The 72,089-nt window shown below is 37.9% G+C and overlaps 2 protein-coding genes and 2 pseudogenes across 2 annotated transcripts; 2 read left to right on the forward strand and 2 right to left on the reverse strand.

Moving 5' to 3' along the window:
• Positions 1-9,333: 9,333 nt before the first annotated feature.
• On the reverse strand, positions 9,334-26,428 carry LOC132651331 (zinc finger protein 120-like). The gene is made up of 4 exons (XM_060376554.1): positions 26,350-26,428; positions 20,069-20,195; positions 19,799-19,859; positions 9,334-9,415 (listed from the first exon to the last, which is right to left on the reverse strand). Exons 1-4 carry the CDS (start codon positions 26,410-26,412, stop codon positions 9,334-9,336), a joined length of 333 nt encoding a protein of 110 aa, XP_060232537.1. The 5' UTR covers positions 26,413-26,428.
• LOC132651343 (single-stranded DNA-binding protein, mitochondrial-like) lies at positions 20,410-20,833 on the forward strand (annotated as a pseudogene).
• Positions 26,429-55,956: 29,528 nt separating the features above from the next.
• LOC132651332 (single-stranded DNA-binding protein, mitochondrial-like) lies at positions 55,957-57,892 on the reverse strand (annotated as a pseudogene).
• A 612-nt stretch (positions 57,893-58,504) lies between these two features.
• On the forward strand, positions 58,505-59,071 carry LOC132651328 (zinc finger protein ZFP2-like; the record flags this gene model as incomplete). Its single annotated transcript, XM_060376551.1, has 1 exon — positions 58,505-59,071. A coding segment is annotated over one exon (567 nt), but the record flags the coding sequence as incomplete, so codon positions are not given.
• Positions 59,072-72,089: the final 13,018 nt, after the last annotated feature.

Here is a 72,089-nt window from a genome sequence, read left to right on the forward strand (position 1 = left end):
TGGAAGAACAAGAGTGAAAATTAGAACTATTCCCAGGATTATTATGGAATTAATAATGAAAGACAGAGTCCTTTCCTGAGTCGAAGAATGTGAAAGACTATAGAAATTTATTTGAAACTTCCACAGCTGAGATAGGTAATTATTGTTCTGAGATTATAGCTGGAGTTTGTTGATGCAAGGGCTGTATATTTACCACCAAATCAGAACTGTTCCATAGGTCATGGAGGTGAGACCTAACTTATTCCCATGTTACCTTAGAAAAATTATAGGAGTGGGATAACAAATATCCACTGATACAGTGAGTAACAAGAAAAATGAGAGGAACCCATGATGATGGAAACAAGGAAGTGCATTTTTATACATTGATGTCATCAAAATACAAAGTACACATATTTAGAAACTCAAAGTGTAAAAAAAGCATTTGAAGGCTTACTTAACAGTATTACTTTATCTGAATATAAATAAAATAGATTTCATTGCCCCAAAGAAACAGTGATAAGCTGTTGAGCAGAAAGCTTATTTATAATTAAACAAGATAAACAATAGAAATGCGAATTATAAAGAGTTCATGTCCTTGACAGTTAACAGGATGCAGAATATACCATGGTACACACATCATTGGAAAGCAGTTTAATGAATTAATTGTGCAATGAATAGATACTTATATAAGGTGAAATGTTGACCCAATTTCTCCACACAGATCAGCAGGAGTGCATCCCTTGCCCAAGTCAAGAATACCCAAACCCTGAGAGAAACCACTGCCTGCCCAAGGAAGTGACCTTCCTTTCCTTTGAGGATCCTCTGGGAATTGCTCTGGCCTGCACAGCTCTGTGCTTCTCTATCAGCACAACTGCAGTTCTGGGGCTCTTTCTCAAACATCGAGAATCAGCCATTGTTAAGGCCAATAACCAGACTCTCAGCTACATCCTGCTCATCTCCATCCTCCTCTGCTTCCTCTGCTCCTTTTTCTTCATTGGACACCCAAACACAGTCTCCTGCATACTGCAACAAATAACATTTGCACTTGTGTTCACCTTGGCTATTTCCACTGTTTTGGCAAAAACTATAACTGTAATTCTGGCTTTTAGAGTCATGAAGCCAGGAAGAACAATGAGAAGGTTGTTTGTCTCAGGCGTCTATAATGCTGTCATTCCCGTCTGTGTCCTGATCCAACTTATTCTCTCTGGAGTCTGGCTGGGAACCTCGCCTCCATATATTGACTCAGATGAACACTCTGAACATGCTCATGTCATCATTATTTGCAACAAGGGCTCAGTTACTGCTTTCTACTGTGTGCTGGCTTACTTAGGGACCCTGGCCTTAGGTAGCTTTACTGTGGCTTTCCTGGTAAGGAACCTGCCTGACACATTCAATGAGGCCAAGTTCCTGACATTCAGCATGCTGGTCTTCCTCAGTGTCTGGGTCATTTTCATCCCTGTCTACCAGAGCACCCAGGGCAAAGCTGTCATGGCTGTGGAGGTCTTCTCCATATTAGCCTCTAGTGCAGGGCTGCTTGGGTGTATCTTCTTCCCTAAGTGCTACATTATTCTCTTAAGACCAAGATCAAAGAGGCAACATCACAGAACCATATGGAGAGCAGTCCACCTGCATAGGGTACAATTAAAGGTTAAGTTAAAGCAGGGTGATCCGGGGCTATTTGATAGCACATCTCACGCCAAGGCAAAAGTCGAGACATGCTCATTTCTTCCCATGGAATACATTCATTAATTCTCCAGCATGAATCTTGCAGAGCAAAATTGTGGTAATTTACAAAAGAGTGAAAAAAAAATGTGTGGCTGACAGTTATTGACTTCCAATGAAAGCCCAAGCCTTCCTTTCCAATTTAACCTTACCTATTTGCCTGAGCTGTAACTGGGGTTTCCTCTTTTTCAGATCAATGAAAACCTAATTTGTTGACGTGTCTGACTTTCTTCAAAACTGTGTTTGATGTCATACCATTTATTTATTCTTTGTTTTCCTTTGTACAAATACTTCTGGCAGAGGATGTTGGCCATATGTTTATGCATTAATCAATAAACTCATTCTTTAGAACTGTTAAAAAAAAAGACCTGATAAAAACTCTTTGAGATGTATTAAAAACAAAAAATAGCAAATAAAAATTGATCATTTTGATGTATTAGTTTTCTTTTTTCTAATAAAACCCATTAGTATAATAAAATTAAGTTATTTACCCACTTTTAAGTAACTTTTTCTTAAATGTATATTTAAACAAACATAAGAGCTCCTCACTTTGTCAAACAATCACAGACATTCTATTTTAGAATAGAAGCTGCTGCTGAAAACACATTTTAGTAAGTTATGCATGTTATTTATTAGTTTTTGGACAATATACATATTCAAAATGTAATTACATGAAAGTAATTGAGATAAATAGTACATGAACAAATACTTGTTTTCTTTGTTATTTTATGGGGTTTTTATCCCTGTTATATACAGGGCTTTGGGTGATATCTGAGATTCTTCTATAGACCAAGCATGAAAATCAGTTTCTGGAAAGGTTTTGGTGGTGTGTCTTTTAAACAGTTGAGCAATTCCAGAAATCAGAGTAGAAAATTTTCTAAACAGAAATTATAAATTTGCTGCCTGATTCTGCTCTCTTTTCCTTGACATACTTAAAAATGACTTGACAACCCACTCTACAAATACTTGCTCAGTCACCTTCATTGCTATTCTGTTCACAATAGGTAGGAAATGGAAAGTCATAAATATGTTTAACATGATAAATATCATACATATAAATAGATGTAAGTAAAAAAAAAACAAAACCATAATTGAGGTAACCCATATCCATAAGACAAATATCTTTCATTCTCTACTTTGGGGCATCTAGCTCCAAATGTTGGTTTGTGCGTATTCATCATGGAATAACTGTAGAAACAAGAAGGCATGGTGGGTAACCAATACAATGGCATGAACAATTGATCTGATTGGGATAAACCAGGGGAGGTACTCTAATTATGAAGGAGGATAAATATAAAAGAAGGAAGTGAATGAAATAACAGTAAACTTTTGGAGAGTTTTAAGCAATCATACTGTGAATTATCTACATAAAATCCCTATAGTACATGTAAGTCCATTCTTGACTATAAACATGTTGCAATCTAGATACTTTTAATAATGCACACAGATAAGTATAGTTCACCACTGACCAAATTTTATGCTATTGCTATATCTAACCTGAAAACTACAGTCCATTTCCAGCCTGAAAAGATGCTTTTTGTTCGGTCTGAAATATCTGAAAATAACAGAATACAGGAGGAACTAGGAAAATGAAGAGGTGCCATGCTAACTCCTGAAAGTTGAATTTCCACCAACTATCAGATTCTTGGAGCATAACTTTATAGTTATTCTCAAGTGCCTGCTTTTTCAACAATACATAAGACATTGAAGACATGGCATGTATGCTTGTGGGTGTTCGTGTTCCCCTTAACATTCACCATAGTCCACCTAAAGAGGAAAGTACACACCAACCCTTCACTTTCCAATGGTAACCTGCCTACAAGATTTACTGGTGCACTTGTGGCACAAATTTCATGAAAGTGACCAATTAATATTTGGTTGAGTTTCAGGAGGCCCACTCCATGAAAAGGAGCCTTGATCCAACATGGCTTGGGTGGCCAGGAGCCTAAGTCTACACAGGTCAGGGACATCAGAAAAATGTAAATGCTATAGTTGTGCTAAAGGAGCACAGCTGTATTCACAGATCGGTGCCTTGTTCAGCCATCATAGAATACTTCTTCCTGCAGCAGATAGGAACAAATACAGAGACCCACATCCAGTTGATTCTCAGACAGTGAGAGGCCTTGGACCATTCCACTCTAAATGAGATGTCTCCAGCAATTCCCTCCCCTAAGGGCTCAAGGAACTCTGTGCAGAGTGTAAACACCAAAGAGGATGAAGGACAGGAGGGTAAGAAGGCCTTTTAAACACAGCAGGACCAACACACATATGAATGCACCCTGACCCACAAGCTAGCTTTTCTATCACATTCCCCTGTTGGGGCTACCTTGCCACACCACAGGGCAAGAGGATTCACTGAGTCCTGATGTGCCTTGATATAATGGCATGGGTGGGTGGACACAGGGGAGGGGATGATCCCCTTCTCTGAGGAGCCAGGTGAGGAGTGATAGGGGAAACAGGGAGAGTAGAACCAAAAGGAGAGGAGGGAAGGGTCTACGACAGGGATGTAAAATGAATCAATAAATATTAAATAATAATATAATAATAAATGAGGGGGCTGGAGAGACGTCACAGAGCTTAAGAGCACAGGCTTCTCTTCCAAAGATCCTGAGTTCTATTTCCAGCACCCACGTGGCTGCTCACAACCATCTATAGAGAGATCTGGCACTTTTTTTCTGGTATGCAGGCAGAATACTCTACAAATAATATATTTTCAAAAAAAAAGATCCCCTTTCTCCAAAACAGAACACTCACTACCTCTTTAAATAATAATAATAAATTTTAAAGATAGTTTTCTTTCTCCAAAGGGCCAAAAAAAACAAACTAATCGGTTAGCCCCATGAGCGGCAACAGATGGCAACAGAAATATTCAAGGGCATATTTGTGGGTTGTCAAGGCTACAATATATATTCACTTCTTTTGTATGCCTGTGGCTTCTGGTTTCATGCTTTCATGGTATTTCTGTGTGAGCGAATATCTGTATCTCTGCACCCATGTTTTCCTCATGTTTTTTCTTTGCTCCTTTTATTAATAACATTAGGCACTTCAACCATTTTATTGATTTCTGGAAGATTGGAGCCTGACAATTTCTTCTTTCTGAAATATGAAAGTGTGTGCCCGTGACATAAATCCACCTCCCCAAACTAATGATCTGGCCTGCCATTTAGCATTTTCTGGTCTAGGGTTGGTGCATTTCTGTTCTTCTTTGCTATCACCGCTGTGGTTTAAATAAATTTGTGAAGTACTAAGCCTTTCCTGGCCAAGGGCAATCCCAGAATTCTAAGCCATCCCTTGATTATCTGCTGCTACTGCTTCCTCTACTATTTATTCTACATTGGCCACCACAGCACAGTCATCTGTGTCACCCAACAAGCCACTCTGAGGCTCTGTTCATGAGTCATTTAGGGTGTATATGTTTGAGAGAGAGAGAAAGAAAGGGAGACAGAGAGATAGAGACAGACAGACAGAGAAAGAATTCTGCTATGTGTGTGTCTGTAGTTAATGCTATAATTCAGGAACACTGAGGCAGTTGCTGGTATCAATAGCCTATCATCCTTCTCATTTGCTCTTGGATTCAACTTGTCTGTGAAGTTTGCTGGGAATTTCTCTCCCATGTTAAAAGAGTTGCATACCCTGAACCTGACCGCCCACCTAATCATGGGAATGAGAATGCCCACAGAGGCTCTGTGTCTACAGAGTCTGACTAACCCATCAGAACTGGAGTGATGTGGAGATGTTGATGTGTCCAGAGCCTGATAACAATTTGTCTTTGGCCATCTTTAGCCCCTATTTGCCATTCTTTGCCAGCCTCTTGGTTGGACCTAGTGTCTTAGGACTGATGAATACCTGTAGGGTCATGCTAAATAGAACACAAGCTTCTTCCAGGCCGGTTGTTAAGAATTTCACCTTATGGTATTGGAGGCCCATAGCTGAGTTTCCTGTTTTGCCATAACCCACTTTTCTAAGGTCTAACTGAAGAGCATTTATGGCTCTTCTGATAGTATATATATTTAATGGGATTGCCTCCACATGGGAACGTGTAATTTGGAGTGACCTGAATCTATGCCTCTGGGCCATGGCAATTGTCATGTTCAACAAGGACACAACTCCTGCTTTCTACTGTGTTCTTGGATACTCAGTTGTCCTTTCACTGATGAGTGTCCACTGTGATTTTTCTGGCTAGAGCTTTCCTGACTGATCTACAGAAGCCAGGTTCCTGACACCCAGTGTGTTGGTGTTCTGCAGTGTCTTAGCCACTTTCCTGACTGACTCCTATAGCACCGTGGGCAAGGTCAAGGTAGTTGCAGAGTTTTCATGGGAACCCAGAAATGTCGGTGACTGCCTTCTACACTTACAGTCAATATTGTGAGAAGATTTCTACCAATAAGCCACAACACTGAGGACGAGATCATGGATGCCTTTCATAGTTCTGGGGCTACAGAAAAGGCTCGGGGTTAAAAGCACTTGTTCTTGCAAAGGATCAGGTGTGTTTCCCACCTGGTAGCTCACCCCATCTGTAACTCCAGTTCCAGGGGATTCAGCTCCCTCTTCTGGTCTCTTCAGGCACCACGCATCCACTTGGTACACAGGTACACCTTTTCACGTAGGCAAAACAGTCATATGTGTAAAAATAAACAGATGGGATTTACAGTTCTTAGGAGGGGGAAAAAGAAGATTAGTAAGTAAAGCTATTTTATTGACCCCACAGCCACAGCTTAAATTTACATAATCCCAGTTTAAATGTGCCCAGTTTAAATTCTTCTGCTCAGCCAGGGCCCAGCAAGTCCTTGCTCCCTGAAAAAGAAATTCTGGGATCCCTGCCACACTTTCTTTAATGAGTGCCAACTCTCCCAGTGAAAAACAGGCCTGGTCTCAGAAAGGTAGACAGTTATTATGAACTGTTTTTATAGAAATCAAAGAAGGCAGGAAAAACTACAAAAGATCCATAGGGCGGGGGTTGTGGTGAGACACAGGGTTCTATTTTTATTTTGTAAAGAGAATATGTGAAATCCTTCTACTGAAGAAGAAAGGTGTGAAACACTTGACAAAATATTCTGCCTGTCGAGGCCACATTACCACAGTGCCTCTCATTGGCACCTCTTAAAAAAATGTGCTTTTCTAGTTGTGAGGATGATTGCACATTTACTTTTTAAAAGAGACATATGTTTGTGTATAGTGTGTGTGTGTGTTTCCATGTGGGAGAGAAGAGGACACTGGATTCCCTGGAGTTGGAATTACAGTTGGTTAGGAGTTGCCTGACATGGCAGAGCGATACATTTAAGTATTTTATTATGTGGGAGATACGTTATGCATACAAAGTTTGGAAATGTTAAAATGTGATAATCCCCCCCACACACAAAACAGATAAATGTACTATCTGCTTCACTGTTCTCACTTTAGCAGCCCAAGCCTGGAACCTCAGCATTCAGAAGGCTGAGACAAAAGGATCACAAGTTTAAGGTTGGCCTCCCCACCTCCCTCTTAAAAGCTGCTGTTTACTCAGTCATTGCTAAGGCAGCATACAGCTTCCTAGTGGTCATAGGTAAGAAATAATTATCGTCCTGAAAATACAATGATAAATTTAATTCACCATATGGTGACATGAGCCCTTGAGATGAACTCAGCAGTATTTGTTTAAACTTATGTGTGACCATAATAAAGAATCATTAAGACATTTCTTAATGAAATTAAGACACTTCATTTCCTTCCTTGAAAAACAATGCCTCCTTCTACAGATGCTCATTACACATTCATTTATGTTTTAGAAAATTTATGGAACATGAGCTAAAAAAAAGTGGGACCAGGGCTGGGCTCAAATGATAAGAGCATAGGTTGTTCTTCCAAAGGTCCTGAGTTCAATTCCCAGCAACCACATGGTGACTCACAACCATCTATAGTGAGATCTGGTGCCCTCTTATGGAGTGCAGGTGTACATGCAGGCCGAAAACTACATAATAAATAGATAGGTAGATAGATAGATAGATAGATAGATAGATAGATAGATAGATAGATTGGAAGAAATAAAGAAAGAAAATAAGAGTGAAAGAATGATGGGACTAACAAATTAATACCATAATTCCTTCTTAAAAATGTTTCTGGAAATGTGATCCTCCTAACTCTGCCTCCTGACTGCTTACCCTACCCTTACCCTGTATGTTCCCTCATACACTTAGCCTAGAAATTTCAGTTTAGATAACATAGTCTGAAGAAGAAGCCCTATTTTTTTTTTGGTGTCAAATATCACCAAATAATATTGAAATATTGAAGCATTTGAGGCAGGAACAAGCAGAATGCTGGAACATGCGAGAGACTAGAACAAATATGTTAAATTCTCAGCATGCTGGAAGGAGGATTCTGTCAGGTTTCGTCCAGCATCTCCAGTGTCCAGTCCTTTTGTTCTGCATACATATAATTTCTCACAAGTATCATACAGTTCTAAAATTATAAATGTATGAGATGTGCAGGATGAAACTAAACTGTAAGCCAATTTTAACTATGCCAAATAAAATAATGGCATAATGAATTTTTGAAGATATTATAGCCAAGGATTTATTGGCCATGTATTGTTGATGTTTTGACTGGAGACATATTTTTATGTCTCAGTCAGGTTGAGAATTGTTTCCATGTAAAGGGATCAACAATATAAGTTACCATTATTATTGAACATACAATCATTATCATGTTGAAATAAAAACAATGTTGGATAGATCAAAGTATCTTTTTGGGGGATCTTGGGTAAGTGTTGTATTAGGCCAAGCTGCTACCTATCTCCCGAGAGGTCTTCCATTAGAGAGACAAGCCGGTTGCCTTGAGCAACAGAAAAGGCATGTTTTAAATAAACTTTATATAAACTCCTTTTTAATTTAGAATTTATGCATACCCTAGGTATCCTGTACCTGTTTAAAGGTTTAGGCCTAGGTTTTTATATATGCTGTAGCTATTTGTCCTATCCCCTTTTTTAATATAGAATGGGAAGTTATGCCTTTATAGCCAAACTTTATTTAAACTCCCTCTTACCTTTAGCATTTAAGCATACCACAGGCATATTGTACCTCAGTTTTACATTGGTTGTGACTATTTTTTGGCTTGCCCCCTTTTTTTGTACAGGATGGGCCTTTATAGCCAAACTTTATATAAACTCACTTTCCCTTTTAGCATTTAAGGATATGCTAGGCATCTTGTACCGGGAGTTTTACATTTGTTTGGGCTACCTTTGGCCTGCCCCCTTTTTGATATGAAAGGAAGGAAGGAGGGAGGAAGGAAGGATGGAGGGAAGAAGGGAGGGAAGGAAGGAGGGAATGAGGGAGAGAAAGAAGGATGAAGAGAAAGGGATGGGAGGGAAAGAAGGAGGGAGTGAAGGAGGGAGGGAGGAAGGAAGGAAGGAAGGAAGGAAGGAGGGAGGGAAGGAAGGAGAGAAAGAGAGAAATAAAGAATTCCAGGCTGCCCCAATTGCTTGTGAATTATTTCGAGACAGGGTCTCTCTTTGTGGCTCCAGCCAAGTCCCGGACTTGCTCTGTGGACCAGGATGGCCTCGAACTCACGCCTCCCTGAGCTCCAGAACGCTGCAGAAACCTACTCACCACCTTCCCCTCTCCTCCCTCCCCCAGCCGGCAGCCCCCACCGGGTTTGGACTCACTTGGCAGCATCCTTGTCCTCTGGAAGCTCCTGCCGTTGTGGGTCTTGCTCTTGTGTTCCACCTTGTGAGAGAAGAACGCTGTGCTGGGGTAAGTGAGGAGAAGGTCACAGTTAGACACACTCCGGGGGTGGAGGAGAGGAAGGGGTATCAGACCTTTCAATTGTCTCCCCAAGACTTTAAGATGCTTCCTGGATTCTGGAGGCAGAGGAGGAAGAGGAGAAAGAGAAGGAGGAGGAGAAGAAGAGGGAGGAGGCAAAAGAGGAGGAAGTAAGAGGAGGAGGAAAAAAAGGAGGAGGGAGGAGAAAAAGGAGGAGGAGGAGAAGGAAAAGGAGGAGGAAAAAGAGGAGGAAGGAGAAGGAGGAGAAGAGGAAGGAGGAGAAGAAGGAGGAGAAGGAGGAGGAGAAGGAGAAGGAGGAGGAAAAAGAGGAGGAAGTAAGAGGAGAAGGAGAAGGAGGAGAAGGAGGAGAAGTAGGAGGAAGAGAAGGAGGAGGAGAATGAATTAATGAATGAATGAGTGAATGAATGAATGAGTGCACAGAGGACTGAAGGATTTGCACATAGGGTTAAGTCCATTGCCTGCGCGGAGGGAGCCCAGAGAGAAGGAGCTGATAACACATCGTTATCATTATAACGTACTAATAACATGTTTGCCATCCTCCAGGTCGCAGTACAAGGACCCCCATGTGACCCCTCAGGCAGGTTACCCAGAGGGCCGAACGCTTACCATCAGACCAACCTCCAGGAGGTGACCTCTGAGGAGCTGGGAGGGACTGGCCTGGAAGGGCGTCCTTTGAGCTCCACAGCACATTCCAGTGCATCGCGTAATGTATTTAAATATATTCAAATTTATTCAAATACCCGTGTATTAAAATAAAGTCAAACACATTCAAATATATTTAAATGAGCTTGAATACTCAGGGTTCACAGACAAGGAGAGACAGAGAGAAAAAAGAGACAGACACAGAGAGACAGAGAATCAGAGACACAGAGCCAGAGACACAGAGAGCCAGAGACACAGAGACAGAGATACAGAGATAGAGATACAGAGGGAGACAGAGAGACAGGGACAGAGAGAGACAGAGAAACAGAGAGACAGACAGAGAGACAGAGACACACCCAGAGACAGAGATACAGAAAGACAGAGAGACAGAGACAGACAGAGGCAGAGACAGGGACAGAGACAGAGAGAAACAGACATACACAGAGACAGAGATGGAGACAGAGAGACAGAGACACAGAGACAGATACAGAGAGAGAGACAGATACAGAGAGACAGAGACAGAGATGCAGAGACAGAGAGACACACAGAGAGAAACAGAAAGACAGAGAGACATAGAGAGACAGAGACAGAGAGAGACACAGAGAGATAGACAGAGACAGAGAGACAGAGACAGACAGAGAGAGACAGATAGAGGCAGAGAGAGACAGAGACAGAGACAGAGAGTCAGAGACAGAAACACAGACCAACAGAGACACAGAGAGACAGAGACAGAGAGAGACAGAGACAGACACAGACACAGTAACAGAAACAGAGACAGAGAGACACAGAGAGGCAGAGAGACAGAGAGACAGAGACAGAGAGATACCAGAGTGCTGTGCAGAGGGGACAGGACTCCTGTGTCCACTCCACATCCAGGGATGGAGGGCGATGGTGATTGCGACAGTGACAGTGATGGTGGCAGAAGGCGGCTCTGAGGAAAGCTGGGAAAGGGCCCCTCACACTTCTCACACACAAGAAAGTGACAATAATAAAATAATAATAGTAAACAGACAAAATTACCAATAAATGATAAAAATCAGGTAATAATAATCAGATAATGATAATAAACAGATAATAATAAACCGATATGAACCAGATGATAATAATCAGATGGTAATAAACAGGTAATAATAAACAGATAATAAGGATCAGATGATAATAATAATGATCAGATGATAATAATATCAGATAATAATAATAAGAAAATGATAATAAACACATAATCATAATCAGATAATAATAATGAACAGATAATAATGATCAGATAATAATAATCACATAATAATAATCAAATAATAATAACCAGATAATACTAGCCAGATAATAATAATCATATAATAATAAACAGATAATAATAAACAGATAATGATAATAATATCAGATAATAATCATAATCAGATAATAACCATATCATAATATACAAATAATAATAAACGGATAATCATAATGGTAATCAGTTGATAATATCAAATAATAATGATTAGATTACAATAATGAAGAGATAATAATAATATCAGATAATAATGTTCAAAGGATAATATAATAATAATCAGATAATAATAATCAGATGATGATAATCAGATGATGATAATCAGATGACCAAACCCCAGCCGGTGATGGAAGTGAAGGAAGGCGGGAGCTGATGCAGAGGCAGTGGACCAGCCGCCCAGGGCTGGCTCCATCCACAGGGGCCTTGGTCTCACCACAAGCCCAGAAGATGGCTCCTCCCACAGGGGGCGGGATCTCCTCACCAGCCCAGGTGATGGCTCCTCCCACAGGGGGCCTGGTCTCCTCACCAGCCCAGGAGATGGCTCCTGCAGAAGTCCTCTCCTTCACAGGAGCTAATTTCAGATCAAACCTGTTTACCAAGCTTTCCGGTTTGGGCCAGCAGCTGATTTTTACTTATTCCTAGAGGAGAATCCTAGGCTCCCTCCGCCATTTCTTTTTTTTTTTTTCCTGGTGATACTTCCTGACCAGTTGTTGGTGGTCAAGAGCTAAAGTCCTGTCCCTAATATTATCATGAACCCTGGAATCCTCCCGAAACAAACGGAGAGAGAGAAAGAGAGATTGTTATGTGAATTTTAACAATGTATTTTAGTTAAAACATTAGAAACACAAAATTAAAAATGTTATTAAACCTTGAATGGAGAAAGATGAACGAGCTTACAAAGGTGGCGAGCCTGCTAGAATAATACATCAACTTTAAACTCAGAAGGAAATCAAAACACCGAGCCTGACTCCTTGGACACCGTCATTGTTAGCAAAGACGTTATCATCTGCAATGGTATGTATTAAAACTGAGAGAGGGATATTCGTTTAGGATAAACACATATGAAAAGATTTGATGTGTCCAGAGACGGGTCAGTAGAGAAAATGAGGAGGAATGCCTCCACCTAAGGAGAAGAATTAACACATCTGAGACATCACAAGGTGCTTAAAGACGTTCCCCTGGGACGTGAGGTGGTTGAATCAGCCCAAGAAAACAGCATGAGGTCATGAACATGACAGGAATCAGCATACATCTTTCAACAATAATTCAGTAAGTGGTCTAAAATTCTCAATAAAAAACACATGAACTACCAGACTGTCTAAGAGACAGGATCCGCCTATTTTCTACTTCCGAGAACATCCCCTCTACATTAGACACAGAAACTGACTTGTGGTTACAGGTTTGAAAGAATCACAAGGAGGTGGAACCAGAAAACAACTATATTCTATTGTCTGAGAATATTTTTATTTTTTTGGTCTGATAACATGCACTTCGAGTCAAAAGTTGTCAACAGGGGAGATCCAAAATGGAGGTGTAAGCATACAGTGAGGTGAGAGCATGCAGTGAGGTGTGAGCATTCAGGGAGTTATGAGCATTCAGGGAGTTGTGAGCTTGAAGGGAGGTGTGAACTTGCAGGGAGGTGTGAGCATGTTGGGAGGTGTGAACTTGCAGGGAGGTGTGAACATGTAGGGAGGTGTGAAAATGCAAAGAGGTGTGAATGTGCAGGGAGGTGTGAGCATTCAGGGAGGTGTGAGCATGCAGGGAAGTGTGAGAATGCAGAGGTGAGAACGTGCAAGGAGGTGTGGGCGTTGTAGGAGGTGTGAGTGTCCAGGGCGGTTTGAGCATGCAGGGAGGGGTGAGCGTGTAGGGAGATGTGAGCATGGTAGGAGGTGTGAACATGCAAGGAGGCGTGAATGTGCAGGGAGGTGTAAGCATGCAGGGAGGTGTGAGCAGGCAAGTAGGCGTGAGCCTCATAGGAGGTGTGAGAATGCAGGGTGGTATGAGCATGGTAGGATGTGTGAACTTGCAGGGAGTTGTGAGCATGGCATGAGGTGTGAACCTGCAGGGAGATGTGAACATGTAGGGATGGGTGAACATGCAAGGAGGTGTGAGCATGCAGGAAGTGTGAGCATGCAAGGAGGTGTGTGCATGCAGAGAGCCGTGAGCATGGTAGGTGTGAGCGTCCAGGGCGGTGTGAGCCTTGTAGGAGGAGTGAGTGTGCAGTGAGGTGTGAGCATGGTAGGAGGAGTGAACTTGCAGGGAGGTGTGAGCTTGTAGGGAGTTGTGAACATGCAGGTATATGTGAATGTGCAGGGAGGTGTGAACATGTAGATAGGTGTAAATGTGCACGGAGCTGTGAATGTGCAGGTGGGTGTGTGCATGCAGGGAGGTGTGAGCATGGTATGAGGTGTGTGCATGCAGGGAGGTGTGAGCATGGTATGAGGTGTGAAATTGCAGGGAGGTGTTTGCATGGTATGAGGTGTGAACCTGCAGGGAGTTGTGAACCTGTAGGGAGGTGTGAAGGTGCAAGGAGGTGTGAATCTTCAGGGAGTTGTGAGCATGCAGGGAGGTGAGAGCATGGTAGGAGGTGTGAACTTGCAGGGAGGTGTGAGCATGGAAGAAGGTGTGAAATTTTAGGGAGGTGTGAACATGTAGGAAGATGTGAATATGCAAGGAGGTTTACGTGTGCAGGGAGCTGTGAGCGTAGTACTTATGAGCATCCAGAGAGGTGTGAGGCTTGTAGGAGGAGTGGGCATGCAGTGAGGTGTGAGCATGCAGGGAGGTGTGAACATGTAGAGAGGTATGAATGTGCACAGAGCTGTGAATGTGCAGGTAGGTGTGTGCATGCAGGGAGGTGTGAGCATGATATAAGGTGTGAACTTGCAGGGAGGTGTGAGCATACAGGGAGGTGTGAATGTGCAAGGATGTGTGAATGTGCAGGGAACTGTAAGTATGCAGGGAGCTGTGAGCATAGTAGGTGTGAGCATCCAGGGAGGTGTGAGCCTTGTAGGAGAGAGTGTGCAGGGAGGTGTGAGCATGGTAGAAGCTGTAAACTTGAAGAGAGGTGTGAGCTTGTAGGGAGGTATGAACATGTAGGGACATGTGAGCCTGCAGGGAGGTGTGAACATGTAGAGAGGTGCAAACCTGCACAGAGGTGTGAATGTGCACAAAGGTGTTAGCATGCAGGGAGGTGTGAGCCTGCAGGGAGCTGTGAGCATGGTAGAAGGTGTGAACGTGCAGGGATATGTGAGCATGCAGGGAGGTTTGAGCATGCAGGGGGATGTGAGCCTTGTAGGTGTGAGCATCAAGGGAGGTGTGAGCATGCTAGAAGGTGTAAACTTGCATGGAGGTGTGAGAGAGGTGTGAACATGCAGGGAGGTGTGAGCCTGCAAGGAGTTTTGAACATGTAGGGAGGTGTAAATGTGCAGGTAGGTGTGAATGTGCAGATAGGTGTGACTGTGCAGGGAGGCATGAGTGTGCATGGAGGTGTGAGCATACAGGGAGGTGTGAGCATGCAGGGAGATGTGAGCATGGTAGGAGGTATGAACTTGCAGGGAGATGTGAGCATGTGGGGATGTGTGAGCGTGTGGGGATGTGTGAACATGTAGGGAGGTGTGACCGTGCAAGGAGATGTGAGCGGGCAAGAAGGTGTGAGCCTTGTAGGAGGTGTGAGCATGAATGGAGGTGTGAGTGTAGTAGGAGGTGTGAACTTGCAGGGAGATTTGAACCTGTAGGGAAGGGTGAACATGCAAGAAGGTATGAACGTGCAGGGAGGTGTGAGTGTGGTAGATGAGAGCGTCCAGGGAGGTGTGAGCATGGTAGGAGGTGTGAACTTGCAGGGAGGTATGAATTCAGGGTATTGGGTGGGCTATGCCAGCCTTGAGGACCGTAAAACATGGAAGAACTGAGGGATTGCTGGGAAAAAATTGGCAGCTAATTCTGTATTGATATGTTAAATATGAACCTCTGCCTTTTGTTCCAGGTATGAAACCTACATCTATGGAAATATAAACTTCAGACTGAGCAGTTTGGTCTCCACTAGGTAATGATTAAAAAATGAGCTCACAAGGAAGAAAGGTGGCAAAGACAAAGATTCTATTTTTCTTTGCTTTCTTTATATCTTCTTTCTTTTCTTTGAGGGAGGGTGGGTACCCAGACTGGACTCAAATTTTTGCTCTTGTTTTGCTTTTCTAATTAATTTGTATATTATTAATCATTTTTATTTTTTCACAATTTATTCGTTGTATACCCCTTTTAAAGGTCACTCCCTCAACTCCTACTGGTCCCACACTTCTTCCCTCTTTCCCCCAAACCCTTTCCCCTAATCCTCTCATAGGGGGAGTTCCCCTCCTCTCCCATCCATCCATACATTATCAGAACACTACTCAGCTATTAAAATCAGGGAAATAAAATTTCTGCTCTTATTACTTCTGCATAGGCCACTGTGCTCACATCAGAAGCTTTCATACCATGAACCTTGCCTGCAAGCTTACTGTGAACTAAACAATAGGTATAACTCATTTTAGAGAGTCCCACCCCCAAGACACTGTTTGATTTACCATCTCACATCAAGAAACATGTGAAATTTGAAATGCTATGAAGTGTGAAACATTTTTTTTTCACAAGCATTTCAGAGAACGTGGTTCTCTTGCTGCCTGGAGGCTGTTTCCCACCAGCCCAGGAAGGAAGGAGGCCCAGAAGATGAGGTATAAAGCTTGGAAGCCACCAAAGCATAACAAAGATCAGAATACTCGGGGAAAGTAAGTTCAACTTTAGAAAGTAAGTTCAACTTTAATTCTAGAAAACAGAGGGTATGTACCCCTTGGGGAGTGACTGGGATGCTCTAAAATAAGTGTAGATAATTTTTTAAAACAGGGCACTTCAAGGATGCTTGATTTGCATTAAACAGCACATTCCTATCATGTGAAAAAGAACATGGAACCTAATTAACCTATATTTGAAGGGAGGGGAGTTATCAGGGATCTGTGTCAAAGGCCATGTATCAATTTTGGTTGGTGGCATCTATGTCTAAAGGCACTCTCCAGATGAAGTCAGGCAGAGAAAACACACCCTTGCCATGGTTTTACAACTAGGCCAGCAGCAGGGTCATACATGGAAGAGAAAGCCTCCTCCCTCACATCTCAAAATTCAGTCTGGGTTGTGATGGTTTTCAATAGAACCCCTGGAACCATAGGTATGTGCACGCAAAGAAACTTCTACAGGCTACCACTGTTGTGATACTCTCAGAGAACTTCCTGGCTGGTGTTAGTTCACCATTCCCTACATATTCATCCACTGGACTCAAAGTTTCTTGTGTAAAGTGAGGCAACTGAAAACAGTAAATGGTGAGAATCAAGATTATCAATAAGTCTTCCATAAACACCTTATTATATAATAGTGTTGCATGTAATTGATATTCACCATTCATTGTATTCTTTTTAAAAATAAGTTTATTTACTTTAAATTCCAATCACAGTCCCCCACTCTTCCCTCCCCCAGTACTACCCTCTATTCCTATTGCCCCTATTCCCTTTCCCCTTCAGAAAAGGGAGGTCAGTTCCATTGAGCTGGTTTTTCAGTTCTGCTGGATCTCAGTAGACCAAAGAACACAAAGGCCTTTCCATATTGCTTATAGTCACAGAATTCCTCTCTAGTAAGGATACTTTTATGATGATGATGGCTCTAGATTTGTGAAAAGCCTCACCATTTTAACACATTCATAAGTTTTCCTCCATTATGAATCCTTTCATGATGATGAAGATTATACAAATGTGGAATGGTTTCACCATGTTAAAAGCACTCACAGGCTTTCTGTCCATTAGGATTTCTTTCATGAGTATGGAGATTATTCTGAAGTCCAAAAGTTTTTTCACATTGGTTACAGTCAGACAGCTTCTTTCCAGTATGTGTTCCTTTATGTATTAGGAGACATTATGTGCAAAGGCTTTACCACACAGTTATATTCATATGGTTTCCCTCCAGAATGTGTTGTTGTCTTAGGAGATGACTGTTAAATGGAAAGGCTTTATCACACTAATTACCTTAACAAGGTTTCTCTCCAATGTGTGTTTTTTCATGTTTTCGGAGACTACTCTGTTGTGCAAGGGCTTTATCATGTTGAGTATATTTATAAGGTTTCTTTCCAGTATGTGTTCTTTTATGCCGTATGAGATTGCTGTTTTCTGCAAAGGCTTTACCACACTGGTTACATTCATAAGGTTTCTCTCCAGTGTGTGTTCTTTTATGGCTTAAGAGAGTACTGATTTGTGCAAAGGCTTTACCACACTGGTTACATTCATAAGGTTTCTCTCCAGTGTGTGTTCTTTTATGGCTTAAGAGAGTACTGATTTGTGCAAAGGCTTTACCACACTGGTTACATTCATAAGGTTTCTCTCCAGTGTGTGTTCTTTTATGCTGTATGAGAGCACTGTTTTGTGCAAAGGCTTTACCACACTGGTTACATTCATAAGGCTTCTCTCCAGTGTGTGTTCCTTTATGGCTTATGAGAGCACTGTTTCGTACAAAGGCTTTACCACACTGGGTACATTCATAATGTTTCTCTCCAGTGTGTGTCCTTTTGTGGCTTAAGAGAGTACTGTTTTCTGCAAAGGCTTTACCACACTGGTTACATTCATAAGGTTTCTCTCCAGTGTGTGTTCTTTTATGGCTTAAGAGAGTACTGTTTTGTGCAAATGCTTTACCACACTGGTTACATTCATAAGGTTTCTCTCCAGTGTGTGTTCTTTTATGGCTTAAGAGAGTACTGATTTGTGCAAAGGCTTTACCACACTCATTACATGCATAAGGTTTCTCTCCAGTGTGTGTTTTTTTATGCCGTATGAGATCACTGTTTTGTGCAAAGGCTTTACCACACTGGTTACATTCATAAAGTTTCTCTCCAGTATGTGTTCTTTTATGCCGCGTGAGATGACTGTTTGTTGCAAAGCCTTTACCACATTGATTACATTTATAAGACTTCTCTCCTGTGTGTGTTCTTTTATGCCACATGAGGACAGTGGTATAGGGGAAGGCTTTACCACATAGAGTGCATTCAAAGGGATTCTCTCCTTTATGACTGCTTTCATGCCTGCAAAGCTAATTGGCACATGTAAAAGATTTACATTTCATTACACTAATAAATATATTTATCTATATGAATTAATTTCATAATTTGGTGTAATGGTAAAGAAGAATCAAATTTTAAAGTTTTATCACTTTATTTACTTTCATGGTATTCGCCTTCATTATGGGTATTTTTGAAAATCCCTGTGATGGTAAGAGCATTTGTTATGTGATTCACTTTTGTAGCATCATTTTTTTCTATAAGAGGTTTTCTCCTATATATGAATAGTATTGTTAGAATTCAGAGTTTTACCACAGCAATCCCATTCAAAAATTTTTGTACTGTATGAATGATACTTCATTTACAAAGTGAGCAAGGACAATCAGAAGAAGTTCCAAATTCCTAGTATTTGTAGGTATTTTCAGCAGTATGAGTTTGCTGATGAATTCTCAGTTAAGTTGCAAAATCAATTAACAGTAACCACTTATCACATTCAGAAAATTTATTCACAGTGCGGACTTCTACAAAAAGAATTGTTCTTGGAGAAAGAGAAGGACACTGCTTCTATCAATATCCCTATGCTCATGTGTCACAAAAGCATTTTGACATATGATATACCAGTTTAATTTACAAGAATAATAAAAGATTCCCACATTGAATTAACAGTTTGTTTTTTGTTCATCATAGACATGTCATATAGTGATTAATGTTTCTCCTCAACAATATTCTTGATTCTCATAAGCTGCACCTTTCACTAAACTTTACAGTGTTACTGCATGAATATGAGTAACACTGGTTGTCCTATGAAATATTTGCTCATTAGAAGGTTTTGGACACATACTGATCACTTATTCAATGTGTATACCTCTTACAATATCTGATTAGATAGAATGAGACTAATCATATTGGCAGTTCAAGTCAGTAGCTGTAATGTCCATATGATTCAAATGGTATTTTCAATTACAATATTATTTTGTTTTCTTCTATCTTAGGGGAGTGCCTTGCAAACCCAAATCAGATACCTGACATTGAAGTACATGGAATTGTTAGATTTTAATGATCATCAGTACACTTAAAGCAGTATTGTTTGTACACTGTTGCTTTTCTTTAAAACTTCTAGGACACAGCCAGCTGTGCTGGTACATGCCTTTAATTCCAGCACTTGTGGAGGCAGAAGCAGGCAGATCTGTGTGATGTTGAGGTCATTCTGGTCTAATAAGCAAGTCTAAGCCAAGCCACAGCTACACAGAAAACAAAAACTATTTCGAAAACAGAAAAAAAAGCAGCCAACAAACAGACAAACAAACTTCCAGGACACATTAAAATTTCTTAAGATTCATATCTGTATCATTGTGCACATAAAGTTACCTTTTATTACTTGTAGAACTTTGAAAATGTTCTCCAATATTATGGTGTTCCCAATTGTAGCCTAAAATATAGTACCAGAAAATATATATTATTTTGAAATATATTATTATTAAGGCAAAACTCAAATCACTATCTTCTTGTGACCCTTAGAACCATGCTTGATTTAATCACTTCATTCCTCCTCAGTCTCAATTGGAATTACAGAAGAGAATCAATAACAAAGTAAGAGTTGTCTCCTTATTTTAAATATGAAAAAAAATGCTGTCTTACCTATAGCAGTGAGGTTTTTACAGGTCTCTAGCATCACATCTTTGTAGAGTTGCTTCTGGGAAGGTTCCAACAAAGCCCACTCTTCTTGGCTAAATTTCACATGCACATCATCGAAGGTCACTGAATTCTAAAATTTGCCATACATTTGTACAAAAGAAAGAGTGGCAACAATATAAATTTATACTTCATTGGCAATATAATCATATAATTCTAGGGCTTCTTGTGTTTATTTTCTGACACAGAAGTGCTAGTGTTAGAGAGTTGGGTGCTGTGAATCAGGTGAAGGATGGGAGAAGAAAAAGCCTAAAGGTTAGATTGTAAAGGAAACAAAAGGCTTGCTTTGAAAACCTATGTTAAAGGTGTTGTATTAGTTTGTAAGACATGTGTATGACGTAGCCATTAGTTGGGTTCTTGAGTGATCTATGAATCATCTTCAATTACTTGGGCAAGTAGGTCAGGAGCCTGTCATGAGACAGGTGGAAGGAAAAGACACAGTCATCATATTTTATCTAACAACAAATGAGATGTGGATATCAGGGGACAGTGAACAGATGGGTGACATCAGTCAAAAGACAACATGGTACTGAATATCATGTTTTCACCAGGGCTTAGAGATGTGCCATATAAGTATATGAAAAGGGGGGCTCATATATTTGTGGAAGGGAAAGTGGACTACAGTCAATAGATGGATAAAAATGATGTGAGTGGCAAGCAACAATAATCATAGCGGATAACATCATATTTCTGAGTAACCAGACAAAAGAAAAGGCATACAACACATGATTATTCTTTGATCATTGTTTTGTACACTTTCCTTTCTACATCATGTATAGTCTATAGTTTAAAATAAAGATTATAACTTTTCTATTAAAAATAAGTGTTAATGTTATCACTAAGTCATTTTAGAAGAAAACTGAATAATGAAGTTTAACTGTGTCATATCTGAATCATATCTGAACTTTTTTGAATAGGATATAGCTTTGGAATAGTCATGGTAATTCATGTGGACAAAGACCAACAGAGAGGAGAGAGCGAAATGAAAGAGAGAGACAGAGACACACAGAGAAATTAAGAGATGGACAGTACTAAGTATACATCAGAGAAATTTATGAACAATTACTAACAACAAAAAATGATCGACAAGCTGTGTGTATTCTGTTGTGCCTTTAATTTCATCACTCAGGAGGCAGAGGCAGGTGTATCTTATTGAATTGGATGCTAGCATGATCTATACAAAGAGTTCTAGGACAGCCAGACCTATATAGTAAGACAGAGCCTCCCCTAAAAGTCAATCAAACAAATACAAACGATTGAAATAACTGAGAGGTCTTTACTGAAGCTTCTACAAGGAATTATACACTCACTCCAGTTGTGTATTCATTTTCCAGAAATCTGCACTGCCCTAGCTTAAACTGTAACTTTAATAAGATCTTACTAAAAGGGAATGCATGTTTAAACAGCTAAAAATAGAAAGATGAAAATATTAACAATATAAATGATGATCTGAAATAAGCAACATAAGACAGGAGAGATGGTTCAGCATTGAGGAGCTCTTGCTGCTCTTTCAAATAATTGGGCTCAATTGTCAGTGTTTAACTGGGACCCGCTACTATCAGTTGCTATAAGTTCATGAATTATGAACACATCTTTGGACTACTGTGATGATCAGGCACGCAAGAGGTTCATATTCATGCATACAATCAAAATACTCATATTCAGTAAAAATTAAAAACAGATCCCAGATGGCAGACCTGATCCCACACTGTGTCTGATCAGCGGGGTAGCAGAGACTGCACAGTGACAAATTGTTGGAACTATTGGCCCCCAAACACCATTGACTGTATTTACCAGGTGATAAGAAACCCAATGTTGAGAAAAACAATTGGGTTCAACCTCAGAGTACCCAGCTAATCCCTGTAAAATTCCCTGGGCTGTTGTGGCAGGAGTAGGGTTTTCAAGCAAAAAGACCCAAGAAGCATGTCCTGATCAATTTCCCAGGCTAAACTGTGCACCCCAGGGCGCCAGAGACGGGGAGTCCCAGTCTCAAGAAAACCCCACAGGGAAGGAAGCAAGTGGGACTGACCAAATGTCACCCAGTCTATCCCTGGAAAAGGTCCTGTAGACCTGTGGGTACACAGCAGCCAGCCCTGAGTGGGGTTCCAGCCACCAGCCCCTCCCACCCGACTCTTCGTCACTGACAGAACTGTGTGCCCAAGGGCACTAGATGCTGGGTTTTCCTGTTGGGAGAAAACCCACAGGGAGGGAAACAGCAGATCCCAGCTTAGAGCACTCAGCTGACCCCACCACCACTACCACCACCACTACCACCCCACATATGGGAATATTCTTGGAAAAAGTTCCCAGGTTCCTGTCCAGTCACCAGCTTGGAGCCACCATTCTCAAGCAAGTGCCTGTGCACTCTACACCCCCCCAACTGTAGAGACTGGGTCTTCCTGTTGGGATAAAACCCAAAGATGGAGGAAATATCTGGCCCTACCTCAGGACACCTATCTCCAGAAAAGTTTCTGGTTATACACAGGCTCCAGACTCTAGCCTCTTGCTGTACACATGAGAGTAGTGCTCATGTGTCACTGATTAGCACTTGGGTACTGGGAAAGAGAGCTCCAAACTCAGACCTCCAGAAGCCTGGGTTCCCTGATATCAACCCCCAGATACTGCCCCAAGGGACAACCAGTTATCCTTAACTAAACTGACCAAACCCCAGGGCACCCAGGTTACAGCAGCAAGCTCACTAAATTTACATCAAGAAACCCAGCAGCAGCACAGCTGTCTCTAGGACTTCTCTGGGTGAGAGGAGAGCCCCCTTTACTAACAAAGGCCACAATTAGTACTCAGGTCTGTACACCTGAGGTGAGCTGTGGCAATTCCGGAAAAACACCTGCCATTCAGTGACCATACCCAAAAAGCTGAGGAGGCCTCCTTTGGGAAAAATCATCTTCCTGTCAAGGGTATTCGACCCACTATAGGATCCCAGGAAGTACCAGAAACTAACCCCCCACACCTCAGATAGCCTAATGGGTAGAGGCCAGCACAAAAGCTCAACCAACAAAAGACAGAGCAATATGGCATCCCTAGAACAAGTTATCCAGGAGCAAGCAGCCCTGGATAACCCAGTGTAAATGAAATTCAAGAAGATGACCTTACATCTGTGCTTATGAACAGGATAATAGAGGAAAAAAATAAACTGCGTAAAGACCTAGATGAAGATAAATTCAAACAGATTATTGCCATCTGCAAAGAAATGGAAGAAGATAAAGTCAAACAGATTATGGCCATCCTTAAAGAAATACAGGAAGTTTCAGCCAAACAATCTGTGGCCTTTCTTTAGAGAGGAAATACTTAAATCACTGAAAGAAATTAAATTCAAACAAACAGCTGAAGGAATTGAAGGAAAATATAGTCAGACAGGTGAAGGAAATCAATAAAATGGCTCAAGATCTGATAATAGAATTGGAAATATTAAAGAAAACACAAATTGAGGAAATTGTGGAGAGAAAGAACTTAGGGAAGAAAACAGGAACTACACAGGTAAGCATAGCCAATAGACTATGAGAGATGGAAGAAAGAATCTCAGGTGTGGAAGACACAATGGAAGAAATCAATGTATTCATCAAAGAAAATGTTAAATCTACAAAATTCCTGACCATCCAAGAAATCCAAGACAACATGAAAAGGCAAAACCTAAGAATAATAGGAATAGAGGAAAAAGAGTTTCCTTCCTCCAAGGCTCAGAAAATATTTTCAGCAAAATCATAGAAGAAAATTTCACCAATTTAAAAGAGAGGTCTATAGGAATACAAGAGGCCTACAGAACACCCAATAAATTGGATCAGAAAAGAAAATTCTCCCACCATATAATAAACAGTAAGTATACAGAACAAAGAAAAAATACTAAAAGCTGCAAAGGAAAAAGATCAAGTAACATATAATGGCAAACCCATCAGAATAACACCTGACTTCTCAACAGAGACTATGAAAGCCATAAGGCCCTGAACAGATATCATGCAGACCCTAAGAGAACATAGATGTCTGCCTAGGCTACTATACCCAGCAAAAGTCTCAGTCATTAGAGATGGAGCAAACAAGATATTTAATGACAAAAACAAATTTAAACAACACCTACCCACAAATCCAGAGGTACAGAAGCTCCTAGAAGGAAAACTACAACCCAGGAAAGCTAACTACAATCAGGCAAACACAGGAAAGAAATAATGTCACTACAGCAAAACTAAAAGTAACCAAGCACACAAACACACTACCACAAGCAACATCAAAATAAAAGGAACTAAAAAATAAATAAATAAATAAATAAATAAATAAATAAATAAATAAATGGAACTAACAGCTACTGGTCATTAATTTCCCTCAAAATCAATGGAGTTAACTCTCCAATAAAGACACAGACTAACAGAATGAATACTTAAACAAGACCCAACAAACTGTTGCATACAAGAAACACATCTAAGTCACAAAGATAGACATTACCTGAGAGTAAAGAGCTGGAAGGGTCCAAGCAAATGGACCCAAGAAACATGCAGGAGTAGCCATTCTAATATCTAATAAAATAGATTTTCAACCAAAATTAATCAAAAGACATGAGGAAGATCATTCCATACTCATCAAAGGAAAATTCCACCAAGAAGAAATCAAAATTCTGAACATCTATGCCCCCAATACAAAGGTACCCACTTTTGTAAATGAAACATTAATAAAACCTAAACTGTACACAGATCCCCATACATTACTACTGGGAGACTTCATCACCCACTCTCAACAAAGGACAGGTAAACAACAGAAATTAAACAAAGAAACAATATCTCTAATAGAGGTCATGTATCAAATGGACCTAAATGATATCTACAGAATCTTACACCCAAAGACAAAAGAATTTACCTTCTTCTCAGCACCTCATGGAACCTTCTCCAAAATAGACCATATCATTGGCCACAAGTGAGTCTCAACAGATATAAGAAGATTGAAATAATACCTTGTAACCTATCTAATTACCATGGACTAAAGCTGGACCTCAAGAACAACAGAAATAGCAAAAAGCCTACACTCACATAGAAACTGAACAACTCACTACTAAATGACAGCTGGGTCAGGGAAGAAATAAAGAAAGAAATTAAAGTCTTCCTAGAATTTAATGGAAATGAAGACACAACACAACCAAACTTATGGGAGACAATGAAAGCAGTGCTAAGAGGAAAGTTCATAGCACTAAGTGCCTTCAAGAAGAAATTTGTAACATCTCACACAATTAACTTAATAGCTCATCTAAAGGCCCTAGAAAAATAGAAGCAGACACACCAAAAAGAATAGACACCTGGAAATAATCAAACTCAGGCCTGAAATCAATAAATTAGAAACAAATAAAACATTTCAAAGAATCAATGAAACTAAGAGCTGGTTCTTTGAGAAAATTAACAAGATAGACAGATCCTTAGCCAAACTAACTAAAAGGCAGAGAGAGATTATCCAAATTTAAAAAATCAGAAATGAAAATGGGACAAAACAAAAGACACTAGGGAAATCCAAACAATCGTTAGGACTTACTTCAAAAGTCTATATGCCACAAAATTTGAAAACCTAAATGAAATGGACAATTTTCTTAATCAATTACACTTACCAAAGCTGAATCAAGAGCAGGTAAATCAATAAAATAGTCCTTTATCCACTAAGGAAATAGCATTCCTCAAGACTCCAATCCACAAAAAGCTCAGGACCAGATGGTTTCAGTGCAGAATTCTACCACACCTTCAAAGAAGAGGTAACTCCAGCTATCTTCAATTTATTCCACAAAATAGGAACAGAAGGAACACTACGAAACTCATTCATTGAAACCACAGTCACCTTGTAACCTAAACCTCACAAAGACCCAACAAAGAAAGAGAATTTCAGGCCAATCTCCCTTATGAACATTGATGCAAAAATACTCAACAAAATACTTTGCAAACCCAATACAAGAACACATCAAATATATCATCCACTATGACCATGTAGGCTTCATGCCAAGTATGCAGGGGTGGTTCGCTATACAAAAATCCATCAATGTGATCCACAATATTAAAAAATTGAAAAAAAAAAAAAACAAATGATAATCTCCTTAGATGCTGAAAAAGCATTTGAAATAAAATCCAGCATCCATTCATGTTTAAACTATTGGAGAGATCAGGGATACAAGGCACATACCTAAACATAGTAAAAGCAATATACAGCAAGCCTGTAGCTAACATCAAACTAAACGGAGAGAAACTTACAGCAATCCCACTGAATTCATGGACAAGGCAAGGCCGCTCACTCTCTCCATATCTCTTCAACATAGTTCTTGAAGTCCTTGCTAGAACAAGAAGAAAATTAAAGGAGACCAAAAGGATACAAATTGGAAAGGAAGAGGTCAAAGTATCACTATTTGCAGATTATATGATAGTATACCTGAGTAACTCCAAAACTTCTACCAGAGAACTCTTACAGATGATAAACACCATCAGCAAAGTGGCTGGATACAAAATTAACTCAAAAAAATCAGTAGCACTCCTGTATACAAAAGACAAAAGGGCTGAGAAAGAAATTAGGGAAACAACACCCTTCAAAATAGCCACAAAGGACATAAAGTACCTTGGTGTGACCATATCCAAGCAAGTCAAAGACTTGTATGAAAAAAAAAAAAAAAACTTCAAGTCTCTGAAGAAAGAATTAGAAGAAGATATCAGAATATGGAACTATGTCCAATACTCATGGCTTGGCAGGGTTAACATAGTAAAAATGGACATCTTACCAAAAGCAATCTACAGATTCAATGAAATTTCCATCAAAATACCAACAGAATACTTTACAAACCTTGATAGAAGATTTCTCAACTTCATATGGGATGCAATGAAAGCAGTCCAAAGAGGAGTTTGAATAGCAACAAAGGCCATCATAAGCTATTGGAGACATCCCATACAAGCAACTTAATGGCATACCTGAAAGACCTAGGAAAAAAAGAAGCAGACACACCCAGCAAGAGTAGACCACTAGGAAAAAACAAACTCAGGCCTGATATCAATAAATTAGAAACAAAGATAATAATTCAAAGAATCAACGAAACCAAGAGCTAGTTCTTTGAGAAAATAAAAAACACAGACAAATTCTTAGCCAAACTAAGTAAATGGCAGAAAGATACTATCCAAACCAACAAAGTCTGAAAGAAAAAGATGTAATAGACACTGAGAAAATCCAAAGAACCATTACCTTTTATGTCAAAAGCCTATATGCCCCAAAATTTGAAAATCTAAATGAAATATACAATTCTCTTTAAAATCCACTTAGCAAAGTTGAATCACCATCAGGTAAAGATATTAAATAGTCTTATAGTGAATAAGGCAATAGAGGCATCCATCAAAATACTCCCAACCAAAAAAAATCCAAGGTGATTTCAGAGCAGAATTCTACAAGACCTTCAAAGAAGAGCGAATACTGATATTCTCCAAATTATTTCACAAAATAGAAATGGATGCAACATGACCAAATTCCTTTGGTGAGACCACAGTCACCTTGATAAATCCTCAAAGATCCCCAAAAAGAAAGAGAACTTCAGACCAATCTCTTTTATGAACAATGATGTAAAAATACTCAATAAAATACTTGCAAACCAAATCCAAGAACATATCAAAGATATCATCCACCATGACCAAGTAGGCTTCATCCCAGGCATGCAAGGGTGGTTAAGTATATGGAATTCATCAATGTAATCCACTGTATAAACAAATTTAAAAAAAAGACCATTTTCTTAGATGCTGAAAAAGCATTTGACAATATCCAACTGTTATTCTTGTTTAAAGTCTTGGAGAGACCAGGGACAAAGGCACATATCTAAAAATAGTAAAGATAGTATACAGAATATACAGAATATATACAGAATAGTATATAGCTAACATCAATCTAAATGAGAAAATGTTAAGTCAATTCCACTGGACTTGGGGACAAGACAAGGCTACACACTCTCTCCAAATCTCTTCAATACAGTACTCAAAGTCCTATCTAGGGCAATAAGACAACTAAAGGAGATTAAGAGGATACAAATTGATAAGGAAGAAGTCAAAGTATCTCTATTCACAGGTGATATGACAGTATACAAAAATGAGTCCAAAATTCTACTGTGATGTCATGAATCCCTTGCAATGTGAAAATAATAGCACTGAGATGTCAAAATTGCTTTGTGATATCCTAATAGAACCATTGTGAAGTCACAATTCAATTTTAATGTCATGATTCTGTAGTGATGGCCCAATAGCCACATTGCAATGTGATATTACAATTGTGATGTGCTACTAGTAACATTGTGAGGTCACAATACCATTATGATGTCTTGGTATTATTGTAATATCATAATATTGTGACGTCACAATTGTATCATTCTGATTTCAAAATATGAATGTTATGTCCTACTAGTGTACAATTGTGATGTCATAATTCCCTTATGATGTTACAATATTCTCTGTGATATCATAATTGTGATATCAGAATGCCATTTTGACTAGAGAAATGTACCATTGTGAGTTCATAGCACAATTGTGATGTTACAATCGGACCATAGTGATTTCACAATAAAATTGTTATGTCCTACTAGTACACTGTGATATCATAATTCCCTTTGATGTCTCAAAAGTAGCATTGTAATGTCAAAATATCTTTGTGATCTATTAATACCTTACTAATATCATAATTCCATTGTTACATCATAGCACAATTGTGATGTCACAATAGTAAACATTTGATGTCACAATTCAATTGTAATGCCATAATTCACTAGTGATGTCACAGTTGAACCATTATGATGTCAAAATACGATTATGATATCCTATTAATACCACTGTGATTTCGCAGTATGATTGTGATATCCTAGTAGTACCATTGTGAGGTCATAAAAAATTGTGATGTCACAATTGTAACAATGTGATGTCATAAGGTCACAATGTATTGTCACAATACAATTGTGATGTCCTACTAGTACTATTGTGGTGTCAGAATATTCCTTTGTGATATCCTAATAGTACCATTATGATGCCATAATGCCATTGTGACAAAGTGTCATTGTGATATCATGTTTCAACTGTCATTTCACAGTACTACCATTGTGATGTCACAATACGATTGTGATGTCCTACGAGTACCATTGTGATGGCATAATACACTTGCGATATCACAATAATAGCATTGTGATGTCACAATGTCTTTGTGATATACTTATAGTATCATTTGATATCATAATTCCATTGTGACTACAGAATATTACCATTGTGATGTCATAGTAAAATTGTGATGTCACAATAGTACCATTGTGATGTCTCAAGTCAATGGTAATGTCATAATATTCTAGTGCAATGTCACAATAGTAGCTTTGTGATGTCACAATGTCTTTGTGATATCCCACTAGTACCATTCTTATGTCATAATGCCATTGTGAGTAGAGAATAGTATCATTGTGATGTCATTGGATGTTACAAGAGTACCATTGTGATGTCACAAGTCAATTGTTATAATTCTCTAGTAATGTCAAAATCACTAAATTGTGATGTCACAATAAGATTGTGATGTTCTCCTAGTACCATTGTTATGTAATAATAGCATTGTGGTTTCACAATAGTAGCTTTCTGAAATCACATTGTCTTTGTGATGTCCTAATATTACCATTGAGGTGTCATAATACCATTGTGACAAAACAATAGTACCATTGTGATGTCTAAAGTCAATGGTAATGTCATAATTCTCTAGTGATGTCATTATCGAACCATTTAGATGTCCCAGTAAGATTGTAATGTCCCACTAGTACCATTGTTATGTCATGATACCCTAGTGATGTCACAATAGTAGCATTGTGATGTCATAATGCCATTGTGACTAGAGAATAGTTCCTTAGAGAAATCATAGTACAATTTTGATGTCACAATAGTACCATTGTGATGGGACAATTCAATTGTAATGAAATAATTCTCTAGTGACGTCACAAACGAACCATTGTGGTGTCACAATGTGATTGGGACCTCCTGTTAGAACCATTATCATGTCATACTACATATGTGATGCCACAATAGAAACATTTTGATGTTACAATGTATTTGTGATATCGTACTAGTACCATTGAGATGTCATAATGCCATTGTGACTAGAGAATAGTACCATTGTGATATCATAGTACAATTCAATTGTAATGACATAATTCTCTGGTGAGGTCACAATTGTAACATTGTGATGTCACAATATAATTCTGTTCTCCTGCTAGTACCATTTTCATGTCATAATGCACTTGCGACGCCATGATAGTAACATTATGATGTCACAATATCTTTGAGATATCCTACTAGTACCATTGAGATGTCATAATGGCATTATGACTAGAGAATTGTACCATAGTGATGTTATACTACAATTATGATTTCACAAGAGTACCATTGTGATGTCACAGTTCAATTGAAATGTCATAATTTCCTAGTGATGTCACAATATGATTGTGATGTCCTGCTAGTACCATTGTGATGTCATAATATCCTTGTGATGTCACAATAGTAGCTTTGTGTAGTCACAATGAATTTGTGATGTCCTAATAGTACCATTGTGATGGCATAATGCCACTTTGACTAGATAAGAGTAACATTGTGAGGTCATAGCTCAATTGTGACATCACAATAGTACGATGGTAATGTCATAGTACTCTCGTAATTTCACAATCACAAAATTGTGACATCACAATACAATTTTGATGTAATACTAGTATCATTGTTATATCATAATATACTTGTGATGTCACAATACTAGCTTTGTAATGTCACATGTCTTTCTGATGTTCTAATTGTATCATTGTAAAGTCATAATGCCATTGTAACTAGAGCATAGTAACATTGTGATATCATAGTACAATTATGATGTCAAAATTGTACCATAGTGATGTCACAATTCAATAGTAATGTTATATTTCTCTAGTGATGTCATAATTAGCTTGTGATGTCCTACTACTACCATTGCTATGTCATAGTACAATTATGATATCACAATAGTAGCATTGTGATGTGACAATGTGTTTGTGATATCCTCATGGTACCATTGTGATGTCAAAATGCCACTGTGATTAGACAATAGTTCCATTGAGATGTCATAGTACAATTTTGAAGTCATAATTGTAGCATTCTAATGTCACAAGTCAATTGTAATGTCATAATTCTCTAATCATGTCAAAATCATGCCATTGTGACATACCAATAGGATTGTGATGTCCTACTAGTACCATTTTCATGTAATAATATATTTGCAATGCCACAATCATAAAATTGTTATGTCACAATGTCTTTGTGATATCCTACTAGTACCATTGGGATGTCATCATGCCATTGTGACTACAGAATAGTACCATTGGGATGTCATAGTACAATTGTGATGTCACAAGAGTACAATTGTGATGTCACCATTCAATTGAAATATCATAATTTTCTAGTGATATAAAACTATGATTATGATATAAAACTATGATTGTGATGTCCTGCTAGTACAATTGTGATGTCATAGTATAATTGAGATGTCACAATAGTAGCTCTATGAAGTCACAAAGTCTTTGTGATATCCTACTAATACCATTGTGATGTCATTGTACACTCTTGGTGCCACAAGTGTACCATTGTGATGTCACAAGTCATTTGTTATATCATAATTCTCTAGTAATGTCAAAATCACTAAATGGTGTTGTCAGAATATGATCGTGTTATCCTCCTAGTGATAGTATGTCATAATAGCTTAGTGATTTCACAATAGTAGCTTTCTGAAGTCACATTGTCTTTGTGATGTCCTAATATTAGCATTAAGATGTCATAATGCCATTGTGACTAGAGTATAGTACCATTGTGATGTCACAATTCAATTATGTCATAGTTCTAGAGTGATATAAGAATCAAACAACTGTGATGTCACAATACGTTTGTGAGGTCCTACTAGTACCATTATGTGACATCTTGTAATGTCACAATAGTATCATTGTGATGTCACAATGTCTTTGTGATATCCTAATAGTACCACTGTGATGTTATAATGCTATTATGACTAGAGAATAGTACCATTGTGTTGTCATAGTACAATTGTGATGTCACAAGTCTACCATTGTAATGTCACAGTTCTATTGTTCATAATTCTCTATCGATGTCACATTAGTATCATTGTGATGTCACAATGATTGTGACATACTGGTGGAACAATTGTGATGTCATAATTCCCTTCTGATTTCACAATAATAGCATTGCAATGTCACAATAGTGTTGTAACATCCTAATCGTATCATCGTGATATCATAATGCCATTATGACTAGGCAGTTGTACATTGTGATATCATAATACAATTTTGATGTCACAACAGTCCTACTATGATGTAACCATTCAATTGTAATGTCATAATTCTCCAGCGATGTCACAGTAAAACCAGTGTGATGTCACAATGAGATTGTGAAGTCCTTCTAGCACCATTGGATATCACAATAGTAGCATTGTCTTGTCAAAATGCCATTATGACCAGCGAATATTACCATTGTGATGTCATACTGTGATATCACAGGTCAATTATGATGTCATAAATCCCTATCATCACAATCGAACCATTGTGATGTCACAATACGATTGTGATGTCCTAATAGTGCCATTGTGATGTCATAATAACCTTGCGATGTCACAATAGTAGCTTTGTGAAGTCACAATGTCTTTGTGATGTCTGAATTGTACAATTGTGAAGTCATAATGCCATTCTGACTACAGAATAGTATCATTGTGAGGTCATAGTACAATTGTGATGTCACAATCATATTGTGATATCACAATTCAATGTCTTTGTGACATCCTCATTGTAACACTGTGATGTCATAATGAATTGTGACTAGAGAATAGTACCATTGTTATGTCATAGTACACTTGTGATGTCACAATACTACCATGGTGATGTCACCATTCAATTGTAATGTCATAATTCTCCATTATTGTCAAAATCGAACCATTGTGATGTCACAATACAATTGTGATGTCCTACTAGTCACATTGTTATGTCATAATACCCTTGCGATATCACAATAGTAACATTGCGATGTCACTACGACTTTGTTTTATACTAATAGTACCATTGTGATGTCATAATATCATTATGACTAGAGAATAGTACAATTGTTATGTCATAGTACAATTTTGAAGTCACAATAGTACCATTGGAATGTCACAATAAGATTGTAATGTCATAATTCTCTAGGGATTTCACAATCACACAATTATGATGTCACAATACGAATGTGATGTCCTACTAGTATCATTGTTATGACATAATAACCTTGTGATGTCACAATACTACCATTTTCATGTCACAAGTCAACTGTAATGTCATAATTCCCTAGGAATGTCACAATCACTCCATTGTGGTCCCAATACTACCTTTCTCCTATCAGAATGCCATTGTGAATAGAGAATCGTACATTGTAATATTATAATACAATCATGATGTCCTGGTTATTATTGTGATGTAACCATTTAATTGTAATGTTATAATTCTCCAGGGATGTCACAATAAAACCATTGTGATATCACAATCATATTGTGATGTCCTTCCGGTAGAGTTGTGATGTCATAATTACCTTGCAATGTCACAATAGTAGCATTGTGATGTCACAATGTGTTTGTGATATACCAAATGTACCGTTGTGATGTCACAAGTCAAGTCAATTGTAAAGTCATAATTCTCTGCAAAGCTCAAAACTGCCCAATGGTGAGTTCACAATATGATTCTGATATTCTACTAGTACCTTTGTGATGTCATAATTACATTGCGATGTCAGAATAGTAGCATTGTGATGTCACAACTAATTGTACCACTTGAAGTCATAATGCAATTCTGAGTATAGAAGAGTACCATTGTGATGTCATAGTACAATTGTGATGTCACAATCATACCATTGTGATATCAAAATTCAATTGTAAAGTCATAATTTTCTAGTGAAGTCACAGTCAAACCATTGTGATGTCATGGTACACTTGTGATGTTACAATACTGCCATTGTGGTGTCACCAGTCAACTGTAATATCATTATTCTCTATTGCTGTCAATATCGAACCATTGTGATGTCACAATACGATTATGATATCCTACTAATAGCATTGTTGTGTCATAATACTCCTGTGATATCACAATAGTAACATTGCGATGTCACAAAGACTTTGTTTTATACTAATAGTAATATTGTGATGTCATAATACCATTGTGACTAGAGAATATTATAATTGTTATGTCGTAGTACAATTTTAATGTCACAATAGTACCATTGGGATTGCACAATAAGATTGTAATGTCATAATTTTCTAGGGCTGTCACAATCACAGCATTATGATGTCACAATAGGAACATGAAGTCCTACTAGTACCATTGTTATGTCATAATATCACAAGAGTATTAAGGGTACCATTGTTATGTCATAACACCCTTCAGATGTTACAATAGTAGCATTGTGATGTCATAATAGTACCATTGTGATGTCTCAAGTCAATGGTAATGTCAAAATGCTCTAGTATTGTCACAAACACAAAATTATGCTTTCACAATAGATCGTGATGTCCTACTTGTACTATTTTCACAATACAATTCTGAAATTCTACTAGTACCTTTGTGATGTCCTAATTACCTTGCAATGTCACAATAGTAGCATTGTGATGTCACAATATTTTTGTGATAACCTAATTGCACCATTTGAAGTCATAATGCCATTCTGACTACAGAATAGTACCATTTTGATTTTACAGTACAATTGTGATGTCACAATCATACCATTGTGATATCGCAATTCAATTGTAAAGTCATAATTTTCTAGTGAAGTCACATTCGAACTATTGTGATGTCAAACCATTCTGATGTCCTACTAGTACCATTGTGATGACATAATACTCTTTTGATATCACAATTTTAGCATTGTGTTGTCACAGTGTGTTTCTGTTATCCCAATAGCACCATTGTGATGTCATAATTCCATTATGACTAGGGGATAGTACCAATGTGATATCAAAGTATTATTGTGATGTCACAATACTAATATTTTCATGTCACAAGTCAATTGAAAAGTCACAATCACTCCATTGTGGTCCTAATAATACCTTTCTCATATCAGAATGCCATTGTGAATAGAGAATAGTACACTAAAATATCATAATACAATTATGATATCATAGTTACTATTGTGATGTAACCATTCAATTGTAATGTTATAATTCTCCAGGGATGTCACAGTAAAACCAGTGTGGTGTTACAATGAGATTGTAATGTCCTACTGGTAGAATTGTGATGTCATAATTCCCTTGCGATATCACAATAGTAGCATTGTGATGTCACAATGTGTTTGTGATATACCAATAGTACCGTTGTGATGTCACAAGTCAATTGTAATGTCATAATTCTCTATGAAGCTCAAAATTATTCAATTGTGGCTTATCTGTCTTATCACCTGTGCTATTTCTATTTTCTTGTGATGTGACTGAAATGTTGCCTGTGATCTTTGAAGTCTCTCTTGGGATGGTTGAAATTTCACCTGCAATGGATGACCTTTTTCATGTAAAGATTCAACTTTGACCTCAGATTGTTGAATTTTCGCCTGCAAAGACTGAACTTTCTTGTGCCATCGGTGAAATTTTCCCTGTAATGGCTGAAGTTTCACCTTGGATAGTTAAAGATTTCCTGTAAAGGTAAATTTTGCACCCTTGATATTTGAAGTTACCTTTAGGTGGCTGAAATTTCACCTGCGATGGTAGAAGTTTCCATTGTGATGTTTGAAGTTTTTCCTCTAAGTTTGAAAGTACACCTATGTAGGGTGAATAATCGCCTGTGATGGTTGAACTTTCTAGGGAGGTGACTGAAATGTCGCCTGTGATGTTTGAGGTCTCTCTTGCGATGGGTGAAATGTCACCTGCGGTGGTTGACCTCTTACCTGTGAAAGGTGAAGTTTTGCCTGATATGGTTGAAATTTTGCCTGCAAAGCATGAACTTTCCTGAGCCATCGCTGAAATTTTGCCTGTAATGGTTGATATTTCACTTAGGATGGTTGACTATTTTTTCCTGCAAAGTTTAAAATTGCACCTTCGATAGTTGAAGTTTCCCTTGAGGTGGCTGAAAATTCAATTGTGATGGTTGAAGTTTCACCTAGGATTGTTGACATTTTTTTTCTTAAAATAAAATTTGAACCCTTGATAGTTAGTTTCCAAGAGGTGGCTGAAACTTCACCTGTGATGGTTGAAGTTTCCTTTGTGATGGTTGATACCTTTCCTGCAACATTTGAAATTTCACCTGGCTTGCCTGGCTTATCGCCTGTGATATTTGGATTTTCCTGTGATGTGACTGAAATGTCACCTGTGATGTTTGAAGTCTCTCTTGTGATGGTTCACTTGTCACTACCAGTGGTTGAGGTTTTCCTGTGAAGATTGAAGTTTCACCTGAGATTGTTAAATTTTTACCTGCAAAGACTGAACTTTCCTGTGCCATCGCTGAAATAACCCCTGTAATGTTTGAATTTTCACCCAGGATTGTTGATGTTTTTCTTGTAAAGATAAAATTTACACACTTGATAGTTGAAGTTTCCTTTGAGGTGGCTGAAATTTCACCTGCGATGGTTGACGTTTCCATTGAGATGGTTGCAGTATTTCCAGCAAATTTCCAATTTCACCTACGCTGGGTGAATTATCTCCTGTGATGGTTGAACTTTCCTGGGAGGTGACTGAAATGTCACCTGTGATGTTTGATGTCTCTCTTGCGATGGTTGAAATGTTACCTGCAATGAAATTTGATCTCCAATGGTTGAATTTTTGCCTACAAAGACTGAACTTTGAGGTGGCTGAAATTTCACCTGCCATGGTTGATGTTTCTGTTGTGATGGTTGAAGTTATTCCAGAAAAGTTTGAAATTTCAACTGGATGGGCTGAATTATCTCCCGGGACAGGGAAGAAGAACCCGGAGCCAGGTGGAGGCAGAGCCCTGGGGCAGAGGCAGGAGCCCAGGGCAGAGGAGGAACACAGGCAGAGGCGGAGCCTGAGGAGGAGGCAGAGCCCGGGGCGGAGGCAGAGCCAGGGGGCAGGGGGAAGCAGAGCCCAGGGGCGGAGGTGGAGCCTGGGGACGGAGGCAGAGCTCAGGCGGCGACTGCCCCACACCCTTACCTGGCTTCTCCTGGTCTCAACCTACCACTATGAAGTACTCCGGTAGCCAAACCATGACCGCTGCCACTGCGCCCAGGAAGAGAGTTCCCATCGCCGCCCTAGCCACCACTGCCCAACAGGCCCTGGACGAGCTCAGCGATTTCCCTTCAGCGTCTGTAACCATAGCACCGGCGCTTCCATCACACTTGACAATGGAGGCTCTCGAAAGCTCTTCCCCAGCCCCACCCGAGAGGGCTCAGCCTTCTGGGTTAGGGCGCTGTGAGACCTGAAATTTCTGAAATCTTACTATTAATTTGACAGGACAAAAGGATCTTTGAGATAAGTGTACCTCAAAGCATTTCTCTCCTGTTTTCAAACCCCTTGTCTTAGCTACTTTTCTATCAATGTTCTAAGATATCATGACCAAGGCTGCTTATAGAAGAAACAGTTGTTTGGGTATCTAGAGTTTCAAAGGGTAAGTCCATGACCATTATGGAAGGGACCATGGAGGCAGACAGGTATGGCAGGCAGAGCACCAGAGAGAACAGTGGTTAAGAGCTTATATCCTAATCTACAAGTATGAGGCAAAGGGCTAACTGAGAATAATATGGGATTTTAAAACCTCAAAGCCCACCCACAGTAACACACCTCTTCAACAAGATCACAGTTCATATTTTTTCCAAAACAGTTCCAACAACAGGGTACCATATTTTCAAACATATGAGACTATAGGTGTCATTTTCATTCAAACAAATACACTCCTCAATAGCTTCCTATGTAGCCAGGAATTAAGATAAAAAATGTCAATGTCCCAAAGCATCCCAGTCACTCAGAGTCTTGTGCAGTTTTGTTGTTGTTGCTGCTGTTTTATTTTTGAGACATAGTTTAATATAGTCCAGGTTGACCTTCCTTCCTGACTTTCCTAATGCTCCATTTACAGGCATGTTTCAACACACTTGCTTTATGATCTTTTTTGTTTGTTTGTTTGTTTGTATTTGTTTTGTTATTGTTTTTGTTTTGCTTTTCAAGATATGGTTTCCCTGTGTAGCTTTGCCTGGACTGGACTAGCTCTGCAGACTGGATGACCTGAAAATCACAGAGATCCAGTGTGTGCCACTATGCCCACTCACCTTTTCTTTTTTTGAGGGGGTATTTTAATCTTTTGCATAGATGACTGATAAGAGTATTTTACTTGCATATATATATATATATATATATATATATATATGGATACCACATGTGTGCATTATATCCCACGAGGTCATATAGTATCAAATTTCCCGAAACAGGAGCTACAGAAGATTGTCAACCACCATGGACATGCTAGGAAGTCTGCAAAAAAAAAAAAAAAAAAAGCACAGAATGTTTTGTTTTGTTTTAATATTTATTATGTATACAATGTTGTATTTGCATTTATACCTACATGCTGAAGAGGGTGCCAGATTTCATTATAGATGGTTGTCAGCCAGGCCTGTTAGAGATTAGGATCTGGGGATACACATGTTTGCTCACCAGGATTATCTAGAAATGTGGCAGGATGAGGATTTTTTAATTTATAATTTTCAAACATGTATTTATTAATTCATGAATGTGAATGAAAAAAGACCAGATTGGTGGGTGTTCAATTTGGGTCAGGTAGCTTGATCCAGTGAATATTGAATTTTGAATTAAGGGACTGTCCTGGGCCCATATGTACAATCCTCATTGACACAGTTCTGTCAGTTCAAATATGAGACACAGGCTATTGGCTAAAGCTGTGTCTGTCAGGTTACAGGTCTCAGCAGCTAATATTGTACACAGGGACAACATCAAACAGTATCTTATTAATGGCTTTCTCTCTACAAGAGAATGGCCTGTGTTTTTCAAATTCAGTATGCCTGTGTGTTTTCTTTTTCAACTCTGAGGTTAAGAGCACTGGATGTTCTTTCAGAGGTCAGGAGTTCAATTACCACCAACCACATGGTGGCTCACAACATCTATAATGAGATCTGGTGCTCTCTTCTGGTGTGCAAGTGTACATGCATGCCGAATACTGTATACATAATAAATAAATAAACAAATAGTAAATAAGTCAGTTGTTGGTATTATTAAATTTTACTTTGTTGATGCATCACTGCTCTAGTCTCTTATTAGTTAATATTCTCTGATAATCCCAGTCTTTAATAATTTCATTCCTTTTTCTCTAGTACTTTGATTTTTGTTTTTGTTTAAATGAATGTCTCCTATAGATCAGTCTTTCACATGTTATGTAGTTTACACTTTATTTAAATACAGAATGCTAACTCTACTGCCCAATGCCTAAACATAATCCTGCAATTCTTTTCAGGTGGGCCCTGACTGGTCAGTGTGAAGTAAAACAGATCAGTGAATGAGTGTCCACTGACCTCCCCGGGTTTTGTTTGTTTGTTTGTTTGTTTGGAGGTTGGTGATTACAAATAAAGAGGGACCTGTGTAAGAATTGAGTTCATTGACCTACTTTGAAGCTGGTGTTGTCACAACACAGAAAGGGAGGGGGAGGAGTGAAGATGGCACTGAGTCAGGTAATCAATTTTAGATTGTCAGTAAAAGTGAAAGGTGTACACTTAGAGCTGGGAGTCATACACAAAGAGAATCAAGAATATTGATTAGTTGCTGAACCTGTTTCTGGAAAGCTAATTTCTACACTTACACTAGTTCAAACACACAGAAAATCTGGACAAAGTGGTGTGGTAGTGCCTAACAGGAATGCTTTCCCCTCCCCCCATTTGAAAATGCACAACCTGAGAGAAAAGGTATGAGTAATACTTTGTGGTCTCTAATATATGCTTGGATTCCCTGAAGAATATTGGACCATAAAGCAATTTTCAAGTTTTAAAAATAATTTTTGAGATTATAATGATATTGTTTCAAACTTCTCATTCCTCTCTACACTTATGTCTCAAATGCTCAGATGAATGGTTATGGTGGCTACTTAAAAATCAAATAAACGTGACTGTCAGGTTCTCCCAGCATCCCTCAGTCCTTACCTGTTACAAGGTATGGGTGTCAAACACAGTTCTCTAGCCCAGGAGTTGAGCTGCCCTCCTCCCAGCTGTCCTTCCTTATGTATTCTAACCGTTTTGGTTACCTGGTCTTTTTCATTTATCATTTTTCCTTTATGATAAATTTTTCATTTAAATTTATCACTTAATTTAAATAATAAATTAAATGATATTTAAATTTAAATTAAATTTAATTTTTTATTTAAATCTAAAATGATAAATTTTTCATTTATCATTTATCCTCCTGGCCCTTTGTTCTGGCTCTCTACTTCCCTCTGTCCTCTCTTCTCACATAGTTCAGGGTCATGTCAACTCTAGACTGTCCCACATTTCCCTGTGTCTATGTTCTCTCTTCTATCTATAATAAACTTTCTAGTCCAACATACCTAGGAACAGCCACATCCTTTTTGTTTTATATCTCATTTTCAATGAGCTTAACTACTCCTTGCTTTCAAATTCATGGCCATTTGTTTCTTTAATGGTTGTTACTGTTTGGCTTTGACCGAAGTTTGGCTGAAGGACTTCCTAACTATGAGGTGGAGATGAATTCACTGGACACTGAGTGTGTAACATAAATTACCTGTATCTTGGAAAATGAACAAGTGCCCTGGGAGAGTGGAAGATTGAATTTTAAATCATTTCCAAGATGAGGGTGTTGCAGGATATTTGATCCCAGGGTGATCCCTTAGATTGTGAACTGTAAAAACCTGTGCTTTGTTTGGTATGATTGGGCCCTAACACAAACCTTATTTCCAAGAATTTTCTGTTTATTCTAAAAAGGTGATTATGGGATGATTCTGTCAGCCCTGGAACATACCTTTAATTCAAAAGCTTTCTGTGCACAGGATGAAATAATGTTAACCCTAGGTCAAGAGGCAAAGCAAGAAACCAGCTGACAGGGATTAAAGAGTAAGTGGAAGTTTCAGCTGAAATGAATTTAAGACAGAGTGTAAAAGTGGAAGGAGTTTTAGCTTGGTAAATTTTGGGATTTTTTAACTTTGAGCTAGAAGGCTTTAGCCTTGGGTTCCTTTGGCCTATCCCCCCTGAGCTGTTATCTGAACTGGTGAGCTTTTGGGGATTTTTCCTCTTGGAGTAGAGGTGAGTAGCAGGGTCAGATGGGTGCTTTCTTTGCCTCTCTGCGCTAGCAGGTTTCAAAATCGAATAATTGGGATTTTCATTCTTTTAGAACAAAACTAGGGTTCTGTGTGCCCATAGGGGTTAGGGCAAAGCTAGAATGCCTCTGCTATCTGCATCATTTGATCTTTGATGCACTGGTAGAGGAGTTACTACTGTCCTGAGACTCAGCTCTATTGTTCAAGCTAATGAGGGACTCTGGGCGGGCCTAGAAGTCAGGAGCAACAGTGGGAGGTAGTTTATGGGTTTGTTCTGGGATTTTCTTCTGATGTAGCTCTAAAGAGCTGTGAGTGAGACCAGAGGCCATGTCATGCTGAGTGTGGGGCCATTGTCCCCAGGCCTGGAAGAGCAGGCTTCTGAGCTATCACAGCCTGATCTGCTTTGAATGAGATGGATGGTTGTTCAGACTATGGATCAGGCTGTGTTTCTGTTGGTCTCCATGTGAATCTCAGCAGAGACCCTTGGCCTCCAACCCTTCCTGAGAGTTGATTGCCCAAAGAAGTGAGGACTTTGCATCCTGGGCAGTAGAAAGTCATGGTGCTTATAATATCACTTATCTAGTGTGCACACACAGGTATTGGTTTTGCAGTGGACAGATTGGAAAACTGAAGGTCTCATTTCTAGAAATGATGAATGTTGTATTTCACATAGAGCTTTGCATTACAAATTTTACAACTCATATTGAAACTGGAAGAAAAGAGGTGGTGGTGTTCATCTTTCAGCAATATTTGATTATGTTTTTTTTTTTAACCTTTCAACTACCACCAGTCACAATGGCATGATTTAGGGAAATTCAATTCCAGGGTACAAAAGGAATTTCTGAGATGCAGAATTTTGTCAGGTGTGCCTGGTTTTAAATAAGTGGATAGGAAAGATACCACATATTGTGACATAAATCATGCAGCAGGAAACAGAAACTAAATTATTCTCCATCATTTTTTGTGTATGATTGTTGGCAAGGGCTGGGCTGTGCCTGAACCCACAAGGGGACATGAGGGACTGCAAGCCATAGCCCAGCTTATGATCACCTCCATTTTCTAAGAGACTTCCAGAGCAAAATGACTCTCTGTAAAGGAGGTTAGTAGTAGCTGGAGGGTCAGAAATATAATGGTTTAGGTGTCACTTTGTGTTTGTCTTGTAGCAGTTGTACACATTTTTCATGTTAGAGTTTCCTTAGGTCTTTTCATGTAAACTTGTCTCTATTTTAGGCTTATGTTTTTGACTTTTTCTCTTACCCCCTCATTCTTTCATAAACACTGTACACATTCTTGATTATTGAACTTTGTGGTAAGTACAGAAGTCACATCATGCCAGAAGATTATGAGATTCATGACAATAGAATCATCCCTTATTTTTCTGTTTTCCTCTGTTTCTTACCAGGTGGCTTTTCTGATATGAGATAGAGATTTTGGAATGTTCTTTAGCAATCACATAAAGACAATTTGCACTTATGTCTGTAGAAGACAGAAGAGACAACATGAAGGTGAGTGATACCAGTTGGCCAGTTTACTCCTTCACTTTTGACATTTTCTTTTGGTGATCTGTCATTTTCTTCAGAAGTTTCATGTGTCCAGTGGTTTCCATATTCTTTAGTTGGATGATTTTATTCTCCTGAAAAGATTAAATCAAAATCCTACCCCATCCCTAATACGGGGATGAGGGTTGTACCTTTTTAGGCACATTATATCTTTTATAGGGCAAATGATTTTTTGAAAATAGAAAAAGTATATTATCTTAATTAAAGTTAAAAAAAATCTTTGAAAGTTTACAAATATACCTTAAAGTGTATTTATTTCTAGATAAAAAAGGGCATTCACTTTGATTTTCAGCCTGCCTATTACAAGCAGCTTTTAAATAAAATCACTGTATATCCTATGTGCCTGCTTCTGCCTCCCAGGTGGTATGTAAAAGTCACGTGCCTCCCAAATGCTGGGATTAAGGCTATGAACCAACACCCTGTCAGTGTTACGCCTTTATTTAGAAAACAACTAATTAATAGGGAACTGCTTGTCTCTGCTGGGATTAAATGCATGGTCTATCACCACGCTGTTCAAATATTTTATATTCAGTCCAAATTATTCCAACTCAAACAAGTTTATTCCTTTGAATTTACTTAAAACATTTTAAACCTCTTAACTGTTTTTTAATATGAAACAACAAAAGTATCCTTTTTTATTTAAGAAGAAAACTTTAGTGTTTATTAAGGTAGTTTGCACTGAACGACCACACTGTCTGATGAACTGTCACGACTGTTTATTCAGAAGATCTCTACTATTCAAATTTAATCATTATCAATTTTGATAGGATCCACCTTTCTTTTCCTGTGGAAACATTCGGTTTTACCAGTGAAGACACAGTTCAGTAATTTCTCACTGTCTACTCTTTTTAGTTTTGTTTACTTCTTTTTGTTCTAGAGTATGTAGGAGTGCTGTTAAGTTGCTACTAAGAGATCTTTCTGATTATTTTTTCTGAATGTACTTAGTGGTATGAACTGTCTTCTGGTCAACAATTCCATTGTGTACTATGACTTTTGATATGTTGTGTATTCATTTCATTGACTTTTAGATAGTCTTAATTTCTTTATTTCAGTTTTGATCCATATTTTATTCGGTAGAGAGTTGTTCAATTTCTATGTGTTTGTAACTTTCTATTGTTTTTGTTATTTGTGATGTGCTGCTTTAAACCTTAGTGGTCTGATAAGATGCAGGAGGTTATTGAAAGTTTCTTATATCTTTTGAGACTTCCACTGTTCAAGTATATCATCAATTTTGGAGAACAATATATGTGTTGCTGAGAAGAGGGAACAATCTTTTGTGCTTGGGTGGATGTTCTGTAAACATCATTTGGGTATATTTAGTTTTTTGATGTTAGTTAACTGGAGCATTTCTCTGTTCAGTTTGGTCAGGAGGACCTGTCCATTGCTGAGAGTAATATATTGAAGTCTTCCCCTATCAGTTTATGAGGGCCAGGAAGTGATGTAACCTGCAGAAGGGTTCCTTTTATAACTTGGGTGCTCTTATGTTTGGGACAGAGATGTTAAGTATTGAAATGTTATATTGTTGGATGTTTTTTTTTTATGTCATGTCTTTTGCCATCTTTTCATTAGTTGTTTTTGAAGTCTGTTTTGTTAGATATTAAAATTGCTTTACAAGCTTGATACTCTAATTCATTTATTTGGAATATCTTCTCCAACCCTTTACCTTGAGATAATGTCTATCTTGATGTGAAGCTGTGTTTGATGTATTTAGAAGAAGGGTGGATTTTGTTGTATCATCCACTTTTGTGAGCCTGTGTCTTTTTATTGGTGAATTTGGGCCAATGGTATTAAGAGATATCAACAAACAGTGATTGTAAATCCTGGTATTTTGGTGGTGATGGTGGTGGTGGTGGTTTTAGCACCCTGTGTTGGGCTATATTTATAGATACATATTGTTTAAATTTGACCTTATCATGAAACATCTTATTTTCTTCTTTTGCTGATTGAAACTTTGGGCATGGTTAGTAAATTGTGTTGGATTCTGTAGTTTTTTAGAGTGAGAAGCACTCTGTCTAAGCCATTCAACTTCTAGAATTTTTACTGAGAATACAGGATTAATTCCAATAGATCTGCCTTTTTTGTTTTTTGGTTGTTTATTTTTTTGTTTGTTTTTTTTTTGTTTGTTTGTCTGATTGGTTAGTTAGTTTGCTTTGTTTTTTTGTTTTTTGTTTTCTGTTGCAGCTTTTCATATTCTTTCTTTGTTCTGCATGTTTTGTATTTTGATTATTTTGTGCTAAGTGGACTTTCTTTTCTGGTCCAGTCTCTTTGGTATTTTGTATGCTTCTTGTGCCTTCATAGACATCTTCTTTAGGTTAAGAAATTTTTCTTGTATGATTTTGTTGAAAATATCTTCTGGACCTTTGATCTCATCCTTCTTCTTCTAATCTGATTATCAGCAAGTTTTGTGTTGTCATAATGTCCCAGAGTTCCTGGATGTTTCCTGAAAGTTTGTATGTAGACCAGGCTGGTTTTGAACTTACAGCTCTAACTCCAGTCGAGTGTTGGGTTTAAATCTAGGCCAACATGCCTGTCATCAACATCACCATCATTGAGTGCTGAGCATGGAATATAGAGTTTTAGGTATTTATTTTCTTTTGTTTTGTATATGTAAGCATAGGTTTTTGTGTTGATCTTCATCAACATCTTGCATTTGAAATTTGGCAGAGTGTATATTTAATTTCTTAGAATGCCATTTGTTCATGACACTAACACTATCTGAGCTTTCTGAGTCATTGAATTGTAAGTGTGTGTGATGCTCTTCTTACCTGTTGTATTTGTTTTTTTAATTTTATTTCTTTGGTTTATTCACATTTAATTTATTTTTAATTTAAATTTGTTTTTTTTATTTAGTCTCTGACATGAACTCAAGTGTTTGATCACCTCCTCCTTGGTGATGCAGCTTTGCAAGGCCACAGAGGAAGATGATGCAGCCATCCTTGATGAGACCTGATAAGTTAGAAGGGGAGGAATTCCTCCCCAATTAGGAGACTAGAGAAAGGGCATAGGGGCAGAAGAAGGAGGGTGGGTGGGACTGGGAGGAGATGAGGGAGGGAGCTATGGCAAGGATACAAAGTGAACACATTGTAATAAATAAATTAATTAAATTAAAAAATAATTTATCCACTTAACATCCCAATTTTAATCTTCTCCCTTGACTCTTCCTTGTCTCACCCTCCATTCTTCTTCCCTCCTTATCCCACTTCCTATATCTCAGATACAGGGAACCCTCCTCTCCTACCATCTGAACCCAGCCTATCAAGTCTCACTAGGACTTCCTGCATCCTCTTCCTCTGTGTCATAGCAATGCCCCCTCCACCAAGGGGAAATGATCAAATAGCAGACAACAGAGTCCATGTCAAAGCCAGCACCTTCTCCCCTTACTATGGATTGAACATGGAGACTAAGCTGCCTATCAGCTACATCTGAGCAGAGGTCTGGTTCCTCTTCATGAATGGTCTTTGGTGGGTCCATCAATCTCTGCAAGTCCCAACGGCCCCAGATTTGTTGTCCTTGTTGGTCTTCTTATGGAGGTCCTGTCAGCTATGGGTCTTTCTATCCCCCAAGACTTTCCTATGACCCCCTGTGCTCTGCTCAAAGTTTAGCATTTGCTTTGATCCCCTGCTGGGTAGAGACTTTCAGAGGACATGTATGTTAAGCTCTCACTCTGTTTTCTCTCTTTAGTCACTTCTGGTGTCTATTCTATTTGCCCTTTTGAATGAGAATTGAGCATCCTTCATAGGGTCCTCCTTTTTATTTAGCTCCTTTACGTCTGTGGATTGTAGTACATTTATCCTGTATTCTGGCTATTATCCACTTACAAAAGATTATATACCATGCATGTCTTTCTGCTTCAGGGTTACCTCAGTTAGGATGATCATTTGTAGTTCTATCCACTTGCCTGAAAATTTCATGGTTTCCTATTTTAAATACATGAGCATTATGTAAATATACCACAATTTCTGTCACCATTGTTCAGTTGAGAGACATGTAGGTTGTTTCACAATTCTGGCTATTATGAATATAGATGCTATGAACATAGTTGAACAAATGTCTTTGTTAAATGGTGGAGCATCTTTTTGTTATATGCCCAGGAATGGTATAGCTGGGTCTTGAAGTATTACTATTTCCAATTGTCTGAGAAAGTATCAGATTGATTCCTAAACTGGTTGTATAAGTTGCACTCCCACCAGCAATGGAGGAGTGTTCCTCTTTCTTCACATTCTAACTAGCACATGCTGTCATTTCAGGTTTTTTTCTTAGCCATGATGGGTTTAAGATGGAATGTCAGTGTAGTTTTGATTTGCATTTCCATGATGACTATGGATATTGAGCATTTATTTAAGTGTTTTCCACCATTTGATATTCCTCTCTAGAGAATTCTCTGTTTAGTTCTATACCCCAGTTTGAAAGTGCATTATTTGGTTTGTTGGAGTTTAATTTATAGAGCTCTTTATATATTTTGTTTGTTATTTATAGAGCTCTTTAGAGGGCTCTCTGTTTGTAGGGTTGGAGAATGTCTTTCTCAGGCTGTAGATTGTCATTTTGTTCTATTGGCAAAGTTCTTTGCTTCATAGAATCTTTTCATTTCATGAGATCCTATTTATTAATTGTTGATTTTAGAGCCAGTGTTCTTGGTATTCTGTATAGGAAGTTATCCTCTATGCCAATGACATCAAGGCTCTTTCCCACTTTTTCTTCTAACAGATTTTGCATATCTGGTTTTATGTTGAAAGTCTTTGATCAACTTGAACTTTAGTTTACTGCAGGGTGATAAATACGGATCTACTTTTATTTTTCCACATGTGGACTTCCAGTTAGACCAGCACCATTTGTTGAAGATGGTGTGTGGGTTTATTTATGGATCTTCACTTCAATTCCATTGATCCACCATTCTGTCTTTATTCCAGTACTGTGCAGTTTTTATTACTATTGATTTATAGTAGAGCTTGAGATGAAGAATGGTGATACCTACTGAAGACCTGCTATTGTACAGGATTGTTTTAGCTATTCTGGCTTTTTTATTTTTCCATATAAAACTGAGAATTGTTTTTCTCGAGTTCCTTAAGGAATTGTTTTGATATTTTGATGGGAATATCATTGAATCTGTATATTTTTTTGGTACCATGGCAATTTTTGCTATGTTGATCCTACTGATCCATGAGCATGAGAGATATTTCTATCTTCTGGTATCTTTTTCAATTTCTTTCTTCAGAGACTTAAAGTTTTTTTTTTTTTCATATAGGTTTTCACTGGCTTGTGAGGATAACATCAAGATACATTATATTGTTTTTTTTTTTTCCTGGCTATTGTAAACTGTGTTATTTTCCTAATTCTTTCTCAGTCCATTTGTCTTTTGTATACAAGAGTGATACTGATTTTTATTTTGTAGTTAAATTTATATCCAGCTACTTTGCTGAAGTGTTTTTCAACTGTAGGCATTTCCTACAGTAGAATTTTGGGGTCATTTTTGTATACTGTCATATCATCTGTGAATAGTGATATTTGACTTCTTCCTTATCAATTTGTGTCCCCTTGATCTCTGTTAGTTGTCTTATTGCCCTAGATAGGACTTTGAGTACTATATTGAAGAGATTTGGAGAGAGTGTGTAACCTTGTCTTGTCTTTGAGTCCACTAGAATTGATTTAACCTTCTTTTCATTTAGTTTGATGTTAGCTATAGGATTTCTGTATACTGTCTTTACTATTTTTAGATATGTGCCTTTGTCCCTGGTCTCTCCAGGACTGTTAAAAAGAATAACTGTTGTATGTTGTCAAATGCTTTTTCAGCATCTAAGAAACTGGTCCTGTGTTGTTGTGGGTTTTTTTTTTCAATTTGTTTATATGTGGATTCCATTGATGGATTCCATAGACTTAACCACCCCTGCATGCCTGGGATGAAGATTACTTGGTTATGGTGGATGATATCTTTGATATGTTCTTGGATTTGATTTGCGAGTATTTTATTGAGTATTTTTACATCATTGTTCATAAAAGAGATTGATCTGAAATTCTCTTTCTTTTTGGGGAGCTTTGAGGATTCATCAAGGTGACTGTGGTCTTACAAAAGGAATTTGTTCATGTTGCATACATTTCTATTTTGTGGAATAATTTGGAGAATATCAGTATTTGGTCTTCTTTGAAGGTCTTGTAGAATTCTGCTCTGAAATGATCTGGGCCTTCGAAGTTTTTGGTTGGGAGTATTTTGGTGGCTGCCTCTATTGTCTTAAGTACTATAAGACAATTTAATATCTTTACCTGAATTGATTCAACTTTGGTAAGTGGAATCTAAAGAGAATTGTAGATTTTCAAATTTTGTGTCATATAGGCTTTTGGCATAAGAGTTAATGGTTCTTTGAGTTTTCTCAGTGTCTGTTAGATCTTTCTTTCAGACTTTGTGGATTTGGATAGTATCTTTCTGCCATTTACTTAGTTTGGCTAAGAGTTTGTCTGTGTTTTTGATTTTCTCAAAGAACTACCTCTTGGTTTCTTCGATTCTTTGAATTATTATCTTTGTTTCTAATTTATTGATTTCAGTCCTGAGTTTGGTTTTTCCTAGTGGTCTACTCCTGTTGGGTGTGCCTGCTTCTTTTTTCCTAGGACTTTTAGGTGTGCCATTAAGTTGCTTGTATGGGATGTCTCCAATAGCTTATGAAGGCCTTTAGTGCTGTTAAAACTCCTCTAAGGACTGCTTTCATTGCATCCCATATGAAGTTGAGAAATCTTCTATCAAGGTCTGCAAAGTATTCTGTTGGTATTTTGATGGAAATTGCATTGAATCTGTTGATTGCTTTTGGTAAGATGTCCAATTTTACTATGTTAATCCTGCCAAACTATGAACATGGAAGATAGTTCCATCTTCTGAAATCTTCTAATTCTTTCTTCAGAGACTTGAATTTTTTTCATACAAGTCTTTGACTTGCTTGGTTATGGCCACACCAAGATACTTTATGTCCTTTGGGGCTATTGTGAAGGGTGTTGGTTCCCTAAATTCTTTCTCAGCTCTTTTGTCTTTTGTATACAGGAGGGCTACTGATTTTTTTTGAGTTAATTTTTTATCCAGCCCCTTTGCCAAAGGTGTTTATCACCGGTAGGAGTTCTCTGGTAGAATTTTTGGAATTACTTGGGTATACTATCATAGCATCTGCAAATAGTGATAATTTTACTTCTTCCTTTCCAATTCATATCCCCTTGATCTCCTTCAACTGTCTTATTGCTCTAGCAAGGACTTCCAGAACTATGTTGAAGAGATATGGAGAGAGTGGGCAGCCTTGTCTTGTCCCTGATTTCAGTGGGATTGATTTAAGTTTCTCTCCATTTAGCTTGATATTGGCTATAGGCTTGCTGTATATTGCCTTTACTATGTTTAGGTATGTGCCTTGTATCCCTGATCTCTCCAAGACTTTAAACATGAATGGATGCTGGATTTTTTCAAGTGCTTTTTCAGCATCTAAGGAGATTATCATGTGTTTTTTTTTCTTTCAATTTTTTAATATGGTAGATTACATTGTTTGATTTTTGTATAGTGAACCACCCCAGCATACCTGGCATGAAGCCTATATGGTCATAGTGGATGATATATTTGATGTGTTCTTGTATTGGGTTTTCAAAGTATTTTGTTGAGTATTTTTGCATCAAAGTTTATAAGGGAGATTGGCCTGAAATCATCTTTCATGGTTGTGTCTTTGTGAGGTTTAGGTTACAAGGTGACTGTGGCTTCAGTGAATGAGTTTGGTAGTGTTCCTTTTGTTTCTATTTTGTGGAATATATTGAAAAGAGCTGGAGTTACCTCTTATTTGAAGGTCTGGTAGAATTCTTCACTGAAACCATCTGGCCCTGACCTTTTTGTGGATTGGAAACATTGGATGAATGTTTCTATTTCCTTAGTGGCTACAGAAATATTTTATTGATTTACCTGGTCTTGATTCAGCCTTGGTAAGTTGAATCAACCAAGAAAATTGTCCATTTCATAGATTTTCAAATTGTGTGGCATAAAGACTTTTGAAGTAAATCCTAACGATTGTTTGGATTTCCTCAGTGTCTTTTGTTTTGTCCCTGTTTTCATTTCTGATTTTGTTAATTTGGATAGTGTCTCTCTGCCATTTCGTTAGTTTGGCTAAGGGTTTGTCTATTTTCTTGATTTTCTCAAAGAACCAGCTCTTGGCTATATTGATTCTTTGAAATGTTTTATTTGTTTCTAATTTACTGATTTCACTCCTGAGTTTGATTATTTCCAGGTGTCTATTCATTTTTGCTGTGTCTGCTTCTTTTTTTCTAGGGCTTTTAGGTGAGCCATTAAGTTGATTATATGAGATGTTACAAATTTCTTCTTGAAGACACTTCGTGCTATGAACTTTCCTCTTAGTACTGTTTTCATCATCTCCCATATGTTTGTGTATGTTGTGTCTTCATTTTCATTGAATTCTAGAAAGACTTTGATTTTTCTTTATTTCTTCCCTTACCCAGCTGTCGTTTAGTAGTGAGTTGTTCAGTTTCCATGTGTGTGTAGGCTTTTTACTATTTCTGTTGTTGTTGAGGTCCAGCTTTAGTCCATGGTAATTAGATAGGATACAAGGGATCATTTCAATCTTCTTGTATCTGCTGAGGCTCACTTTGTGACCAACAATATGGTCTATTTTGGAGAAGGTTCCATGAGGTGCTGAGAAGTAAATTCTTTTGTGTTTGGGTGTAAGGTTTTGTAGATATCTGTTAGGTCCATTTGATTCATAACCTCTGTTAGAGATATATATATTTTTTAATTTCTGTTTTGTTGACCTGTACTTTGTTGAGAGTGGGGTGTTGAAGCCTCCCACTAGTAATGTATGGGGATCTGTGTGTGGTATAGGTTTTACTAATGTTTCTTTTACAATCGTGGGTACCTTTGTATTTGAGGCATAGATGTTCAGAACTGTGATTTCTTCTTGGCAGAATTTTCCTTTGATGAGTATGAAATGACCTTCCTCATGTATTTTGATTAATTTTGGTTGAAAATATATTTTATTTGATATTAGAATGGCTACTCCTGCTTGTTTCTTAGGTCCATTTTCTTGGACCCTTCCAGCTCTTTACTCTTATGTAGTATCTACCTTTGTGACTTAGATGTGTTTCTTGTATCCAACAGATTGTTGGGTCTTGTTTACGTATCCATTCTGATAGTCTGTGTCTTTATTGGAGAGTTAAGTGATTTGATGTTGAGGGAAATTAACGAGCAGTGGCTGTTAGTTCCTTTTATTTTGATATTGGTTGTGGTACTGTGTTTGTGTGCTTGGTTACTTTTAGTTTTCCTGTAATGACATTATTTATTCCCTGTCTTTTCCTGAATGTAGTTAGCTTTCCTGGGTTATAGTTTTCTTTCTAGGAGCTTCTGTACCTCTGTGGGTAGGTATTGTTTAAATTTGTTTTTGTTATTAAATATCTTGTTTGCTCCATTACGATGACTGAGACTTTTGCTGGGTATAGTAGCCTGGGCGGACATCTGTGTTCTCTTAGGGTCTGCATGATAACTGTTCAGATACTTCTGGCTTTCATAGTCTCTGTTGAGAAGTCAGGTGTGATTCTGATTGGTTTGACATTATGTCTTACTAGGCCTTTTTTCCCTTGAAGCTTTTAGTATTTTTTCTTTGTTCTGTATACTTACTGTTTATTATGTGGTGGGAGGATTTTCTATTCTGGTCTAATTTATTGGGTGTTCTGTAGGCCTCTTGTATTCTTATAGACCACTCTTTTAAGTTGGGGAAATTTTCTTCTATGATTTTGTTGAAAATAATTTCTGGGCCTTGGAGGAGGGAATCTTCTTTTTCCTCTATTCCTATTATTTTTAGGTTTTGCTTTTCATGTTGTCTTGGATTTCTTGGATGGTCTGTGTCAGGAATTTTTTAGATTCAACATTTTCTTTGATAGCTACAACTATTTCTTCCATTGTGTCTTCCACACCTAAGATTCTTTCTTCCATCTCTCGTACTCTATTGCTTATGCTTACCTCTGTAGTTCCTCTTTTCCTCCCTAAGTTCTTTCTCTCCACAGTTTCCTCCACTTGTGTTTTCTTTAATTTTTTCCAATTCTCTTATCAGATCTTGAGCCATTTTATTGCTTTTCTTCACTTCTCTGACTGTATTTTCCTTCAATTCCTTCAGCTGTTTGTTTGAACAATCCTCTGTTTCTTTAATATCTTTCAGTGATTTAAGTATTTTCTCTCTAAAGGCCAAAAATTGTTTGGCTGCAACTTCCTGTATTTCTTTAAGGATGTCCATAATCTGTTTGACTTTATCTTCCTCCATTTCTTTGCAAATGGCAATAATCTGTTTGACTTTATCTTCATCTAGGTCTTTATGCAGTTTATTTTTTTCCTCTATTATCCTGTTCATAAGCACAGATGTAAGGTCATCTTCTTGAATTTCATTTATCCTGGTGTGTACAGGGCTGCTTGCTCCTGGATAACTGGGTTCTGGAGATGCCATATTGCTCTGTCTTTTTGAGCTTTTACACTTGCCTCTACCCATTTGGCTATCTTAGTTGTTGGGTGTTAGTTTCTGGTGCTTCCTGGAATCCTATGGTGGGGATAATCCCCTCGACAGGAAGATGATTTTTCCTGAAGGAGGCCTCCTAAGCTTTTGGGGTACAGTCACTGAATAGCAGGTATTTTTCAGGAATTGTCAAAAATCACCACAGGCATAGAGACTTGAGCGGTAACTGTGGTGTTTGTTAGTCAATGGGGCTCTCCTCTCACCCAGAGAAGTCCTGGAGACAGTTGTCCTGCTTCTGGCTTTCTTGCTGTAAATTTAGTAAGTTGCAGATGTAACCTGGGTACCCCATGATTTGGTCAGTTTAGTTAGGGATAACTTGTTCTCCCTTGGAGCAGTATCTAGGGGTTGATCTCGGGAATCCCAGGCTTCTATAGGTCTGAGGTTAGAGCTCTGTGCCCCAGTACCCAAGCAGTAATCCGTGGCAGCTGAGCACTGCTCTCACATGTGCAGCAGGAGGCTAGAGTCTGGAGCCTGTGAATAACCAGAAACTTTTCCAGAGTTAGGTGTTCTGAGGTAGGGCCAGATGTTTTCCCCACCTTTGGGTTTTCTCCCAACATGAAGACCTAGTCTGTGGTGTTTGACATGGTGTGTAGAATGGGTAGGCACTTGCCAGATGGCTACCAAGCTGGTGACTGGGAAAGAACCTGAGAGCATTTCCAAGAATGTTCCCATGTGTGCTGGTGGTAGTGTGTGTGTGTGGAGTTGACTGAGTGTTCTAAGCTGGGACCTGCCCTTTTCCTGCCTGTGGGGTTTTCTCCAGACAAGGAAACCCAGCCTCTAGTGTCCTGGGGCACACAGTTCTGTCTGTGATGGAGAGTAGGGCATGCAGGTCTAGCGACTGGAGGTCTGCAGGACCTTTTCCAGGGATAGACTGGGTGACCTGAGGTCAGTCCCACTTTCTTATTCCCTGTTTTTTTTTTTTTGTTGTTTGTTTTTGAGACTGGAGATCCCAGTCTCTTGTGCCCTAGAGCACACGGTTTGGCCTGGAAAGGTGATCAGGACACACAGGTGTATCCTGCACCTGGGATATTTTCCAGGTTCTCACTGAGTAACCTGAGAGTGGAACTGAGTGATCCCCACACCACGGAGTTTCCTCTCACCTGGGAAACACGATTGCTGTTGTTTTAGGGCCCAGAGTTCAGTCTTTTAGTTGCTGTACCAACATTGCTGTCCTGTTCCTGTCCTGGTCCTCCTGGCAATGCCATCTTGGATTCCCTCTTCCTCATCCCTTTCAATTAATTTTGGTTGAAAGTCTGTTTTATTAGATATTAGAATAGCTACTCCTGCTTGTTTCCTGGATCCATTTGCTTGAAAACCTTATTCCTGTTGCAACATCCAAGGAATTTTCCCAGAGATTAGCAGGGTGCTCTGAGGTTGGACCCAATTGTTTCCCTACACATTGGTTTTCTTCTTACCTTGGAAACACAGTCAGTGGTGTTTGGGGACCCACTGATCCAACTATTGGTCACTTTGCAGTCTCTGCTACCCAGCTTATCAGACACAGTGTACAATCAGCCCAGCCATCTGGGATCTATTTTTAGTTTTTACTGAATTTTGATTGTATGCATGAATATGCACCTCTTGTGTGCCTAATCCTCACAGTAGTCTGAAGATGTCTTCAGAACTGATGAACATATAGCAATTGAAAGTAGCAGGTCCCAGGTAAACACTAACAATTGAGCCCAATTATTTGCAAGAGCAGTAAGAGCTCCTCACTGCTGAGCCATCTCTCCTATCTTATGTTGCTTTATGATCAGCATTTACACTGCTAATATTTTTGTCTTCTATTTTTACCTGTTTAAACATGCATTCCCTTTTAGTAAGATATCATTGAAGTTACAATTTAAGCTGGGGCAGTGCAGATTTCTGGAAAATAAATATACAACAGGAATGAATGTATAATTCCTTGTAGAAGTTTCAGTAAAGACCTCTGAGTTTTTTCAATATTTTGTGTTTGTTTGATTGACTTCTAGGGGAAGCTCTGTCTTACTATATACGTCTGGCTGTCCTAGAACTCTTTGAATACATAATGCTGACATCCAGTTCAATAAGATACACCTGCATCTTCCTCCTGAGTGATGGAATTGAAGGCATGACAGAATACACCCAGCTTGTCCACCATTTTTTGTAGTTAGTAACTTTTAATAAATTTCTCTGATTTGTACTTAGTATTGTTCATCTGTTAATTTCTCTCTGTGTGTGTCTCTGTCTCTATGTCTCTGTCTCTCTATTTCACACTCTTCTCTCTGTTTGTCTTTGTCCACATTAATTTCCATGTCTATTCCAAAGCGATATCATCTTCAAAAAATTCAGATATGATACAGTTAAAACTTGTTATTCCGTTTTCTTCTAAAATGACTTAGTGATAACATTAACATTTCTTTTTTAATACAAAAGTTTTAATCTTTATTTTTAATCTATAGACTACATTATTTAGTGAGGAGGATATACAAAACAATGATCAGAGAATAATCATGTGTTATATTCCTTTTCTTTTGTCTGGTCACTCAGAAATATGATGTTATTGGCTATGATTGTTGTTGCTTGCTACTCACATTATTTTTATCCATGTATTCACTGTAGTCCACTTTCCCTTCCACAAATATATGAGCCCCCCTCTTCACATACTGATATGCCATATCCCTAAGCCCTGGTCAAAACATAATATTCAGTACCATGTTGTCTTTTGACTGATGTTACCCATCTGTTCAGTGTCCCCTGATCAACACATCTCATTTGTTGCTATATAAAATATCATGACTGTGTTTTGTCCTTCCACCTGTCTCATGACAGGGTGCTGACCTACTCACCCAAGTAACTGAAGATGATTCATAGATTGCTCAAGAACCCAACTAATGGCTACTTTATATTCATGTCTTACAATCTGATGAAACACAAGTTTTTGAAGCACGCCTTTGTTTTTTTTTTCAATCTAACCTTTAGGCTTTTTCATCTCCCCTACTTCACATCACACACAGCACCCAACTGTATAACATTCACACTTCTGTGTCAGAAAATAAATTGAAGAAGCAGTAGATTTATATGATTATATTGACAAAGACATATAAATTATATTGTTGCCACTGTTTCTGTTGTACAAATGTATGGCATATTTTAGAATTTGGTGACCTTCAATGATGTGCATGTGAAATTCAGCCAAGAAGAGTGGGCCTTGCTGGAACCTTCCCAGAAGCAACTCTACAAAGATGTGATGCTAGAGACCTGTGAAAACCTCACTGCTATAGGTAAGACTGCAATTTTTCTTTCACTTTTAAAATAAAGAGACAACTTTTACTTTGTTATTGATCCTCTTCTGTAATTCCAATTGAGAATGAGGAGGAATGAGGTAAATAAATCAGGCATGGTTCTAAGGGTCACAGAAGATAGTGATTTAAGTTTTGCCTTAATAATAACATGATGTTTCCAATAATATATATTTTCTCGTACTATATTTTAGGCTACAATTGGGATGACCATAATATTGAAGAACATTTTCAAAGTTCTACAACTAATAAAAGGTAACTTTATGTGCATGTTGATGTGTCCTGGAAGTCTGGTGTTTTTTGTTTGTTTGTTTGTTTATTGGCTGCTTTTTATTTTCTGTTTTTCAAATAGATTTTTTTCTGGGTATCTGTGACTTTCTTAGACTTGCTTGTTAGACCAGCCTGACCTCAAAATCACACAGATCTGTCTGCTTCTGCCTCCACAAGTGCTGGAATTGAAGGCATGTACCAGCACACATGGCTGTGTCCTGGAAGTTTTAAAGAAAAGCAACAGTGTAAAAAGAGCACTGCTTTAAGTGTACTGATGATAATTAAAATCTCATAATTCCATGTACTTCAATGTCAGGTATCTGATTTGTGTTTACAAGGCACTCCCCTAAGATAGAAGAAAATAAAATAATATTGTAACAAAAATACCATTTGAATCATATGGACATTACAGCTACTGACTTGAACTGCCAATCTGTTTAGTCTCATTCTATCTACTCAGATATTGTAAGAGGTATACACACTGAATTGGTGATCAGTATGGGTCCAAAACCTTCTAATAAGCAAAAATTACATAGTAGAACCAGTGTTACTAATTTTTGTGCAGTAACATTGTAAAGTTTAGTGAAAGGAGCAGCTTATGAGAATCAAGAATATTGTTGTGGAGAAACCTTAATCCCTATATGACATGTCTATGATGAACAAAAACAAACTGTGTTAATTCAATGTGGGAATCTTTATTATTTTTGTAAATTAAAATGTCAAAATGATTCTAAGACACATGAGCATAGGGTTATTGTAAGAAGCAGTGTCCCGGTCTTTCTCCAAGAACAATTGATTTGGTAGTAGTCCCCACTGTGAATAAATTTTCTGAATGTGATAAATGGTTACTGTTAATTGGTTTTGCGACTTCACTGAGAATTCATCAGCAAACTCATATTGCAGAAAATATCCATGAATACAAGGAATTTGGAACTTCTGCTTGTCTTGGGTCACTTTGTAAATGAAGTATCATTCATACAGTACAAAAATTTGTGAATGGGATTGCTGTGGTAAAACTCTGAATTCTTACAATACTCTTCATATATAGGAGAAAACGTCTTATAGAAAAATGATGCTATATAAGTGATCCACATAACAAATGCTCTTACCATCACAGGGATCTTCAAAAATACCCATAATGAAGGGGAATAACGTGAATGTGAATAAAGTGATAAAACTTTAAAATTTGATTCTTCTTTACAATTAGACCAAATTATGAAATTAATTCATACAGATAAATATATTTATTAGTGTAATGAAATGACTATGGTAAATCTTTCACAAGTGCCAATTTACTTTGCAGGCATGAAAGCAGTCATACTAGAGAGAAACCCTTTAAATGCACTCTATGTGGTAAAGCCTTCCCCTATATCACTGTTCTCCTATGGCATAAAAGAACACACACTGGAGAGAAGCCTTACAAATGTAATCAATGTGGTAAAGCCTTTGCAAAAAGCAGTCAGCTCATACGGCATAAAAGAACACATACTGGAGAGAAATCTTATGAATGTAACCAGTGTGGTAAATCCTTTGCACAAAACAGTACTCTCTTAAGCCATAAAAGAACACACACTGGAGAGAAACCTTATGAATGTAATGAGTGTGGTAAAGCCTTTGCACAAAAGAGTACTCTCTTAAGCCATAAAAGAACACACACTGGAGAGAAACCTTATGAATGTAATGAGTGTGGTAAAGTCTTTGCACAAAACAGTCATCTCCTAAGCCATAAAAGAACACACACTGAAGAGAAACCTTATGAATGTAATGAGTGTGGCAAAGCCTTTGCAGAAAACAGTCATCTCATAAGCCATAAAAGAACACACACTGGAGAGAAACCTTATGAATGTAATGAGTGTGGCAAAGCCTTTGCAGAAAACAGTACTCTCTTAAGCCATAAAAGAACACACACTGGAGAGAAACCTTATGAATGTAATGAGTGTGGTAAAGCCTTTGCACAAAACAGTGCTCTCATAAGACATAAAAGAACACACACTGGAGAGAAACCTTATGAATGTAACCAGTGTGGTAAAGCCTTTGCACAAAACAGTCATCTCCTAAGCCATAAAAGAACACATACTGGAAAGAAACCTTATGAATATACCCAACGGGATAAAGCCTTTGCACAGCAGAGTAGTCTCCGAAAACAGGAAAAGACACACAGTGGAGAGAAGCCTTGTGAGGGTAATTAGTGTGATAAATCCTTTGCATGTATCAATCATCTCCTAAGACAACAATACATTCTGGAGGGAAACCATATGAATATAACTATGTGGCAAAGCCTTTGCACATAACATCTCCTAATACATAAAATAACACATACTGGAAAGATGTCTGACTGTAACCAATGTGAACAAACTTTTGGACTTCAGAATAATCTCCACACTCATGAAAGAAATCCTAATGGACAGAAAGCCTGTGAGTGTTTTTAACATGGTGAAACCATTCCACATTTGTATAATCTTCATCATCATGAAAGGATTCATAATAGAGGAAAAACTTATGAATGTGTTAAAATGGTGAGGCCTTGCACAAATCCAGAGTCATCATCAACATAAAAGTATCCTTACTGGAGAGGAATTCTGTGAGTATAAGCAAGGTGGAAAGGCCGTTGTGTACTTTGGTCCACTGAGGTGCAACAGAATTGTAAATCTAGCTCAAAGGAAATGAACTCGCTATTCTGAAGGGGAAAGGGGATGGGGCAATAGGAATGGAGGGTAATCATGGGCAGAAAAGGGAGGGGGATTACTATTGGAATTTAAAGTAAATAAACTTATTTTTAAAAAGAATACAATGAATGGTGAATATCAATTACATGCAACAGTATTATATAATGTGTTTACGGAAGACTTATTGATAATCCTGATTCTCAACATTTACTATTTTCAGTTGCCTCACTTTACACAAGAAACTTTTAGTCCGGTGGATGAATATGTAGGGAATGGTGAACTAACACCAGCCAGGAAGTTCTCTGAGAGTAACACAACAGTGGCAGCCTGTAAAAGTTTCTTTGTGTACACATACTTATTGTTCCAGGGGTTCTATTTAAAACCATCACAACTCAGACTGAATTTTGAGATGTGAGGGAGGAGGCTTTCTTTTCCATGTATGACTCTGCTTCTGGCCTAGATGGGTAACCATGTCAAGGGTGAGTTTTCTCTGCCTGACTTCATCTGGAGAGTATCTTTAGACATGGACACCACCAATCAAATTTGATAGATGGCCTTTGACACAGATCCCTGATAACTCTCCCCTCCCTTCAAATATCAGATAATTTGGATCTGTGTCCTTGTTCCTTCATATAATAGGAATGTGCTATTTAATGCAAATCAAGCATCCTTGAATTGCCTAGCATTAAACAATTATCTATACCTATGCTTGGAGCATCCCAGGCACTCCCCAAGGGATATAAGCCTCTGTTTTCTGTTTTCTGGAATTAAAGTTGAACTTACTTTATGAGGTGGTTCCCAGAGTGGCTGACCACTGTTATGCTTGCGGGCTTTCCAAGCTTTATGCTAATCATCTTCTGCCCCTTTTGCCTTCCTGGGCTGGTGGGAAACAGCCCTCCAGGCAGCAAGAGAATCACGATCTCTGAAATGCTTGTGATGAAATGTCTCAGACTTCATAGCATTTCAAATTTCACATGTTTCTGGATGTGAAATGGTCAATCAAACAGTGTCTTGGGGTGGGACTCTTTAAAATGAGTTATACTTAGTGTTTAGCTCATGGTAAGGTTGCAGGCAAGCTTCATGGTATGAAATCTTCTGAGGTGAGTACAGTGGCCCATAAAAAGAAATAAGAGCAGAAATTTTATTTCTCTGTTTTTAATAGCTGAGTACTGTTCTGATAATGTATGGGTGGATGGCAGAGGAGAGGAACTCCCCTTTTGAGTGGTCTAGGGAAAGGGGATGGGGAAGATGGAGGGAGGGTGGGACCAGTAGGAGTTGAGGAAGTGACCTTCAATCAGCATATATAATGAATAAATGGTGAAAAATAAAAACTATTAATAAAATAAAATAAAATATAGTAAGAAAAACAAAACAAAAAAGCAAAAAATTGAGTCTAGTTTGGATAACCGCCCTCCCTCAAAGAGAAGAAAGAATATATATAGAAAGAAAAGAAAAACAGAATCTTTGTCTTTGTCACCTTTCTTCCCTGTGGGCTCACTTGAAGATCATTATCCAATGGAGACCATGCTTCTCTCTCTGAAGTTTATGTTACCACAGAAGTAGGATTCAAACCTGGAACTAATGGCAGTGGTTCCTAGTTAACATACTAAATCAAATCTACCTGCTATTTTCTCCAAGCAATCCTTCACTCCTTCCAAGTTATCTGGTCTTCCAGGCTAGTACAGCCCATGCAATACCCTGAATTCTCCTTCCCAGGGCCTGAGCTAACCTCACTCCCCCCCTTACCCATCTATAGGCAAACTATTTTGGCTTCCTGCCACTGTCAAGAGCCATGCAGTAGCAACAGCAAAACAGCTGTAGATCTCATGGAATGTGGTTCCCCTGTTAGCATAGTCACGGTGAGTTTGTTTCAGAGAAGCATAATCCCAAGAACTGATATTCTGAAGGATTTTGTGTTCTTATCTCTGCATGTTGCTGTTATGATGTCCATAATCCTTATAACATGAGTTGTATGAGAACTCTAAGAAGCCTTCTAGCTCGTCACTGGGCAATATCACTGGCATTTAAAATTAACAATGCTTGATCTCTTTTCACATGTTTACTGGAGCAGATTAATGAATTAACCACTGCCCGTGAAAGGAGCCATAGATGTAGATTGTTACCAATGAACATTATACTTAGAAAGAATTTGGAAAAAAAAAAAGATTGTTTAATAAGGTCAGGGAAGATGTTTTTGCTAACGGCTCTGATGTAAAAACTCTTAGAGAACAATTTAATGTTAAGAAAAGTACACTATTAATAGTAAAGCCAGGGATGTTTTACGATTGATGAGCTGAGATTATAGCTCAAGGTAGCATGGGCTATCTGGGCACCCTCAAACTGGGACTAAAACTGAGACAGCAGTTGATTCACCTATATTTGTTTTTTCCCATCAGCTTCTTGATATGATTTAATAAAAATGATTAATGTGTACATGCTTACCCCTTTAAGATTTAAAGTACAGGTGCCAGTCCCATGCCATTTTTTTATTTCTGTTGCACTATAGTACTACTTGAGATTTCAGATGAAGATACCTCCAAAAAATCTTTTATTGTACAGTCATATTTTTTTAATCAATTCTGGGTTTTTTTGTTTGTTTGTTTTGTTTTTCCATATGAAACTGAGAATTGTTCTTTAAAGGTCTGTAATGACTTGTGCTGGTGTTTTGATTGGAATTGCATTGAGTCTTTAGATTTCTTTTGGTAGAGTGGCCATTTTTACTATGTTAATCCTACCAATCCTGGAGCATAGGAGATCTTCTGATATCTTCCTTGAAGTTATTTTTTTTTTGTTCATACAAGTCATTCACTTGCTTGATTGGAGTAACACCAAGGTACTTTATGTTATTTGTGGCTTTTGCAAAGGGGTATTGTTTTCCTAATTTCTTTCTGAGCCCATTTGTCTTTTGTATCCAGCCATTTTGCTGAAGGTGTTTATCAACTGTAGAATTTCCCTGGTTGAATTTTTAGGGTTATTCATATATACTATCACATCATCTGCAACACAAGCTGGACTGGATATGGAGAAAAGGGAACCCTTCTCCATTGCTGGTAGGAATGTAAACTTGTACAACTACTTTGGGAATCAATCTGGTGCTTTCTCAGAAAATAATGAATAGTTCTACTAGAATATTCAGTTATACCAACCCTGGGCATATATTCAGAAGATTATCAACCATACAACAAGGACATTTTCTCAACTTTATTCATAACAGATTTATTGATAATAGCCAGAATCTGGAAACAACCTAGATGTCCCAAAACCGAGAAATGGACACAGAAATTGTGGCGTAGTTATACAATGCAATACTATTTAGCAATTAAAAACAAGAAAATCAGCAAGCAAATGGATGCAACTAAAAAAGATCACTCTGAGTGAGGTATCCAGAAGCAGAAATACGCTCATGGTATATACTCACTCATATGTGCATATTAGTCATATAATATAGGATTAAAATACTAAAATCTAGAGTCCTAAAGGATCTAAACAACAGGAAGAAACCTAGGGAAGATGGTTAATCCTCATTTAAAAGGGCAAACAGGATAGACATCGGTAATGGGAGAAGACAGAGAACAGGGCAGGAACCTACCACAGACAGCCTCTGAAAGAATCTGCCTAGCAGGGTATTGAAGCAGATGGTTAGACTCATAGCCAAACTTTGGGCAGAGAGCGTGGAATAATATGAAAGATTCAGGAGATAGTTAGATCTGGATAGGAGAGGCCCTCCACAAGGAGGCCAATTGAGCCAAAAAATGTGGGCCCTGAGTGTCCTGTTCCAATCAAGGACCACGCATGAAGAACACCTAGAACCCCTGCTCAGATGGAGCTCATAAGTATCTCAGTTTCCATGTCAGTTCCCTATTAAGGGTAACAGCATCTGTCTCTGACATGAACTCAGTGGCAGGCTACTTGATCACCTACTCCTGGAAGGTGCACCCTTGCCAGGCCAAGGAGGAAGAAGGTGCAGCCATTCTTGGTAAGACTTGAGAAGATAGTAGGAAAGGAAGACTTCCTTTATCATTGGACTAGGAGAGGGGCATAGGGGTAGAAGAGGGAGATAGTTTGTAACTGGTGGAAGATGAAGGATGGGCTTACAGCCAGAAAACAAAGTGAATAAATTGTAATAATAAAAAAGAAAAAAAATGAGGTTTTTTTTTGTTGTTTTGTTTTGTTTGTCCTGAGATGGCTGGACTCAGGCAACTGTCTCTTAAAAACAACTAGAAAGAATAGTATTTCATCTCTACTCATTTTCCTTTTTCCTGTAATACTATATATAATAAATACCCTTGGTAAAATTCAGTGGTTTGTCATATATTCCTAGTATTATAATATTGTAAAATATTGTACAAATCAAATTTTGGTATGTTAAGTGTGTAAAAATAGTTTATGTAAAAAGTGGCTTGAAGAAGAGCAAAGAATGATTATTTAAAATTCGGGAGGATGAAAATGGAAGGAAATTAATGGAAGAATAAATAATATATAAACAAATTAATATCTCTTACACAGTAATTATAACATTTTGGTTATTGAGATTTAAAAACATACACAGAATATTTCTCAAGTAAACAATGTAAGCTATGATTAATATCTCTTATGCACGCACCCTGAAATATTTCTTTATATTATTCCTCTTGTCACTGAAATGTGTTCTTTGACAAGTCATACCACTACACCCTGATGTTCAGGCTCTAATACTGACTAATCAGTTCTTATTTCAGAGGACTGACTGCTTTTAGCCCAATTAGGACTGAAGTCATACAATATTTGATTTCTGTGTCTAGCTCAGGTCATAACTTTTGATGATACATTTTGAGTTCATCCACAATTTCAAAGTAAAATGATTGCCTTTCTTGAAATGTTAAATGTTCTCTCTCACTCTTGCATATACACATAGACACACACACACACACACACACACACACACACACACAAGTATGATACGTGTAACAGCATTTATTGGCAACAAAAGACTTGAAATTGAAAGAGCCAAAAGAGGGTTATATGAGAGATTTTGTAGGGAAGACAAATAAACAAGAAATAATGTGATTATATTAAAAATCTCAAAAAACAAAAGTACATGTTTTCCATGAAAAAAAATTGAATAATATTATATTTTGCATTCATGTGATTCAGGACAATCAAGTCCATTCTATCTTAGCACATGGTAAGCTGTGCTTCAGTAAACATGAGTGTAGATGTGTGCTGGACCAGTCCAAGTCATCTGTTGTTTTCATATGGATAATGGTGGAACTCCTCATTCAGTGTGTACAGTCCATACTCTCTTTTAAATTGACTCAAGAATTTTAGTATTTGTTTGTGTGAACTTTATAAAATAAAGTTCCACTAAACTTCTTTTTTGGTCCACTTTCTTCTACTGTCTCCTTTCATCCTTTTACACAGAGATGCTGTCCAATCTGGATGATAAAGAGTGTTCAGTAGATGCAGCAGAAGAATGGATATTGTTTTCTAGTCCATTCTGTTAGTTCCTGTCTTTCTATTTGAGAATTAAACATCCAAGTTGAGAGTTTTCAATGAGCAATGTTTATTATTTCCCTTTATTTTGTAGTTATGGTGTGGGGTTTTTACCTTCTGATTTGATGCTTGGGATTATTCATTCTTTTTGTTGTCTTGGGTATGGTTAACACTTTAGATTGGAGTGTTCCATTGATTGGCTTCTGTAGTGAAGTTTTACAGAGATATTACTCATATTTGGTTTTATTATGCAATATATCTTTATTCATCATTTATTATTTAAAGTTTACTGGATATAGGAATAAGGGTCCCTTAAAGATTATATATAATTTGTTTCAAACATTCTAGGTTTAGAATCTCTCTTGAGAGATCAAGAGTTACTCTAAAGAGCCTGAATTTATATGCAACTTAATATTTTCAACTTGCAACTTTTAATATCCCTTCTTTGTTTAACATACTTTTCTTTACATTTAATGTTTTGATTTTATGTGCTGAGCACAATTTCTTTTCTGTTGTTGTTCTATATACTTTTTGTACTTTTATAGGCTACCCCTTCTTCATTAGGCTAAGGATACATTCTTCTATTATTTTGCTGAAAATATTTTCTAGGATTTTGATGTGAGTTTTGTCTTCTTTTTCTATTTTTATTATTTATAAATTACTTTTTTGCACTTTTTAGATTTTCTGGATCTTTTGTGCATAGCTATTTAACATTTCTTTTGACACAATTTTTCTTCTTCTTCTTCTTCTTCTTCTTCTTCTTCTTCTTCTTCTTCTTCTTCTTCTTCTTTATCTTCTCATCTTCTCCTCCTCCTGCTTTTCTTCTTTCTCCGAATCTTCCTTCTTCTTTTTCTTTCTCTTCATTCTCCTCCTTCTCCTTTTTTTCTTTTAAAAATAGTCACTTTACTTATATGTTCATCCGGATTAAAGTTTTCCCTTCCTCTAATCCTGGCAACTCTTTCCCATCTCCCCTTCTATCCTGTCTAAATTCACCCTCATATTAAAAAAAGGAGGGATATAATTTATAATAAGAAAATAAAATAGTAAAAAGACAAAAGCAAACACATCTGAGTAGGAAAAAAAAACAAAAAGAGACCAAGTTGGGAAATGATGCAGACTTGTTCTTACATGCAGGAATCTCATAAAATATTAAACTTGAAACAATGGTATACACACAGAGGACATGTAGCTTTAAAAATAGAAAAAAAATCTTTAGCAAATTAAAATGAGAACTATGATAAAAACATTTTAAATCAATGCCAGAATTCTAGTGCATAAGAATCCAAACTTGCCAGTGAGGGAAAATTTTGGCCATCTACCTTTTGGAATGTACTCTTAAATGTACAATTAAGAGTAGTCCCTTGGAGAAAATGAGTGTCCCTTGGAGAAAACTACATTTTCATTTGCAAGCACTTATCAATTAGAGATAGGGCTAGGGAGAGAACACTAAAGGCCTTGTGCATGCTGCCTCAGTCTATCACAGTTTATCTATTCTTCAGTCCTCTTAATTTATAGTGCTTTGTTCTTTGATATGCTCTATCCTTTCTGGCTCTTACAGTCTTCTGGCTGAATTACTGAAGAGCCTGGAGGGCATATTCTGAGGTCTCTGACTAACTGTCTACTTTCTCTATGGGTCTCTGATTTTGTTTCCATCAGCTGCAGGAGGAAGCTTCTTTGATGATGGATGAACAAGATGCTGGTCTGTGAGTATAGCAGAATTTTGGCAAGGGTCATTTTATTACTTTTAGTAGAGCATAGTATTTGCTTTTTCCCTACAACCCTGAGCTATGTAATTTCTTTTTCTTGATCAATAATCCAGTATCAGGTGTGGATTGCATCATGTGAAGTGGGCCTCAAGTCAAACTATAGATTGGTTATTTACTCCAATAACTCTTGCACTAATATGTCTTACAGGTAGGACATTGTTATAGTTCAAAAGTTTGGTAGCTAGGTTAGTGTTTATATTTCTCCTCTTGTAGTTGCAGAGTACTTCCCATATCAAAGTTGCTAGAATGTAAGTGTGAAGGTTCTATGTAGGCACAAGCTCTATTTATCTATGTTCCATGAAAGTGTAAGTGTAAGTGTTGTCTCCAGCAATACAGCATTGCAGTCAATTCATGGAGAGCAGCCTATAGTCTTGGCAAAAGCCTGTATTGTTTTGGCATTACAATCACACTACTTTGGCCAATACCTCAGTTAAATATAAACTATTACCAGTACTGGATGCTTTACTTAGTGACAAGAGATTTCCAGTTGGGACTTTCTTCTTGTGTGGTGATTTCATTTATATTGGCTTCTTATATGTATATATTTTAGATATTTTAGAAAGTTTCTATTGCAGTAGGTTTCCATTGTACTAAACAAATGACCCTTAATTTTACCTGTCCTTCCTCATGTTACCTTTTCATTGTCCTCTTACTTTCCCAATGCCCTTCAATTCTATCCTTTTAGCCCACCTTCCATTTATTCCAAGTATTTTATTTCCCTTTGGAAACATCTCTGCCTCCCCTAACCTCCAGTTCTTAATCTGTATGTATCCCCTGTAGTATTATGTTCAGTTGCTTCCATATCATACATCTTGCAACTAATATATATGTAAAGCAAATAGATACCCTATTTCTCTTTTGGGGTCTAGGTTCTCTCAGTCTCAGTTACCTGCAAATCTGCATTTACCTTCATGTTTCATGATTTGATTTTTTAAATGTCTGAGTAATATTTGATTATGTAAATGCATTAGTACTATAACAAAGAAATAGAAATACAGACTGGAAAGCAAGAAAAACACATTGGAAAAACAGATAAAATCTTCATAAATGGTGCTGAACAAACTAGATGCCTATATGTAGAAACATGGAAATAGATGCTTATTTTCACTCAAAAGTCACCTCCAAATGGATTAAAACCTCACCAAAGTTTATATAAAGTTAAAGTCTCAAAGTTAGCACAGCTATTTGACCAAAGATCCAGCATAGCTGAGTTGCATGTTACAATAGCCTTCATACTATCTTTCAGGCTTGTTCTTGATCTCCACTTGCTACATGCTTAGAGGGTTTTCAATACATGTACAACCTGGGGCCATTGGAGCAATGGGAAATTTTTTCATGAATCATTTATGCCTTCACCCTGGAGTACTGCTTCTAAGCTTCCCCAGAAAAATCCTGAGCATACTGCTCCTCTCATTTTTAGGAGAAATATCAATTATCTGGCCCTACAAGAATGTCTTTCTCATGGAAGTTTTTACTCACATAAATATGGCAGAAAACTCCTTATGAGACTTCATCTCCAAGATAGTCTTGCAAAACCTACCCCTGTGCTTCCTCAAGAAGAAAATAATCAGAACAACATACTCTTAAAAAGGCAAACAAATTTTCTATAGCCAGGAGAGTTGATAGTATTTGAGATTAAATACCTTGTACTGTTGTATCCTCAGATGATTACTTGGCATATAAAATTAGGAGTTACATATGGTATGCCCTCAATGATTAGATAAAGATGTAAATGAATGGCGGGAGATATGTTCACCTTACACTAGGGTCTATAATGATGGACAAAGAATGTTTTCTAAAAATGATTTTTAAAGTAAGGTATTAGGACCTCCTTTTCCTAGAAATATCAGCTTTCACAGTATCACTGTGGTGTTGTATGACCAAATAATGAAAGAATACTTAGATTTAGCACATAAGTAAATTCTACAAAGATATGAGGTATAGACAATGCATTATGCCAGAAATTTAATAATAACTGTTGCTGCTTTGGCCTAAATTGTTTTTCTTGAGGCTGTCCATTAAAATATAATATACTTCTTAGGACAAAACAATATGCCCAAGCTGGCTTGAATATTTTCTATCTATTGCCATTGAATCTGAGAATTCTTCCAACCTGAGAATGGGCTTTCAGGCTGTGGCAAATATGCCTCCAGATTCTCAAAAAATGTCAGGTTATGGGATTGATGAAGAAAAATGATAGTAAACGATAAGGTTTATCAATGATGACTAAATTTATGACCAAGAGACAGTTAAAACTCCTGTCTGGGAACAAAAAGGATATCATCTATGCTTTAGAACAATGTGAATCTATCTTTTATTATTGAAATCTGTCTAAATAAGAAAGTACTCTGACTGCCAGTCAGTCAAGACTCTAAGTTTCTTTGGACAACCATGCCTGATTCATTTCTGCCTTGCCTTATTCTTCCTTCCTCTCTGGAAACTATCAACTTCTGGGGTTGGTCCCCAGTCTTTCACCACACTCTTTCTTTTCTTTCATGGTTGGTTGAATATTCACAACTAAATATCTAGAGCTACATGGTTTAGAGTAGACAGGGCATGTGATATCTGTTTTCTGGATCTGAGTTACCTAAAACAATATCATCGTTTATATTTCTACTTATTTATGTACATATCATTTCAGTTATCTATCAGTTGAAGAATATTTATGTGTTCCCAATTTGTACTTATTTTGAGTAGAATAGCAACAAGCATGGTTGAAAAAATATTTTTGATGGAGCAGGTTAAGTCCATTGTATGTCAAGGAAAGTTATTAGTGGCTTATATGGTAGATTTAATTTTATCATTTTGAAAATTCTGCACACTGATTTCCGCTGTGGATGTAGAATTTTGCAAGCACCCTTTTCCACAGATCCATATTTTTGCCTGTCCAACAGAAGATGTCAACTGTCAACTTAATTCCTGTTTCCTCCAGAAAAATAAAATACTAAGGGAAAAATATATAGTACCTGTATTATTTATCACAATTACTATTATTTAATTAAAATTTGAATATTTATATTGTCCACAAATTAAAAAGTAACATGCATAACTTACTGAAATGTGTTTTCAGAAGTAGTTTCTACTCTGAAATAGAGTGTATCTATATAACATTGCTTAAATGAAGGGCTCTATAGTTATGGTTAGATATACATTTTATATAAACTTACTAAAAGTAGAAGTAAATGATTTCATTTGAAGACACTAATGTATTTTATTATAGTCCAGTTATTGAACTTAATGATGGGTGAGTCATGGTGCTTGAGAAAGATCCCCAAAACTATAGTTGTGCTGACAGATAAGCACAAAGCCATGCAGGCCATGGCCAAGCACAGAGGATCCTCAAATGGCAGGAAGTTCACTGCCATGGGCAGACACTTGTTTCTCTCAAGGTTTGGGTACTCTTGAATTCAGCAAGGGATACATTCCTGCTGATCTGTGGGGAGAAAGTAAATCAACATCTCAACTCCTACAAGTCACTCCATGCTAAGTGCATAAAGAAAGATTTTTCAATGATATTGTGTGCATCCTATCACATTCTCTTTTACTATAGTGTCAAGAAGGACACTGAACATACATTATTTTTCATTTGAGGTAATGGTTGCCTAAGTACTTTTTTTTTACCTAGATCTATGATTAAAGATGTTGAATATTTTTGTGTTTCTCAGTCAACTGTGTCTTATTTATGCTTCATTCAGTCACCCTGGTTTATCATTAATTTTTACAATTTATTCACTTTGTATCCCAATTGTAGCCCCCCTCCCTCATCTCCTCTATGTCCCACTATCCCTCCCTCTTCCTCCCATATCCTTCTCCTGTAGTCCTCTGATAGGGAAGGTCCTATCAGACCCTAGCCTATCAGGTTCCATTAAGACTCCCTGTATCCTATTCATCTGTAGGCTGTCTAGGTGGTCCCACCAGGGAGAAGTGATCAAGAAGCAGGCAACCGATTTCAGAGACTGTCTCTTCTCCCCTTACTAGGAATCCCATATGGAGACTGAGCTGTCCATGGGCTACATCTGAGCAGGGGATGTAAGTCCTCTCATGCTCTTTGGTTGATGTATCAGTCTCTGCAGGGCCCCAGGACCCAGATTTTTTTGGCTTTGTTGGTCTAATTGAGTGACTCCTGTCCCCTTTAGGTCTTTCAATCTCCCACTTCTTCAATAAGACTTTTTGTGCTCTATACAAAATTTTGCTGTGGGTCTCTCCATCTGTTTCAATCACCTGTTAAGTGGAGTCACTTAGTGCTCATCCTTGGAAGGCTCCTATCCCGTTCTCTCTCTTCTATGTGCTCTGGCATCTATCCTGTTTTCTTTCCTGAATGAGAATTAAGCATCTTCCCTATGTTTCTCCCTGTACTTTAGCTTTTTAAAGTCTGTAGATTTTAGTGTGTCCAATCTATATTGTATGGGTAATATACACTTGTAAGTGAATATATACCAGACATGTATTTCTGCTTCTGGGATACATCACTCAGGGTGATCTTTTTTAGTTCCATCCATTTGCCTGCAAATTTCATGATTTTCTTGTTTTTAATACCTCAGTATTATTTCCTTGTGTAAATCTACCACAATTTCTGTATCCATTCCCCCATTGAGGGACATCTAGTTTGATTCCAGTTTCTGGCTATTATGAATAAAGCTGTTACAGTCATAGTTGAGCAAATGCCCTTGTTGTATGGTTGAGCATCTTTCTGATATATGCCTAGGAGTTTTTTAGCTGATTCTTGGGGTAGCAATATTCCCAGTTTTCTGAGAAAGCACCAGACTGATTTCCGAAGCAGCTGTACAAGTTTAGATTCTCACCAGCAATGGAGGAGGGTTCTCCTTCTTGCGCATCTTCTCCAGCATGTGTTGTCCCCTGAATTTTTGATCTTAGCCATTCTGATGGGTGTGAGGGGGAATCTCAGAGTCAATTTGATTTTCATTTCTCAGACTTTTAAGGACGTTGAGCATTTTTAAGTGTTTCTACACCATTCAATATTTTTCTGTTGAGAATTTCTCTTTAACTCTGTATCCAATTTTTAATTGGATTATTTGATTTGTTGGGTTCTTTTTATATTCTGGTATTAGCTTTCTGTCAGATGCAGAATTAGTGAAGATCCTTTCCCAGTCTGTAAGCCATCATTTTTTTCTGCAGACAATGTCCTTTGCTTTAGAGAAGCTTTTCAGTTTCATGAGGTCCCATTTATT

Source organism: Meriones unguiculatus (genome assembly GCF_030254825.1).
Source record: "Meriones unguiculatus strain TT.TT164.6M chromosome 13 unlocalized genomic scaffold, Bangor_MerUng_6.1 Chr13_unordered_Scaffold_47, whole genome shotgun sequence".
Lineage (NCBI taxonomy): Eukaryota > Metazoa > Chordata > Mammalia > Rodentia > Muridae > Meriones > Meriones unguiculatus.

Coding starts and splice junctions, on each gene's coding strand:
- LOC132651331 (XM_060376554.1), bottom strand. CDS start 26,412: ATGTTGAAGAGATATGGAGAGAGTGAGCGGCCTTGCCTTGTCCATGAA. Junction 20,196..26,349: donor ATGAATTCAGTGGGATTGCT/GTAAGTTTCTCT, acceptor GGCAAATTTTAG/AATTCAGTGACCTTCGATGA. Junction 9,416..19,798: donor AGTTCTACAAGTAATAAAAG/GTAACTTTATGT, acceptor ACCCCAGCACAG/CGTTCTTCTCTCACAAGGTG.